Raw genomic sequence first — 71,813 nt, 5'->3', positions numbered from 1 at the left:
AGATAGCAATTCCATGTTCCAAGGTTAACGACCTACAAGCATGCAAACAAGTGTGTCAGACTACGCTGGTGAGTTCAAGGTTTTGTTAACGTGTTGAGTTACCAGATGTATGTTAGTGCGATACAATGTTGCGTTACGATGTTGCTCATGTTAGATACCCTAGGGAGTGTGCCCATGTGTATCCGGGGAGTGGGTACCCCTTAACGACCGATTGCTATGTTGCCTTCGTTAGATACCCTAGGGAGTGTGCCCATATGTATCCGAGGAGTGTGCCTCTAACAACCATAGCCAAACCCAGATAATTAGTTCACGCCCGTCCTTACGGCCCGGTGTGAGGTTTCCCACCTAATAGCGCTATCAACTAATTACCCCCATTGCCCTCCAGGCAATCCGATGATAGATTCCATGTTCAATACCCAAAACCGATTAAGTTGTTTACCCAAAGTTTCCCTTCCAAATGTTTACCAGTTGTCCCAAACCACCGGGACGCATGCTTGAGAAAATGCAATGAACTCACCTTGGTTTGCTCGGCAGATTATACCAAAGTTACTTGAATTAAAAGTGGTCAATCACGTCCTAACAGGATTACCATATAAGTTAGGTTTGGTTCAGGTAAAGCACATAGGTTTCACACGAGTAAACACGTTACGAGCACGTATAGATCATGGCAACACATAATTCATGTTATCACATTGATAGTAGCATTCAAGTACCCATCACGTCTAATTTGTATAGTCCAAGGATAAAGCCCAACCAATAGCGGCCCAACCTATTGTGCGATCCGCACGACTTGTGCGATCCACAATGGGTTGTGCGATCGGCCTTGCATCCGGCCCAATAACAAAACAGTCCAATAGCCTGTTCGGCCCAACAAGAAACATTTAAGTGACATTGTGCGATCCAAGTAGACTTGTGCGATCTGCTTGGGTTGTGCGACTGGATTTGGACTTGTGCGGTTTAATTTGGGCTGAGCGGCCCAACTACTTAACAACAACCGATGCGGTCCAGTAACCTTGTGCGAGTGAACAGTTCTTGTGCGATCCGGGCACCTTGTGCGATACGAAGCCTTGTGCGAGTGGCCTCTTGTGCGCTCGGATCAGATTTGTGTGATTGTTTTAATTACCAAATATTATGCAAGTCGGTTACAAGTTTCCTTCATTCACGAAATTAGTTACATTGTTTCCAAGTTTACCAAACTAATTAACAAATCAATCAACACCATTCTAACAAATCTGATAACACCAAAACCGATCAAACATGCATAATTCAAATGCTTTCTCAAGAACCCTAACCGAACCATACATGAACATCACTTATAAACATAACGATTTACATGAACATGTGCCATACATTCAATCCGAAATATAAGATTTGTGCACTTTCAAACATCAAAATTAATCCATCGATCAAAACCCTAGCAGCCGACTAACATTCAACAGTTTCTATTTCATCATGTAAGCAATTCGTGAACAAGCTAAGCTAGCCGATTATGAACACTATCTTTCAATCTATATGTGAGCCGATTAACAAGAACATCACATACGGTTCCTTATCAAAATCACGTCTACAATTCTAACCATAATATCAAAACACGAATCATAACACCTTGTAACAAAACATAATTCACTAACCGATTGAGAGGGAACGAAATCAAAGAGAGCTTCGAGGGATGGGGAGGGTCGCCGACTTCTAGAGAGAAGTGTTAGGGTTTGTGTGTGTTGTGCTTTGGTAACAAATGTGAGGTGGTTACAATAACCTAATGTTAATCAAACAACATGATGGGCCGAACCCAACATGGCTGCCCATTCGGTTCATGTGGAGTCCATAAGGACTTGTGCGACCGGCCCACATGGACTTGTGCAATCGGGTAAGACTTGTGCAATTGATTCAATTAATCTACATACCATATAACAAAATCATGCATTCATTCAATCAGAATAATTCACTTAAACACGTAACGTTACACAAAAGTAGGTTCGAATTACGAGTTGTCACATATGGAGGTAAGGAAGGAGGTTCCTTTGTGTTGAAGATGATAAGGTTCTTATACTCCTTATTTCCTATTATCCATTGTATATGGTGTCCCCTTTAGTACAAGCATGTCCAATCCAAGATCTTGTGAGTTCCAAGAAAGGATCTATATGGATATTAGAAGATTTGAAATCTTTGGTGAGAGAGGGGGGTCCCATGGGGACGGTTACCACATAGGGGGGGATTAAATGAAAAGTTTTGATGGTAAGGGTAATTAGTGGAAGGTTAAAGTGTAACAATCTAGTGTTTAAGTGTTTCATGTATTATGTAGGGTGTTATAGTGCTCGGGGACCATAACTAGCTCAGAAAAATAAAAACAATGCTTCTTACAATATTTTGGTGTTCCGGGTAATGTCCGGTTGTTCGGTTGGATACCGCTCCGTTAAATGAAAAGTTTTGATGGTAAGGGTAATTAGTGGATGGTTAAAGTGTAACAATCTAGTGTTTAAGTGTTTCATGTATTATGTAGGGTGTTATAGTGCTCGGGGACCATAACTAGCTCAGAAAAATAAAAACAATGCTTCTTACAATATTTTGGTGTTTCGGGTAATGTCCGGTTGTTCGGTTGGATACCGCTCCGTTAAAGTGCTAAGTTATTCCATATAGTGTCCTATATATATCTTTTTGTAACACTTTTAATTCCCAACACTCAGGAAAGCATACAGGACTATTTAGTGACTTTTCTGCACGAGACTAGTATGTTAACAAACACATGTAAGTATGACACAGTAACCAGAAAGCAGTTAAGTAATTCAGCACAGTCATCAAGCATTTTAATTAACATAAATAAATCGTACGGATACATGAAATTTTGAGGGTTGTCACAGGAATAACGTTTTCTATTCTAATTTCTAGGACAATAATATAAAATTTGAAGTAAAATAAATAAAAGTAAAAAAAAATCATGAACAACATAAACAAACGAACACGAACGAAAGTTCACGAACATGTTACTGAACATTCATCAACACAACTAAACGAACGAGGCCTTTGTTCATGTTCGTTCAATCATTAAACGAGCGAATGTAAATGAACTTCCTGTTAAACGATTCACGAACTGTTTACTGAGCGTTCGATTGTTTCGAGGGGATAGACTTTGCTTAGTTGCTCTGTTTTTGATTTGTTTGTATGTGTCTGTCCTATTTCGTAATGGGGTCTATATGCTCCTTTTAGCTTCTGGCTAAGAGAGCCTTAGTTTTTGATTGAATAAAGATGGTGGCCAAAAAAATAATAATAACAATAATATGGTCCATATCTTTGTGTAAAAATCTCTCGTATTGGTGGACCCCTTACTAAAATACAACTAAAGTAATATAAAATTATGCAACTTTATTATAGTCTGATGATGATGATGATATATATATTTACTAACTAGGTTATAACCCGTGTATTACACGGGACTGAATAAATGAATTTTATATACTAAATAATAAAATAATATATCTTTAAAAATCTCATTTATTGTACGGGTTGAATAAATATATTTTTATCTATTAAATAATAAAAAGTTATATCTATAAAAACCATATTGTACGGGTTGAATAAATGTAATTTTATATACCAAATAAAAAAGTTATATCTTTAAAACCTTTATTTCACGAGTTGAATAAATGTAATATTGTTTATCAAATAATAAAATAATACATCTTTAAAAAACCTCATTTATTACATGAGTTGAATAAATATAATTTTATATACCAAATAATAAAAAAAATACATCATTAAAAACATGCGCATTACATCGTTTGAATAAATGTAATTTTCTGTACTAAATAACAAAAAATATATATCCTTAAAAAACCCCGTGTATTGTACGAATTGAATAAATCTAATTTTATATATCAAATAATAAAAAGTTATATTTTAAAAAACCTCATGTATTACATGGGTCGAGTAAATATAATTTTGTATAGTAAAAATAAAAATATTTAATATATTAATACAAAGTTTGGTTTTCGTGATAAAAATAGATTATTTTGTTGTTGCAAAATTTGTTAACGAAATCTCAATAAATTTAACCCTTTATTTAACATCTTGTTTTATTTTGCCATTTTGTTATAGGAAACGTAGATTACTTGTATGAGATATAAATGATAAAGATGATATAATAAGAAGCATAAATAAAAACTTTAGTATATCTTTGTTTTATATTCATGTCATTTCTAAATAAAAAATATATTTTGTAGGAGGGTTATCTATAATATAAGATATTAAATTAAATAATATTTAGTAAAAGGATTATCTATAACTAATTAGAAAAGATTAAATTAAAATAATAATTATCTATAAGAGATGGCTTAATATGATGACAAGTGTCTCTAAAGTGGTTTCTTTTATTATATAGTATAGAGTATAGATATAGATATAGATTTATTTATATTAAAAACAATTATACTCAACCATATTTATATACATTATATTATATTTTATATTTAAAAATATATAAACTATTTAAATAAAAAATAAATTGTATAATATTATTATAACTGATAAAATCAACAAAAAGATAATAATCACAAGATATTGTTAAGGTTTGTTTTTAAAAAATAAAAACCTTAAATTATATACATTATATTATATTTTAGATTTAAAAATATATAAACTATTTAAATAAAAAATAAATTATATAATATTATTATAACTGATAAAATCAACAAAAAGATAATAATCACAAGATATTGTTAAGTTTTGTTTTTTTTTTTAAAAAAAAAAAAAACCTTCGAAAACATAGACCCGACATAAATTTCTTAACAAACAAATACAATCTATACATATCAATAACACCATATCAAGATCAAGATACACCCCATAACGCCAATTAATTATCATCTCTATCTCAAATTTATTATTTATCATTTATCATTTATCATTTATCTACCCGTTAAACATGGACAAACTTCAATTATTTATACCCCTCGTGTTTCAAGGGGTCCATGCACAATATCTTCTTCGTCTTCCTCATACTTTTCTTCACTAAACCATAAGCTAATTTCCTCAACAATGGCGGATTTTCGAGTGTTAGTAATGTTAATACTAAGTGTTGTTTCTGTGTGTGTGGAGTCAAAGTACATGGTGTATGAGACTGCACGAGGAGTTGTGAAAGATAAGGTTAATGTTCATCTTGTAGCACATACACATGATGATGTCGGTTGGTTGAAAACCGTTGATCAGTACTATGTTGGGTCCAATAACTCCATTCAGGTATGTCTTTCTCTTCTTTTATATTTTTTTGGCAAATTGAATTTTACTGATCCGAACTGGCTGCTGATAATAATCACAACTCAGTTAAAACAACATAACGGAGTTAAGTTTTTTTTTTTTTTTCCAAATTACAAACTGACGTTTTTGGGCTTTTGATCAGAACGAGGATACGAGTTGATTGATGTAAAACTTACCTCGAAACAGTGTCCTAAACGACTTGATTTTTGTTAATTAGAAGTTCAAACATCCGAATTGAAGCACCGTTGTTTTTGTCGTTTAGAGCATTGTTTCGATGTAAGCTTTACATCAATAGACTCGTATCCTCTGTTCAGAAGCCGGAAAACATCAGTTTGTAATTTGGAAAAAAAGTTGACTCCGTTATGGTTTTTTACGGCGGACTGTTTTACAAACAAAATAGAAGAGTTCGGATTATTGTGGGTAATTAACTGAGTTGGGAATATTATCGGCCAAAAAGAGCCGGTCCATTGTTTGATATCTAAGTGTGTTGATTGTTGTGTAGGGAGCCTGTGTTCGAAACGTGCTTGATTCGGTGGTTCAAGCGCTGTTGGCGGATAAGAATCGGAAGTTTATTTATGTTGAACAGGTTAGAAATCTTGAATGCTTTGTTTTGACTATTGGGTTTGACCCGAAATTGGTTGTTGACTCTTGTCTGCTGCTAGTTTATATTAGATTGATATCTAAGATGTTATGAATGTTGCAGGCGTTTTTCCAACGATGGTGGAATGATCAGAGTGAGAAAACCCAAGCTATAGTCAAGCGGCTTGTTAGCTCGGGTCAACTTGAGATGATGTAAGCATAGGGTTGCTAAACGGGTCGTGTTCGAGGGTTGATGGGTTGAACCCCTGCACGAGAATTTCACATGAAACACGAATACAACACGTGTGTGTATTCATGGGCTAACACGAACTGTTTAACACAAAAAAAAAAAAAAAAAAAAAAATTATTTAACAATTCTTTGCATATTATTATATTATTAATTTAATGTTCTAGATTTACATAGGCTTCCACTATTTTCACACTCCTAAAATCTTATTTTCACACCCCTACATGTATATGGTACGTATAGAGTTATACGGGTTGTATAACTAATTGTTGCACAAAAGAAAATGTCAAATGTTTTTCTGTCTCCATGTATACAGGCTGTATAACATTATACGACCCGTATAGAATGTTATACGGCCCATATAATGTTATACGACCCAAACCTCATTATACGGCCCAATATTTGTCTTGTTAGAGTGTGAAATTGAGATTTCGGGGTGTGTCTTTATTAGGACCCCTTTAAAAATATATAAAAAAAGGTAAACAAATGGATTAAACGGGTCAACCCATGAACCCGGCCGGGTTGTATAACTTATTGTTGCACTATCTCCATGTATACGGGCTGTATAACATTATACGACCCGTATAGAATGTTATACGGCCCATATAATGTTATACAACCCAAACCTCATTATACGGCCCAATATTTGTCGTGTTAGAGTGTGAAATTGAGATTTCGGGGTGTGTCTTTATTAGGACCCCTTTAAAAATATATAAAAAAAAGGTAAACAAATGGATTAAACAGGTCAACCAATGAACCCGGCCCATTTAGCTAAGCGTGTTCATTGGTTTCACTTGAAACTGACCCGAACCCGTTTAGACTAAGCCCAGACTCACGAATTTCATGTTACGGCGTGCGAGTATAACTAGGTTATAAATAACTTGTTTTTGTTGGGCAGAAATGGAGGGTGGTGCATGCATGATGAAGCAGCACCACATTATATTGATATGATTGATCAAACAACATATGGGCATAAGTTTATAAAGGAACAGTTTAACGTAACACCGAGAATCGGTTGGCAAATAGACCCGTTCGGTCATTCAGCCGTGCAGGCTTATCTGTTAGGGGCAGAGGTTGGATTTGATTCTCTTTTTTTCGGCCGGATTGATTACCAAGATAGAGCTAAGCGAAAAGCGGATAAACATCTTGAAGTCATCTGGCGGGCCTCCAAGACGCTCGGTTCATCTTCGCAGGTGTGTAGCGCGGTTCAATATTATCATCATTAGTATCGAAAACCGACAAAAGTGTAACTTCACTATCTAACAATTTTTGCGTCGTTTTTTACAGATTTTTGCAGGTGCTTTCCCGGAGAATGTTTATGAACCTCCAACTAGTGAATTCTACTTTGAAGTCAACGCTGATTCCCCGATCGTGCAGGTAAATTCCAAAACAAGATTTAAGGTTTACGTCTTTACGAATGTTTGTTTAGACATGTGACGTAATTGCATCGCTTATACTGAAGGATAACGTCAACTTGTTTGACTACAACGTCGAAGAACGAGTCAATGCTTTCGTGGCTGCAGCATTGTCACAGGCGAACTTTACTCGCACAAATCATGTTATGTGGACGATGGGGACGGATTTCAAATACCAGTATGCGGAGTCGTGGTTTCGGAATATGGACAAGTTTATTCATTATGTCAATAAAGTTAGTTACTCTTATCAATCTTAAAAATAACAGTTTCGACCCGTTACGTTTTTTTGTTTTTGAGTTTTGACTACATATGCATACAGGATGGTCGGGTCAACGCTCTCTATTCAACACCGTCTATATACACCGATGCTAAATATGCTGAGACGAACACATGGCCTTTAAAAGAAGACGACTATTTTCCGTAAGTATAATTTGTAAACCGTAAATTATATATTATATGACTGGCAATTGGGTACCTGTTAAGACACGACTAGACCTGTTTGACTGAAAAATACACCCTTTGACTTTTTTAATTTTTAAAATAATTAAAATTGCAATGTTAGGATCTATCATTTATTCATCTTTGTACATAAAACTGTTTTTATAAACATGAGGTAGAAAGTAGTTAAACGAGTCGTAATCATGTTTGAAACTTATGTTGTGCGCGCCGTCAGAAACCTGTTAAACCTGTTAAGACACGATTTGCCAGCATGACATATCCAGTCTCCATTTTTCTAACTGTTTAACCACTATATTTGTTTTTTTAGATATGCAAGCGACATAAACGCCTACTGGACAGGATACTTCACTAGTAGACCGGCTCTCAAGGGATACGTCAGAATGTTGAGCGGCTATTATCTGGTCGGTAACACAAGTTTTAAGTTATATTACATCACCGGTTTTTTAATTTTTAATTTTTTTTTTTTTTTTTGATTTAAAATTATTTTCAGGCTGCAAGACAATTGGAAGCAATGAAGGGAAGGAATAAAAGCGGGCCCACTACAGACTATTTGGCTGATGCTTTAGGGACTGCTCAGCATCATGACGCCGTTAGTGGTACATCTCAACAACATGTGGCTAATGATTATGCAAAACGGCTCGCGATAGGTCACAAGGAGGCTGAAAAGGTGGTTGCCGAATCGATAGCTTGCATGCTATCACCGAAACCTGGATGCGCAAGTTTAGCAACCAATATTCAACAGGTACATATGCAACACATATAACTTATAACTATGCATATGTATACATTATACACAGGGGCGATGCTTTGAAGGGGCCGGGAGGGGCGCCCGACCCCCCGAACTTTTCGGCCAGTAGTGTTATATATGTAGTTTTCCTATATGAATTTTTGGGTATATATGTTTTCGACCCCCCTGGTTCTATAGAAATTTTTGGTTATATACGTTTTCGACCCCCCCCCCCCCCCCCCCGTAAAAAATTTCAAGCTTCGCCACTGATTATACATATACATAATAAAAATATATCTATCTGTATCTAATAATTTTTCTTGTCGTTTCTTCGTTAATTTCTAGTGTCCGCTTCTGAACATAACCAATTGTCCTCCAACCGAAGCTGATCTATCATCTGGCAAGAAGTTGGTAAGTGAGATTCTTAAAAGTTAAAACTATATATTATATTATGCATACGCGCGCCAAAAATATAATGCGCTATTGTCGCTTTTGACTGTAGGTTGTTGTCGTCTATAATTCACTGGGGTGGAAGAGATCGGATGTTATAAGACTTCCGGTAAGTATTACATTAGTTTTCACGCGATATATATTCCTTTCTTTTATATTTTACGTCAAGGGCGTAGCTTAAGAGGGGCAGGGAGGGGCGCCCGACCCCCCGAACTTTTCGCTCAGTAGTGTTATATATGTAGTTTTCGTATAGAAATGTTTGGGTACATACGTTTTCGACCCCCCCCCCCCCCCCCCCGGTTTTCATGGTCAAGCTTCGCCACTGTTTTACGTATTTGCTCATTTGGTTTTGTATACATTTTAAATCATGCATTTTTTATAATTAATAGGTTGCGAGTGAGAATCTTGCGGTCTATGACTCCAATGAGAAAGAAATCGAATCTCAAATTTTCCCTATAATAAACGAATCTATATCCATAAGAAACTACTACACCGCTGCATATACGGGTAAACCACCAACTTCTACACCCAAATATTGGCTTGCGTTTACAGCGTCTGTTCCGCCTTTGGGTTTTAGCACATACACCATTTCGAGTACCAAAAAACCAGGTATAATGTCTATTTTTTGTTTAAAATAAATTGATTTGAACGTTGAACAACGTTTATCGATAAAAAAATAACTATGCGCAGCTTCAACTCCTGTTAAAGAAGAGTTCTACACGCATACGGGAGCGCAAAAAGATGATATAGAAATAGGAACAGGAAACTTGAAGTTAATATATTCCGGAAGTGACGGAAAGCTTTCTCATTATGTTAATAGTCGAAGCGCAGTAAGTACATTTTCATTTTTTTTCGTTCGATATTTTTCATTTTCTTGTCACTAATAACATGGTGTAGTCACAAAGTTTCATGTAATCGTCTCTGTTTTTATAATAGTAATTTTTCGAATTTTGCAAAAAAAAAAAAAAAAAAAATTGTTTGCTGTGCTTCGTGTTTGAAATAGTCGATTAAGAAACATATTATTATCGTTTAAATTGCTAACGTGTATCTAACCTGTCTGATGTTGTGTCATGAAAGATTGATGCCTCTTTGAAGCAATCGTATAGCTTTTATGCTGGATTTGATGGAACGACGGGGCTACAGGTAACTTTATTATAACTATTATTTTTGTAAAAAATGTGCTCCCTAATAAGGGTTTATTTTATTTTGTTTTAGGCATCTGGAGCATATATTTTCCGTCCAAATGGTACATATCCTATCGGCTCACAGAAGCAGGTATAAAATTTCTTCGAATGAACGTGTTGTATGATATGTATGTAACCAGTGCCGGATTAATAATGTTCAATGATATTACAGAATGTAACAGTTTTGAGGGGGCCAATCTATGATGAAGTACACCAGAAAATAAAAAGCTGGATTTACCAGGTATTAAATGATTTGATTAACATCCTTTTTTATTATTATTTTTTTTTAAATCCATCAAATATAAATTTATTTTTTAATATTGAGGTTTTCTTTTCATGCTTGGGTAGATCACTAGAGTGTACAAAAATAAGGAACATGCTGAAGTCGAATTCACTGTAAGATCAACATTCTTTGTTATTATTATTATTATTATTATTATTATTATTATTATTATTATTATTATTATTATTATTTTTGTGAACATGTTTATCGGCATATCGCTAATAATATTAATTTCAGGTGGGTCCCATACCTATTGGTGATGGAGTTGGGAAAGAGATTGCGACCAAGATCTCAACCACCATAAAGAGTAACGAAACATTTTACACTGATTCTAACGGTCGAGATTTCATTGAACGGGTATGCTGCAGTACTCCTATTTGATCAAATATTTAATATATAATTTATGCATTTTTGTATCATATTATTGAATATCATTAAACATATGAATTTGAAGAAACATTTTTTCGTCATAAATCATAATTTAAGTTAATTTTCTATGGCAGATTCGAGACTATAGAGCAGACTGGGATCTTGAAGTGAATCAACCTATTGCAGGAAACTATTATCCCGTACGTTCTTTTAACTTTTTTTTTTTTTTAATTTTCATACATTACTCAAGCTGGATTACACATGTTCAACATAAGTTAAATTATTTTCCAGATCAATCTTGGAATTTACCTAAAAGATGAAAAAAGTGAGCTCTCGGTTTTGGTAGATAGATCCGTAGGTGGATCAAGCATTGTTGACGGTGAATTGGAGTTGATGCTTCATAGGTACATCTTTCCTCGATAATGTCATTACCACTCACAGTTAACAACTACATATATATATATATATATATATATATATATGTATGTATGTATGTATGTATGTATGCATATATAAAAAAAATGAATAACCTGTTTTGCAGGAGATTGCTCTACGATGATGGAAAAGGTGTCGCGGAAGCTATAAACGAAACAGTTTGTGTCGGTAACGACTGTCGAGGATTAGCGGTAAGCATTTCTTCTTATTATTAATGCCAATAAATGTCGACGTATTGATGGGTCAAGTTTGGTATTAGCATTACTAGCTTCTTATGTTAGGGAACTTGTGTGTACAGGTTCAAGGGAAATACTATCTTAGAATGGACCCACTTGGAGAGGGCGCCAAGTGGCGACGATCATACGGTCAGGAGATCTATTCACCACTTCTTTTGGCGTTCACGGAACAGGTTAAACTTTAAAGAAAGAAAAGTGCAATTTTAGTGTTTTTTTAGAATTTGTAGATTGTTATTGTATATTAATCGGATCGCGTTTTACAGGATGAAAATAAACGGACAAACTTCCAAGTGTCGAAATTTTCAGGAATGGATTCCACGTATAGTCTTCCGGATAATGTAGCATTGTTAACGCTTCAAGAGCTAGAAGACGGAAAAGTTCTTCTCCGTTTGGCACACTTATACGAGGTTCTTTATTTTTTTTCTTCACGTAAATTCACTTAATTGTACCAAATTGTAAGTAGAGGTGACAAAATGGGCGGTCAAACTGTTTTGGTAACCGGTCAAAACGGGACATTTACAATACGGGTTGGGTCGACCTGAAACACTCTTGTAAGATATCTTAGTTTTTAGTATGCAACTAGTGTGATAAGTATGATTACAAAAACCATATAATTAGTATTATAATAATAATAATAATAATTTAACTTTTTGAATAAAAAGATTTAGAAGTTTTTTTAACACTAAAAAACACACTTAGACACCCCCCCCCCCCCTCCACTGTTTATCCTCTTTGACAAATTTGACCCGTTTTCTTTTTAGCTATAATTTTTTTTATTTGACCCGTTAAAGAATAATACAATGAAACTAAACTAGTATATGTTCTTTCTGGTTCTAGAGCGGCGAGGATAAGGATCTTTCAGTTATGACAAGCGTCGAGTTAAAAAAACTATTTGCTAAACGGAAGGTAAGATCCAAAATGCAGCTCATTTTAATATTTTCATTTTTTTGTTATTGACTTGTTTTTTATTTATTTGTATTTTGTAAATGATTTAAGATAACCAACGTGTCGGAAATGAGTTTATCGGCTAATCAAGGAAGAGCGGAAATGGAAAAGAAAAGGCTAGTGTGGAAAGTAGAAGGGTCCAAAAATGATGATGAACCTGCAGGCCAGAGGGGTGGACCTGTTGACCCTCAAAAGCTTGTTGTTGAACTGGCCCCTATGGAAATACGAACCTTCATCGTGACGGTTGGCAAGACGCTTTCTCGAAGATTAGTCAGCTCTGATCTTTCCAGATAGGCTGCAATGTGCATCTACTGTTGATCTAGTTAAATGCAACCATCTATTAGAGATTTTAGTTTTTTTTTTTTTTTTTTTTTTTTTTTTTTTTTTTTTTTTTGTGTGTGTGTGTTCCTTGATTAGTTATCCTTTGATATTGTTTTGCACTCTTAAAAGTATTGGTTTTTTCTCATTACTTTTTTTTTAAAATCATTCAAGTTGTATGGTCTTATGATTTTTATCTATTTATTTGTGGAAGTTAAATTTATAAAAAAAAAAAATTAGAAAGAAAAGGGTTGATCGAAAGGTGTATGAGAGCATGGTATAGAGCCATGGACGACCAAATCGAAGTGTAAAAAATGGGAACTGGAGACCAACCCTAGTGTAACGTCTGGTTACAAGAAAAGAATGAACCATTCAATAAGAAATCTCAACATTTCTTTCAAGCTCACATTTTAATTCCTTCCTTACATAGCATATCGGCCCGGTTTCAGTTATTTTTCGGTTTGGGTTTCGGGTAAACCCGAGATTTGATCAGCCCTATTCTCAATTGTTTGAGAGGTTTTTTTTTTTAAAGATATGACTTCTATTAAAGATGGAAACAAACTATATAAATTAGACTTGTAAAAAGGATTTTTTTTTAAGTGGGACCCAATAAAAAAGGTAAGGATAAAATAATACAAACTTTCTTTTTACACATGATGTACTATTTTTTAATTCGAAATATTTGGTCCTCGTTTTTATTCATAAAACATTTTTGACAGAAAATAAACTTAAAATAATTAGAATTTGTCTTCGATTTGATGACACATGCACACACAATGATATGCATTGCTTTAGGTTTGTTTATGAAAAAAAAAAGAAATAAATAAAAAGATAGGCTTCCATCTTTAGTAACCAAGGACGTTAAACTTACAACTATATAAAAATGATTCATATAATTATATAGTGTGTTAAAAAATTACTATTTGTAACAGACCACTATTTAATAATGATTCATATATAACTATATAGTGTATTAAAAATTACGATTTATAGAGTGATGTTATACTATGCGTGAAAATGAGTCAAACTACTCGTGAGCTACTCAAGCTCGGCTTGAAAAAAAGCTCGAAACGAGCTCGAGCCTAAAAACAAGCTCGTTTAGTAAACGAGCTCGAGCCGACTCATGAGCCTAAATGAGTCCACTGTTTATATAATTATTACTTAATATATTATATATATTTAACTAATAGTAGTTACTATTTATAATATTACGAGAAAATAATAAATTATGTATAAAAATAATATTTATAATTAATAAATAAATAATAAACGAGTCATGCGTTGCACCCTTGTGTTATACATAACCATCGTCACATATAATTTGTTAATTGTGTCATGTTACATATGTCAACAATAGTAAAGTTATTTGGGTCAATATAAGATCATACAATCAGTAAATTTATATTAGGCCCAACGATTTTACCCGTACCTAACCCGACTTCATTCGTGCTCGATTAACCCCTCCCAAACCAACCCGTTACCCGAAAACCAACTAAACCGAATGTTATTAGGGTCGGGTATCAGTTAGACGTTTAAGCATAAAAAAAAACCTTGAATAACCCGAAACCCATATAACCCAATTAAAACTTGATGTCGATAAATTCGCGAGTTTAGAAATTCATTTCGGACAATTGAACTTTCTCGAACTGTTTCTTTTTAAGAACCAAAAATATTTGTGCCACATAACAGCTGCGAAGAAGAACAAAAGGCCTTGTACATGTAATGGATCTTGAAGTACTATTTCTGCATCTCCCTGACCAAATCCGCCTACATTAGGATTACTTGTCAACGGTTGATCCAATTTGATAGATTCGCCTTCTGAAACAAGAAGTTCTGGCCCCGGAGGGATAATATCAACCACTTGACGTCCATCCGACGCATCCGCTATGGTTATTTCGTATCCCCCCTTTTCTTTTCGTAGGATTTTGCTTACTATACCTGATGCTGTAGCATTATAAACTGTATTGTTACTTTTGCTCCCGTAAGCAAAAAACTTGGGATCCCAGTTGGATCGGGGTCTACATTTCGGGTCTGGTCGACTGTGGTAACGGGTTGGCAGACCTAGTCAGGGTCAAGTCATGCCTGTGGTAAGGGTTGGGTAAGGGCGACAATCGGGTAGATGGTTGAGTCCGATCGGGGGTCCCGGTCAAGGTCAAGGTCAGACAAATCGGGTGTGGTAGTTGGACCATCGATTTGGGGCAGAGTGAGTGGCGATTCGGGGTGACAGGTCGGGTGAGGGCAGGACAACGGTCAGGCCAAAAGTGTAGTATGTAAACAAAAATTTTAGAAATCAACAAATACGTCCAAACCCGAACTACCCGAATAACCAGACCCGACAAACCCGATAACCGAACACCCCGAACCCGATTGTGATACAAATCGGTTATCAAGTACAATATCATACACAACAAAAACCCGACCCGAACAACCCGAAACCCAAATAATAAACCCAGCTTTATGACAATTCCTAAGTGGATAGTGACATAGTGTGATTAAGATATGCCATTTATTGATGCTATACAAATATTCAATGAAAACGACATCTTGTTTATCACATTTACCTACAGATGTTTCTATATTTTATTAAGGAGTAAAATGCACAGATAGTCCCTGTGGTTTGGTGAAATTTCACCTTTAGTCCCCAACTTTTTTAAAATTACACTCTTAGTCCCTGTGGTTTGACAAGTTGTTACTCGGAGAGTTCCCAAAGCAGATGGGGTTAGTTTTTTTGGTTAAGTGGGTGTGAAATGACAAGGACTATCCGAGTAACAACTTGTCAAACCACAGGGACTATCCGAGTAACAACTTGTCAAACCACAGGGACTACGAGTGTAATTCTGAAAAGTTGAGGACTAAAGGTGAAATTTCACCAAACCACATGGACTATCCGTGCATTTTACTCTTTCATTAAGTATAAACTTAATCAGATTAAAGGGACTTTCATTTAAGTTTGTTCAAAACATTGTTGTTGTTGTTGTCGTTGTCGTTGTTGTCGTTGTCGTTGTTGTTGTTGTGTTTTGATTGAATATTTAGAGTCGTCGGCGTTGAGCAACGACAACTTAATGGCGGATTTTCGAGTGTTAGTAATGTTGGTATTAAGTGTTGTTTCTGTGTGTGTGGAGTCAAAGTACATGGTTTATGACACTGCACAAGGAGTTGTGAAAGATAAGGTTAATGTTCATCTTGTAGCACATACACATGATGATGTCGGTTGGTTGAAAACGGTTGATCAGTACTATGTTGGGTCCAATAACTCCATTCAGGTATGTCTTTCTGTTCCTTTATCTCTTTGTTAATCCAATAACTTCATTGTTTGATCTTTTAAGTTAGAGTAAATTACAAAAAACGTCCTTTATGTATGTCAATTATTGCAAACTGTGTCCTTTGTCTTCAATAATTACAGAAAACGTACTCGATGTTTGCAAACCATTGCAAGTTATGTCCTTTATCCCTAACTCAGTTAATTTTTGTGGTTAAATCTAGGGCTGTAAACGAGCCGAGCTCGACCCAGCTCGAGATCGGCTCGAACTGAATTCGAGCTGGCTCGGCTCGAGCTCGAATTTCAAATCGAGCTGAGATTTGTGGCTCGAGCTCGACTCGGTTAAAATTCGAGCTAGCTCGGCTCGGCTCGGCTCGATCTAGCTCGAACTAACAAAAAAAACGCAAAATCTACTAACTAAAAAGCTCTAAAAATGTATCTTTTCATAGACTAAGGGCCATAATTGCAATTTAATTTAACTTAAATCTGACCAAATGGACCCCACATGAGGGTATTTTGGTCATTTTACTCTCATGTGAGGTCCATTTGTTCAGATTTAACCACAAAAATACCCTCATGTGAGGTCCATTTAGTCAGATTTAACTAAAAAAATTAACTGAGTTAGGGCTAAAGGACATAACTTGCAATGGTTTGCAAACATCGAGTACGTTTTCTGTAATTATTGAAGACAAAGGATACAGTTTGCAATAAGTGGCATACATAAAGGACGATTTTTGTAATTTACTCTTTAAGTTATTGTACAGGGAGCCTGCGTTCGAAACGTGCTTGATTCAGTGGTTCAAGCGCTACTGGCGGATAAGAATCGGAAGTTTATTTATGTTGAACAGGTTAGAAATCTTGAATGCTTTGGTTTGACTATGCAGTTTGACCCGAAAGACTTCTAAGATGTTATGAATGTTGCAGGCGTTTTTCCAACGTTGGTGGAGGGATCAGAGTGAGGCGACCCAAGCTATAGTCAAGCGCCTTGTTAGCTCCGGTCAACTTGAGATGATGTAAGCAAATTAAGTTGACTTTTTTCATTAATGGTTCTGTATTAAGTTGACTTTATGTTGGGCAGAAATGGCGGTTGGTGCATGCATGACGAGGCAGCACCGCATTATATCGATATGATTGATCAAACAACGTATGGGCATAAGTTTATCAAGGAACAGTTTAACGTAACACCGAGAATCGGTTGGCAAATAGACCCTTTCGGTCATTCAGCCGTGCAGGCTTATCTGTTAGGGGGCAGAGGTGTATATTCTGTTCTATCGACGCTTATAAAAAACTGTTAATATCACTTTGTTACGTGTTTTAAAGTTTTAAACTTTAGTCGTTATGATCATTTAGGTTGGATTTGATTCTCTTTTCTTCGGCCGGATTGATTACCAAGATAAAGCTAAGCGAAAAGAGGATAAACGTCTCGAAGTTATCTGGCGGGCCTCCAAGAGTCTTGGTTCATCTTCACAGGTGCGTTTTATTGTTTTAACTTCCGATATTATTATCATTAAAATAAAAGAATTACTATCTAACGGTTTCATAAACCGTTACAGATTTTTGCATGCGCTTTTCCACAAGAATATGCACCTCCACCTGGCGGTTTCAACTTTGAAGTCAACGATGATTCCCCAATCGTCCAGGTTAGGGGTGCTAAACGGGTCGTGTTTGCGGGTTGACGGGTTCAACCCGACCTGAACCCGAAAATTTTAGATGAACCCGAACCCGACACGAACCCGAAAATTATGTCATACATATGAACCCGAACCCGACCCGAATATTCTCAGGCTGACCCGAACCCGACCCATTCAACCCGAAATTTTTTATTTTTTAAAATTTTTCAGCAAATTAATATATTAAAATTAACATCTACTAAAAAAAAACCAAATTTATATAATAAAATTACATTACAATCATAAAATATTATGTCAATTTCCCTTTTTAAGTTATACTTATGACATAAAATTACACACCTAATCAAATTATGACATCAAACATATTGTAATAATATAATTTTAATATAAATGGGTTAAACGGGTCAACCCGCCAACCCTACCGGGTTGACCCGAACCTGGCCCGTTTAGACTAAACCCAAACCCGCGAATTTCGTGTTAGGTTCGTGTCGTGTTTTCGGGTCGTGTCAGAAATTCACACCCCTAGTCCAGGTAGATTTCAAAACAAGATTTAAGGTTTACGAATGTTTGTTTAGACGTGTGACATAATCGCATGTTTTATACTGTAGGATGACATCACCTTGTTCGACTACAACGTCGAAGAACGAGTTAATGATTTCGTGGCCGCAGCATTGTCGCAGGCGAACGTTACTCGCACAAATCATGTAATGTGGACAATGGGGGAAGACTTCAAATATCAGTATGCAGAGTCATGGTTTCGGAATATGGACAAGTTTATACATTATGTCAATAAAGTTAGTTACTTTTATCAATCTTAAAAAACAACAGTTTCGACCCGTTACTTTTTTGGTATTTGAGTTTTGACTACATATGCATACAGGATGGTCGGGTCAATGCTCTCTATTCAACACCGTCTATATACACCGACGCTAAATATGCCGAGACTGACACCTGGCCTCTAAAAGAAGACGACTATTTTCCGTAAGTATAATTTGTAAATCGTAAATTATATATTATGACATATCCAGTCTCCATTTTTCTAACTGTTTAACCACTATATTTGTTTGAGTTAATTACTGTTTTCGTCCCTGTGGTTTGTCAAAAATCACTATTTCAGTCCATTAGTTTAAAAATTGCGATTTCAGTCCCTGTGGTTTCACTTCCGTAACCATTTCAGTCCACCTCGTAACCATTTCAGTCCCTGTACTAACAGAATAAATGGATTGAAATGGTTACGAAAGTGAAACCACATGGACTGGAATAGTTACCAAAGTGAAACCACAGGGACTAAAATCGCAATTTTTAAACTAACGGACTAAAATAGTGATTTTTGACAAACCACAAGGACGAAAACAGTAATTAACTCTATTTGTTTTTTTAGATATGCAAGCGACATAAACGCCTACTGGACAGGATACTTTACTAGTAGACCGGCTCTCAAGGGATACGTCAGAATGTTGAGCGGCTATTATCTCGTGAGTGACACGAGTTTTTTTATTATTTTACGTCTTGGTTTTTTAATCAACTTATTATTTTTAATTCTTATTTGACTAAAATTGTGTTTTATCAGGCTGCAAGGCAATTGGAAGTAATGAAGGGAAGGAATAAAACGGGGCCCACGACAGACCATTTAGGTGACGCTTTAGCGATTGCTCAGCATCATGATGCTGTTAGCGGTACATCTCAACAACATGTGGCTGATGATTATGCAAAACGGCTCGCGATAGGTCACAAGGAGGTGTAAATTAATTATATTTTGTTGAGTAAACTGTCATTTTGGTCCCTGAGGTTTGGTCACTTTTGCCACTTTAGTCCAAAACTCAAACCTTTTGCATCTGGGTCCCTGTGGTTTCAGTTTTATTGCCATTTTGGCCCAAAAGTGAAATCAAGCCATATTTGTCTTATAAAGTCTTATAAAATCCTGCTATTTTGTCCTTTTTCAATGGTCATTTTAAATAAAATTTGATCTTTGACTTATATAAAACCAAATCAACAGTCACATTTTATTTAAAATGACCATTTTGCCCATGAGGAAAAGGACAAAATAACAAGATTTTATTAGACAAATATTATCTGATTTCACTTTGGACCAAAATGGCAATAAAACTGAAACCACAGGGACCTAGTTGCAAAAGGTTTGAGTTTTGAACTAAAGTGGCAAAACTGACCAAACCTCAGGGACCAAAATCGCAGTTTACTCTATTTTGTTGTTTTATTTCACATTTAATTCTATTTGCTGCATGTAAATTGATCAGGAATCTATCGCAGGCTGAAAAGGTAGTCGCGGAATCAATAGCTTGTTTGGTATCGCCAAAACCTGAATGCGCAAGTTTAGCAACCAATATTCAACAGGTACATATGCAACACATACAAACTGTTAAATATATATATATATACACATATATATTAAGAATATGTATATTTTTGTATTTAATGATTTTTTTTCTCGGTTTCTTTATTAATTTCTAGTGTCCACTTTTGAACATAAGCAACTGCCCTCCCACTGAAGCTGATCTGTCATCTGGAAAGAAGTTGGTAAATGAGATGCTTAATATCATATATATATATATTATAGTCCAATACACAAGAAAATGAGATACAACTTTATGTTATATTCTGTATACGCGCGTCAATATTAAATGTGCTATCGTCGCTTTTTATTGTAGATCGTTGTTGTTTATAATTCACTGGGGTGGAAGAGATCTGACGTTATAAGACTTCCAGTAAGTATTACGCTAGGTTTCATGAAAAATTCATTTCTTCTATACTTTATGAAAAATTCAGTCGGTTTTTTATACGTTTTAATATTTTATAGCGTAAAACGCCATTTTCGTCCTTGAGGTTTGGCCAGTTTTGCGACTTTCGTCCAAAGGTTTGTTTTTCCGCATTTGGATCCAAAAGGTTTGAAATCTTGCCATTTTCATCCGGCTTGTTAACCCCATCCATTTCTCTCCGTTAAGTCAGGGGTATTTCCGTCTTTTTTGTTAACTTAAAGGGCAGTTCGATCTTTTTCACTTTATGTTTTTCACTTTATGTACAAGCATTTAAAATACCCCTGACCGAATCCGTTAGACCAGATTGCCCTTTCGGTTAACAAAAAAGACGGAAATACCCCTGACTTAACCGAGAATAATGGATGGAGTTAACGAGCCAGATGAAAATGGCAAGATTTCAAACCTTTTGAATCCAGATGCGGAAAAACAAACCTTCGGACAAAAGTCGCAAAACTGGCCAAACATCAGGGACAAAATCGGCATTTTACTCTATTTTATATCATGCAACTTTTATGTTAACAGGTTGAGAGTGAGAATCTTGCGGTCTATGACTCTAGTGAGAAAGAAACTGAATCTCAAATTCTCCCTATAATAAACGAATCTATATCCATACGAGACCACTACACCGCTGCATATACGGGCAAACCACCAAGTTCTACGCCCAAATATTGGCTTGCGTTTACAGCATCCGTTCCACCTTTGGGTTTTAGCACATACACCATTTCGAGCACAAAAAAGACAGGTAAAACGTCTACATAATACATTCCCGTTAAAATAAACTGATTTGAACGTTGAACGACGTTTATTGATAAAAAGCACTATGCAGCTTCTGTAAAAGAAGAGTTCTACACACATACTGGAAAAGGTGATATAGAAATAGGAACCGGAAATTTGAAGTTAGTATATTCTGGAAGTGAAGGAAAGCTTTCCCGTTATGTTAATAGCCGAAGCTCTGTAAGTACGTTATCGTTTTACGTATTACTATCGTTTAAATTGATAATGTGTACATAATGTGTCTCATGTTGAGTTATGAAAGATTAAAGCCTCTTTAAAGCAATCGTATAGCTTTTATGCTGGATTTGATGGCACTATGGGGCTGCAGGTAACTCTTTTTTTTTTTTTTTTTTTTTTTTACCTTTGTTGTTAATGACCCCCCTTATAAGGGATTATTTTTCTTGTTTTAGGCATCTGGAGCGTATATTTTCCGTCCAAACGGTACATATCCTATTGGCTCTCAAAAGCAGGTATAACATTTCTTCTGACGCACAGGGGCGCAGCTTAAGAGGGGCCGGGGGGAGCCCGACCCCCCGAACTTTTCACTCAGTAGTGTTACATATGTAGTTTTCGTATAGAAATTTTTGGGTATATACGTTTTCGACCCCCCCCCCCCCGGGCGGTCTTCATTGTCAAGCTTCGCCACTGCTAATGCATGTCTTATGATTTGTAGCTTAAATCCAAATTAATTATGTTCAATAATATTTTACAGAATATAACAGTTTTAAGGGGGCCAATATATGAAGAAATACATCAGAAAATAAACACCTGGATTTATCAGGTAATAATTTTTTTTTTTTTAAATTCAAAGCCCTCTGTTGATTAAGTTTTAATAACTATTGAGTTTTTCTTTTTCATGTTTGGGTAGATCACTAGAGTGTACAAAAATAAGGAACACGTTGAAGTCGAATTCACTGTAAGTTCAACATTTTTCGTTTTTTTTTTTTTTTTTTTTTTGTATTGTGAACATGTTTATCGCTAATACTATGAATTTCAGGTGGGTCCGATACCTATCGATGATGGAGTTGGGAAAGAGATTGCAACTAAGATCACAACCACCATTAAGAGCAATAAAACATTTTACACCGACTCTAACGGTCGAGATTTCATTGAACGGGTATGCTGCAAGGCTCCCATTTAATAAAAAATTATATATATATATATGATTTGTTCATTTCTGAAAAGAATTTGTTAAGTTGTTATCATATTATTGAATACCATTAAACATATGATTCTTGAAGAAACACGCGGATCATAATTTAAGTTAATTATATATGGCAGATTCGAGACTATAGAGCTGACTGGGATCTTGAAGTGAATCAACCGATTGCAGGAAACTATTATCCTGTATTTTTTATTTTTATTTTATTATTATTATTATTTAGAGTTAATTACTGTTTTCGTCCCTGTGGTTTGTCAAAAATCACTATTTCAGTCCATTATTTTAAAAATTGCGATTTCAGTCCCTGTGGTTTCACTTTCGTAACCATTTCAGTCCCTGTGGTTTAACTTTCGTAACCATTTCAGTCCCTGTGGTTTCACTTTCGTAACCATTTATTCTATTAGTACAGAGACTGAAATGGTTACGAGGTGGACTGAAATGGTTATGAAAGTGAAACCACGGGGACTGAAATCGCAATTTTTAAACTAATGGACTGACATAGTGATTTTTGACAAACCACAGGGACGAAAACAGTAATTAACTCTATTGTTTATTATTATTATTATTATTATTATTATTATTTTTTTTTATTTTTTTTTTTTTTGAACTTTTCATTGATTTTTTTACATTACTCAAGCTGGATCACACATGTTCCAGATTAATCTTGGAATTTACCTAAAAGATGAAAAAAATGAGCTCTCGGTTTTGGTAGATAGATCCGTCGGTGGATCAAGCATTGTTGACGGTGAATTGGAGTTGATGCTCCATAGGTACGTCTTTCCTTGACGACGTCGTTAGTTCTCACATTTAACAATTACAAACTTTGAATATGCCACAAACTATATATATATATATATATATATATGTGTGTGTGTGTGTGTGTGTGTGTTTGTGTGTGTATAATAGGAATGATTTGTTTTTGCAGGAGATTGCTCTACGATGACGGAAAAGGCGTTGCAGAAGCTCTAAACGAAACAGTTTGTGTTGTTAACGACTGCAGAGGATTAGCCGTAAGCGTTCTTTATAAGTTCATTGATTTATTATTCATTTCTTATATTATGATTATTAATAAGAAATCATATATTTAATAATATGAATATAGGTTCAAGGGAAATACTATCTTAGAATGGACCCAGTTGGTGAGGGCGCCAAGTGGCGCCGATCGTATGGTCAGGAGATCTATTCTCCACTTCTTTTGTCATTCACTGAGCAGGTTAAAGAAAAATGCAACTTAGTGTTTTTTTTTTAATTTATAAAGCATAGATAGTTGTCGTAGATTAATTAGATCGCGTTTTACAGGATGGAAATAAAGGGACAAACTTCCAAGTGTCGAAATTTTCGGGAATGGATTCTACTTATAGTCTCCCTGATAATGTAGCATTGTTAACGCTTCAGGAGCTAGAAGACGGAAACGTTCTTCTTCGTTTGGCTCACTTATATGAGGTCTTTGTTTTTTCCTATAGATTCACTTAATTGTAGTAAACTGTAACTCTGCAAGCAGAGGTGAGTTTTCTTTCTTTTTTTTTTTTTTTTTTTTTTTTTTTGAGTTAATTACTGTTTTCGTTCCTGTGGTTTGTCAAAAATCACTATTTCAGTCCATTAGTTTAAAAATTGCGATTTCAGTCCCTGTGGTTTCACTTTCGTAACCATTTCAGTCCACCTTGTAACCATTTCAGTCCCTGTACTTAACAGAATAATGGATTGAAATGGTTACGAAAGTGAAACCATAGGTACTGAAATGGTTACGAAAGTGAAACCACAAGGACTGAAATCGCAAATTTTAAACTAATGGACTGAAATAGTGATTTTTAACAAACCACAAGGATGAAAACAGTAATTAACTCTTTTTTTTTGTGTGGGGTGGGGGGGGGGGTTGGGTTACAGAAAATCTTAATATCTAAGAAGTGGTGTGATAAATATGGTTACGGAAACCATATTATTGCAACGATAATATAACTTTTTGAAAAAGATGATTTATAAGGTTGTCAGCGGTATTTGTTCTTTCTGGTTTTAGATTCGAGAGGATAAGGATCTCTCGGTTATGACAAATGTCGAGTTGAAGAAACTATTCGCTAAAAGGAAGGTAAAATCCAAAATGCAGTTCATCTTAAGTTCTTAACACACTATAATTTATTCAATTTCGACTCGTTTCTCACTTATTTTTATTTTGTAAATTATTTAAGATAACCAACGTGTCGGAAATGAGTTTATCGGCTAATCAAGGAAGAGCGGAAATGGAAAAGAAAAGGTTAGTGTGGAAAGTAGAAGGGTCCAAAAATGATGATGAACCTGCAGGCCAGAGGGGTGGACCTGTTGACCCTCAAAAGCTTGTTGTTGAACTGGCCCCTATGGAAATACGAACCTTCATCGTAACGGTTGGCAAGACGCTTTCTCGAAGATTAGTCAGCTCCGATATTTCGCTACAATAATCTGATGTCCAGGCACCTTCTTGCTGCTTGTAATCTGCCATACAGTTTACGGTTGTTCCTTTTCATCGCGATCACCAAATCCGCTTCTTTTTCTTTAAGATTTTCAAACATGAACCGAAGAATATAAATATCTGAAAAAGCAGTGTTTCATTATATCATGAATGAAATGGTCTGAACCTTACATACGTTCTCAAAACAATGATAAAGATTATAAGTCATGGTCATGATAAATAAAACTAGTCTTGTTCATATATTTTTGCAGGCGCTTTTTCGCTTTTTCTTTGTTTTCTGTTGCTCATTCTCTAGCTGCAAATGCCCTAAAGAAGCTTGTGCGTATGGCTAACAGCGATCAGGCGTTTATTCTGTAACAATTGCAGATCCAATAGTCGTATTGAACATGCAATGCGATTACAGAAAAAAATGAGAAGGCTCCCGAGGATCTTTCAAAAAAATTTCCAATGTATCGATATCTGGAAGCGATAAAAAGGTAAAAATAAAATAAATAAATAAATATAATCTACCGCAAACACAACTACTTAATATAGTCGAATATTACCTTTTGGCTACTTGAGTTTGTTACAAAATTTGATTAACGTCAAAGGCAAAGTCAAAGCACTTCACTAAACCATCACACCTTCTTCCTTCATTTCATCAAACAACTCTCTTGCTCTTTTAACATCACCCGTCTTGCGTAGTCCGTTAATCAGACTATTGTAAGTGACGATATTCGGACGAATGTTTCTCAGTTGCATTTCATCGAAAAACTGGGATGCGGACTGTAGATCACCTTGCTTGATGAAACCCATAATTAGTGAACTGTAAGCGAAAACGTCGAGATTTAAACCCTTTTCCCGAACCTCGGAGACAACTTCCATCGCTAATTCCATCATTTGATTCTTCGAGAAACCATGTACAAACGCATTGTAGATTTGTACATCGGGAATAATACCTTTTCCCAACATATATTTTAACATCGCAACGGCTTCTTTAGAGTTTCCTTCTTTACAATGACCGTCGATAACAGACGTCAAAATCGCTTGATCGGGAACGATTCCAAGACCGATCATTTCACTGAAATACACGTTTGCAAGCTTAACTTCTGCTATATTGTTATAAGCGGAAATAAACGCCCCGTAAGTGAAAGTGTTCGGCTTTACTCCGTTTTCCGTCATTTCGGCCAAAAACACACGCGCTTCCTCCATTCTGTTTGCCTTGCAAAGACCAATAATCAACGAATTGTAGCAAAAAACGTCCGGTAAAACACGCGCTTCCTTCATGTTTTCGAGAATCTCTATCGCCTTATCACACTGACCGAGCTTACATAATCCATCAATTATGCAATTAAATGTCACAAGACTAACTTCGATCCCTTTAGCGACCATTTCGTCTTTCATCTTGAACGCCTCGTCTACTTCGCCTTGTTTCAAGAACCCGTCGATCAACGCGGTATATGTAAAACTATCCGGATACAAACCCGCATGTAACATGTCTTCTAAAAGCAGTTTTGCATCTTGAGATCTCTTCAATTTGCATAACCCGTCTATAAGATTCGTGTACGTATAAATATCAGGCGTTAAACCCTTCGTTGCCATTGATCTTTTTAACTCAAAAGCTTCATCGATAAGGCCCACTTTACACAACCCGCTAATAAACACATTGTACGTTACTAAATTCGGGTTATAACCCTTGTTACTCATTTCCGAAAACAACTTTTTCGCTTCATCGAATTTCCCTACACTCGCGTAACCACCGATCAAATTCGTATACGTAAAACTATTGGGATTTAACTTCTTAGCCAACATTTTCTCATACTCGTTCCAAAACGACTTCATTTTATCTAGTCGCAACAAATCTCTCATTAGAACGTTGACGCACCACAAAGCGGACCGCGGTTCGTAACTCTTAGCTACCATCTCGTCTTTGAACCATAAAGCTTCCTCTATCTTACCTTCTCTCCTGAACCCTTCAATCAACGAACTGTACGTAGCCGGTTTAGGAACCAAACCAGCTTTTTTCATATCGTCTAAAACGAGTTTCGCATCACTTGATCTCTTCGCTTTGCATAACCCATCTATGACTATCGCATACGTATACTCATCGGGAACCAAACCTTTTACAGTCATTGATTTCTTATACTTAAGAGCTTCATCGACAAGCCCGTGTCTACATAACCCTCCAATTAAAAGGTTGTACGTTACCAAATTCGGGCTGCAATTGTTCTCCTCCATTTCCAAAAACACCCTTTTCGCCTCGTCCATTTTCCCACTTTTACAATACGCCGTAATCACATGACTATACATATAAACATCACGGGTCACCTTACCCTCAACTAACCTCTCATTCACCTTCCAAAACAAATCCATCTTATTATTCCTCAACAAATCCCTCATCAACGAGTTCAAACACACCGAATTCGGAAACACATCGTCACTTTTCAAACTCAACAACAAACAAACCGCTTCATCAAACATACCCTTATTCTTATAAGCATAAATCAACTGCGAAAACCCTACAGAACTTAACCCAACACCTGCAACCGCATCTACAACATCCGAAAGTAAAAACGGCTTATGGGTATCTATCATTTGGTCAAGAACATCACTAGCTTTTCTTAACTGATTACCGTTACAATAACACATAGCAAGAATCAAAAAAGACTTCAAATTTTGAAACTTTTGAGAATTTTGAGAAATACCCATTTGAGTAGAGGCCCAGTCGAAGAAAAGGTGGAGTCGTTTTGGATCACATGATTGATTTTGACGAAGTATTGATTCGATTACATCTGGGTTTAGGGTTTTGTTGAGGTTTTGTAATGATTTGATGGGTGAAAGCCAGTCATCTTCTTGAAGGTGGAGAGAGAGTGAGATTTGTTTAATGGTTTCTTGATCTTCTTGTTTGGAGATGTTGGAGCAAAACCCTAATCTTGATTTTGCGAAAGGTTGGGTTTTTCGGATGAGCTTTGATGCGCCTCGCATCGTACGGTGTTTGATGAAAATCGTAAGGGGAATGAGACGGAGAAGAAAGACTCCCGAATTTGTAAGGGGCAACCCGTTTTAGGATGGGTCGGGTCGGGTCCGTGCTTTTGATTCTACGAACAAGATTCGTTACCTTTATTTATTTTTTGTCTATTATAATTTTCGATATTTATATCAATTTTTTTTTATTGTTAAGGATTGTATACTTTTATATACTTTTCAATATTTATAAATTTTAATTCGTTTGGTTACATATTTAAAACTTTTTATGGAAATTATGGGATCACAGCTAGTGGGTTATACCTGCACTCCATGTCGGGGGCATGCCGATTTTTAACAAAAAAAATAATGAAAAACGTAGACGTCAGAGTACCTGAAACTAAGATATAACTAAGATATTAAAACATGAAAGAATGAAAAAAAAATTAAAGATATATATATGAAATTAAGGATATCACATTGGTACGGTACCGACACTCGGTATAGTAATTATAAGAGGAAAAAAAATAAAGTCATGATATGCTAAAGGTATCTAATTGTATTTTATATCAATTAAAAACTATAAAAACAAATGTCAATAATGATTCTGATAACCACCGCCACCATCACTGGCCACTGGTACCGACCATCGTCACCACCAATCGTTAGAGGTGTACATATCGGTTCTTTTCAAAAAATCGGTCCATTTTTTAACCGCACCGGTTATTTTCCAAAGGGGGCAAAACTCGTTTTTTTATAACCAGTCCTAGTTTGTAATCAGTTTTTTATATTAAAACGTACAAGCGGTCATAACCAAATGTAACCGATTTGTAAGCGGTTAAAAAACGGCTTTTTTTAACTGGTTAAAAATCCGCTCAAATAACCGGTTAAAAAACGGTCAAAAAAACCGATACTGCAGAATGCAGTTTTTTTTTGTTTTGTTGTTTTGCAGAATGCTGTTTTGCTGTATTTCTTATACAGAATGCACTTTTTCAAGTTTTTTGTTGAAAATAACAAATTTTTTTCCAACATAATTTAAAATACAATCGCATTAAAGTTAAACATAACAAAGGAAATACTTAAACTTAAACTATTAATCCACAAGCACGCCCACTAATATATAATTTTTTAGTAGAGCTAAAATATTAATATATCTTGATAAGTGTTGTTTAATCTTCATCGCCGTCCAAACCGGATATATTGCGAAGGTATTGATCGTATGCGGCTTCTTCGTCGGTCATTAGGTTCGTCAATTCGGCTTCGATCTCGTCCTCGTACACTTTGCCTTCGTAATCCAGTTCTCCCTCGAGCGAGCGTATGTGTTGACATCTCTCCGCCGCATCCAAGTAATCTTTCAAGCAAATTGACATCTCAACCACCTTTGGTGTTAGTCGAGTTCTCCTTATTGATATCACCCTATCACTACCGAAGCTACCATGAAAGCTTGGACCGTTAGTAAATTTCGAGCCATTGTAGCTAAGATCGGAAATTGATCTTCCTAACTTTTCCACCAAGCCAACAAATCAAAATTTTTAAATTCTTGTGAAGTCATCGTTTGTAGATAGTTCGACCCACCATACATCCCGATTTCGCTACTACTAGTGTTACCACATTGCATTTGACTCGACTCATCATAGACAACATGTTATAAAATGCTATTAAACTTTCTTTTTGCAAAATAGCCTTTTCAAACATGGTGCAAGTCGAGTTCCATCTTGCAGCAACATCCCAATTGGGTCCTAAATATTCGACCTGTTTCCTTACAAGTTTTAATATATTTTGAATGTCTTTGCGTGTTACTATATATATCACGTAACCTTTTTTTGAAAGCATCTTCTTGTGCTTCAATAACCTTTAGACCGTCTAGAACGGCCAAATTTATGATGTGTGCAACACATAAGTATGGAAAAAATACCCTCACAAATCGGTTTGTATTTTAATTTTAAATGCATTACCGAAACCGTGTTGTTTGAAGTGTTATCAAAAGATATTAAAAAAAAACATTTTGTTACAATTTGTATATTCTAATACATTTGTCAATTACGTTAAATATATTTTCACCGGTGTGAGGGTAATCAAATAATTTAAACAAAAGGTGCCTTTCATCATTTGCCACGTCGCCGGTTCATTCCAATGGGCGGTGACACAAATATACCAGTCGGGTGAACCGTGCGGTGTGGACCAAATGTCGCTAGTTAAGTTAACACCGGTTTCTAATGTTTCAAAATAAGAAATTAATTATTGTTTAGCGTTTTTCCACCATCTTAAACAATTTATCCTAAGAGTAGCACGACTTACATAGGTGTATCGTGGTTGGAGAGTTCATAGAACCATATTTGTATAGCGGTGGTTTTTGAAATTGTTGAACGACAAGCTTTCTTGGATTACAAATTTCGTCATTTCCTCCCTAACCATATCCAAACTGTAGGCGAACAAAGTAGGGCTTTCACTTGCCATCGAAGCTTGACCGCTAGCGGGTTGTTTCAACCCCTTGCAAAAGTTTCGTCGATGTGTTGTTTCAAGGTGGAGTTTGCACTTTCGGCATAAAAGTTTTGACAATAATGACAACGTGCTCTTTTTTTACCGTCCGTCATCTCGCACAAATCGAAATGTGACCAAACTTCAGGGTTTTGCTTTGTTGGAATAACACGAACCACCGCGTCGATTGAAGACTTGCCAACATTTACCAATCATGAGCACTAGAGGTTACCATAGTACGCGTTTTTTTGGGAACTATGGAACAAGAAAATGAGCATTTTTTAGAGTTTTTGGAGATTAGAGAGCAGTGTGATTGAAGCTAAACACCTGTTACCTTTTTGTACTAGTTGGAGATGGATTTAGGGCCAAAAAACACAAAAAAAAAAAAAAGAAAAGTTTTCCAGTCCAATGGTAATATTACCGTTTTCTGCACGTTCAACGATATCTTTTTTTTCGGTTAAAAAAACCGGCTTTTAATTGCACGTTATCGATTAACTCTTTTTTTTTCAAAAATCGGTTATACTAGCCAAAACGTCTAACTAGTGGATGATTTTCGAATACGAATATAAACGAGTCCGGTTTAAAAAAAAACACCACCACCCATCACTACCTGATTTTTTTACAGGTTTCGGTTGTAAAATCGGTTTTCCTTTACATCTCTACCAACCGTCCGTCGCTGGCCCCAACCACCACCACCACCCATCACTAATTTTATTCCTTCGCCTTTTTCTTACCATCCAAACAACAAAAGGTAATGATTCATTCCCTTTTCACATGATAACCAAACATGACCATAGAATGGTAATGGTCCATTTCATTCATTTGTCCATTCCATTCCCTCGTACCAAACTAACCCTTAGGTAGTGTTTGGTATGCAGGAGTGAGAGGTGGAATGGAATGAATGATTACGAGGGAATGAAGAAAATGGTGTTTGGTTGGTCAATGAAATTGAATCACCAATTCCAAAAGGCATTTCATTCCCTCAAAATCATTCCTTCCACCCTCCATGTTTTTTTTCCATTCCATCCCCTCTTGCACCATTCATCAACACCACAACCCACCACCTTCGCCACAACCCACCACCACCACCCCCCCATCGACGCCATCACCGCCACCCGCCACCACCTCACCCCGACAGCCACCGTTGTCGCCGCCACCCACTCACCACCGTTATCACCCATAGCCGCGACCAACCGCCAACGCCACTCGCCGCCGCCCCCCACCTCCATCGTCGACGCCATCACCACCGCCACCACCAACCGCCACCGCCACCCCCACCTCTGCTGCCACCCACCACCAAAGGCCACATTGCCGCCACCACCACTCGTCGTCACCACCGCACCGCCACTCGCCGCCGCCACCACCACCTATCGCCGCCGCCGACACCCACCACCGCCACCTATAACCACCCACAATCACTACCGCCGCACCGCCACTCGCCGGCGCCACCGCCACCTATAACCACCCCCAATCACTACCGCCGACCACCACCACCACCACTCACTGCTGATTTTATTACTCTGTTTTTCTTGCCTACCGAACAATACCCAACAATAATTCATTCCATTCACACATGGTAAACAAACAACACATGGAATGGTAATGATCCATTGCATTCCCTCATTCATTCCATTAGCGTTTGGTTTGAAGGAATAGAAGGTGGAATGGAATGGATCATTCTGATGTAATGAAAATAAACATGTTTGGTTATCATTTGGTAATGGAATGAAGCATTCAAAAGGACTATAAGGGTCTGTTTGGTATGGCGTAATGGCATAGACGGGTGAATGGAATGTACAAGGTAATGGAATGGACGATGTAATGGAATGGATCATTACCATTCTATGTCTTGTTTGGTTACCATGTGAGAATGAAATGAATCATTACTTTGTGTTGTTTGATAGGAAAGAATAGACGAAGTAATAAAATCGGTGATGAGTGACGGTAGTCGGTGGTGATGGGTGGTGATAGGTGGCAATGGTAGCGATGGTCGGAGGTGGTGGCAGTGGGTGGCGGCGGTGGGTGGTGGCGAGTGACGGCGGGGGGGGGGGGGTGTGGATGGTGGGTGACGGTAGCGGCGGAGGTGGGTGACGACTGGGGTTGAGGTGGGTGGTGGCGGTAAACAGCTGGGGTGGAGGTGGGTGGTGGTGGCGGCGGCGGAAGTGGGTGACGGCGGCGACGGTAGTCACGGCGGCAGCTATGGCAGTAGTGGTGTCGCCCGTGAGTGAGTTATTAAAACCAATAAGAATAATAATAATAATAATAGTAAAAAAAAATAATAATAATAATAATAATAATAATAATAATAATAATAATAATAATAATAATATAGCTTTCCATTCCTTGAAGGAATGAAAAAAAAACACCACCTTACCAAGGAATGAAAATTATTATATTTGGAAAGTTTACATTCCTTGTGGAATGCTCCATTCCATTACCACTTGACAACCAAACATGTATCTCTCCATTCCAATAGAATGATCCATTCCATTCCGCCTTCTATTCCTTCGTACCAAACGCTACCTAACTCCTTCAAATACAACAATTTTCATTCCATGATAAGGAAGTGTTTTTTTATTCCTTCAAAGAATGAAAAGAAGTATATTATTATTATTATTATTTATATTAATATTATTAATAATATTAATATCAATACTTTTATTATTATTTTATACCATATTATTATTATTATTGAGGCAATTATATTCTATATAATTGTGTTTCGTTATTTCATCTTTTTTTGTTTATCAAATTGTGCAAAGTAGTGATTCATTCATTTCACATATGAGTAACCAAACATAACAATGGAATAGAATAATCAATTTTATTCCGTTTTCCATTCCATTTGCTCATTCACTCCATTATCTCATACCAAACAGATTAACGTTAAACTTCTGACTCAATTCAAATCCAACATTGAATTGGAAATAACTATCAACTCATCAATAAAGACAATAAGATAAATAATAATTATAAAAACTTATATTTTAAAAATAAGCCAAAAAAACGTGGAGATTACAAAGTTAGGGTTTAGCAAACAAAAATATATAAAAAAAAATAAAAACTCACCAACCAAACGAGAGTCAAATCGGCCGGTGCAACTTTCTTTCTGTACACGAAGGTGCACCTTATCATCCCATAGACTGGCGGCTACATCATCTTCTTCATAAAACCCCTTCAAAACCCTAAACAAACTTCACTCATATCCACCTCTAATCCTCCGGTAAACTATTCACCACTTCATTGTTCTCTTCAATATCTTTTATCTGATTCGAAATGAAGTTGTTTGACCTAATTCTCATTTGCTACATATTTACATATGCATTTGTGTAGTTACGGTTTCATTGTGACGTATGCTGTATCGTTTCTTTTTGTTCGTTGAAAAAGTTATAGCTTTTCTTGATTTCTTGTAGAAAAAGAAAGTTTTTTTTTTTTTTTTTTTTATTAATTGTTTGTTTATTGTTTATGTGATGGTTTAATGGAAGTAGGGGTGCAAACGAGCCGAGCGGCTCGCGAGCTACTCGAGATCGGCTCGAGAAAAAGCTCGAAACGAGTCGAGCCTTATCAAGCCCGAGCCGAGCTTGAGCCTAAAAACAAAGCTCGTTTGCTTAACGAGCCCGAGCTCGAGCCTCGCATGTGAAGCTCGTTAGGCTCGTCGAGCTTTATTGAGCCTTAGTGTAAACGAGCCGAGTCGAGCCGAGCTTATGTAAACTTGTTTACAAGCTGACATCGAACCTAAAAATAAGCTTATTTAGTAAACGAGCCCGAGCCCGAGCTTCACTTATCGAGCTTGCAAGCTTAAAATGTCTATTATTTATATTATTTTTATTTAATATACTAATTAATAGAAAATAAACGAGCCGAGCCCGAGCCGAGCTCGAGCTTGAGAAAATACAAACGAGCCGAGCTCGAGCTTTGAAAACAAAGCTCGAATCAAGCCGAGCTCGAGCCCGAGCTCTCATAAGTTAATCGAGCTCGAGCTCGAGCCTGGTCGAGCTCGGGCTCGGCTCGGCTCGTTTGCACCCCTAAATGGAAGTAATTTGGAGCATCTTTATGTAGTGATTAGCTGTTGTTTTAGTTATATGGTGAGCTTGTAAGTTGTGATTGACTTCCTGTTTGACTTTACAGTATAATCTTTTCGCCATTACCGTCTTTACGGATCAACTTTTCGAAAGAAAGTATTGTGTTTCTGAGCATTTTTTAGAAAATGTGTAGCAAGTGATTTGAATCTAGGTTTTAAAAAGGTGCAGCTTGAGGCAAGGGTCCATGCTTGTTGCTACATAAGGCGCAGCTGAATGTTGTATATGTAGGTTTTTAGACCATCCGTAGTGGGGCGAGATTCAGGCGTTTTTTTGCCTAATCCACGCCCACATATGCCCCCCCCCCCGGGCGTTTTTTTGACAAAAAATGGTTTTGCCGTTTTATTTTCAACGCGTTGGTTCATTACTTTTGGCGTTTTATTTTCAACGCGTTGGTTCATTACTTTTGGCCAATCACCCTTGATCTTCTTTTTCTTTGTCCAATAAGATTTTTGATGGTTTTTTTTATTTAATTTTATGACACCTCTTTTAACATAATGCCCCACATCTCCACTACACTCATTTTAGAAAACGCCCCATAATGCCCCATTGCTGACTGGGCTGCCACATGGCGCAAAACGCCCAAGGGTGGGGGCATTACCACTACACATGATCTTAGGTTGTACGCTTAGGGAATTTATATGTCATATCACATACATAGCTTGTTTATAGGTAATTTATGGGTTGGTTGGAGATGCTAAAAATCTATGCAGTTAATATCGGTGAGATATCAGTGATATATCGGTTATATCGGTCCCTTAGTAAAATATCGGTGTCAAATATCGGTCAAAATATCGGTACCGATATTATCGGCGATATTGACCGATATTTGACCGATATAACCGATATATCACTGATATATAACTGAATTATCGGTGTTAAGTTGCTATATATATAAATTATGCATTATATTAAAATTACCGATATCCCACCGATATCTCACCGAGATAACCTATATTTCAAATATCGGTCCTTTACCGATATCTGATATTTTACCGCATTAACTGCATAGCTAAAAATATGTATAAAGTATAAACGCCTTGCGCCTCGCCTGTGAAAAGCGGTGTGTTAATTCTCGCTTTGTAAAAGCAAGTTATGAATTGACTGGTTCAAGAAAGACATTTAAGTTCCATGTAAAGAACTTTAGCTGGTAATAAAAACACAAACAAATACGTTGTTTCTCGTGATTCTTTTTTTGGCTCGGTTATCTTCTTCTTTACTTATTTACAAGCTTACTATAGTTCTGTATATGTGAAATAGAGGTGGATCTTTTGCAGCTTTATGTACCCGACATGTAAAGATCATGAAGTTTATAGAAATACATATGATTCGCATGCTTGTTCGTGGTCTTTTAAACTTTTTACGCAAGGTACCTTGTGAAACTGTATGACTAATCATTTATCTTGGTTGCAGCCATGGCTGGGTCGTTAATTCACGCTGCTTGTTTTCCTTCGGTTGACCATGAACGAAAGCTTCATAGAAACGGAACCGGGAAGGCTAAAAGAATGGTGAAAATGATGTCATGCTCATACGCACCTCCCATGAGAATGCGAACCTTTTCAGGGTTGCGTGGGTCCAACGCTTTAGACAACATTATGAACAAAACGGGCCAAGATTTCCACTCTAAGGTTTCTTTGGCAACGTCTTTTCGATCAAAACGGGCCACCCGTATTGTTCCAAAAGCTATGTTCGAGCGGTTTACAGAAAAGGCTATAAAAGTAATTATGCTTGCACAAGAGGAAGCACGTCGTTTGGGTCACAATTTTGTTGGCACCGAGCAAATATTACTCGGGCTTATTGGTGAGGGAACTGGTATTGCTGCTAAGGTTTTGAAATCTTTGGGGATTAATTTAAAAGATGCGCGTGTAGAAGTTGAGAAAATTATTGGTAGGGGTAGCGGGTTTGTTGCTGTTGAGATCCCGTTTACTCCTCGAGCGAAACGCGTTTTAGAGCTCTCTTTAGAGGAAGCCCGCCAACTTGGTATTATTATTATTATTATTATTATTATTATTATTATTATTATTATTATTATTATTATTAGAGTTAATTACTGTTTTCGTCCCTGTGGTTTGTCAAAAATCACTATTTCAGTCCATTAGTTTAAAAGTTGCGATTTCAGTCCCTGTGGTTTCACTTTCGTAACCATTTCAGCCCCTGTGGTTTCACTTTCGTAACCATTTCAATCCATTTATTCTGTTAGTACAGAGACTGAAATGGTTACGAGGTGGACTGAAATGGTTACGAAAGTGAAACCACAGGGACTGAAATCGCAAATTTTAAACTAATGGACTGAAATAGTGATTTTTGACAAACCACAGGGACGAAAACAGTAATTAACTCTTATTATTATTTTTTAAATTTCTCTTCAATAGCACCTATTTAATCTTGTTATGTAAATATTTTAGGTCACAACTATATTGGATCGGAGCATCTGCTACTCGGTTTGCTTCGAGAAGGTGACGGTGTTGCGGCTCGTGTTCTGGAGAATTTAGGAGCTGATCCTAGTAACATTCGCACTCAGGCAAGCCTAAATTCTTTTTTCAAAGTCTTACTCCTTTTTTTATATTTTTTTTTAATTTTTTTAATCTAATAATTTCTTTTTCAAATTCATGAATAGGTGATTCGAATGGTTGGTGAGAGTGCCGAAGCTGTCGGTGCAGGTGTCGGAGGTGGTACCTCCGGAAGCAAGATGCCAACACTCGAGGAATACGGAACGAACTTAACGAAGCTAGCCGAGGAGGTAGGTTTCCGAATGGTTTATTTCGGTGAATTTTCTTTTTATTTTCATTAAAGTCTTCGTTTTTTTTTCTTCTTTTTAGGGTAAGTTGGATCCGGTGGTTGGAAGGCAGCCGCAAATCGAACGGGTCACTCAGATTTTGGGACGCCGAACAAAGAATAATCCGTGCCTGATTGGGGAGCCCGGTGTCGGGAAGACAGCCATTGCAGAAGGTCTTGCGCAAAGGATTGCGAACGGTGATGTCCCCGAAACCATCGAGGGGAAGAAGGTGAGTCCATAGTTATTAAAGGCGCTAGGCGCACCCAAGGCGCAAATATTGGGAATATCTAAGAAAGACGTATGATATAACTAAGAAGAAAGATATAGGGAATATCGGTGATATATTGTAGGGGTGTTCATCGAATCGAATATCGAATTTTCGAATTATTCGAATCGAATTGTTCGAATAATTTTTATTTTTACTTGAATTCGTATTCGATTCGAATTCGATTAAAACCTACCGAATTCTATTCGAATTCGTATTCGAATAAAAAAACCCAATTCGTATTCGATTCGTATTCGATTAAAAATTCGAATTCGAATATATTCGATTTAATTCAGATTCTTTAAAACATGTAAAAAACTTTCAAAATGAAACATAAATTTTAAAGCAGCCATAAAACACGATATCACATTAAAAAGTTCCAAATGAAGTACCACAAGTCTAAAATTCAAAACGAGAAGTCGGGAATAACCACTCCACATTACAAGTTAATATTTTTACACTTAGATATCTATTGATAGATTTGTTACTTAGATTTTAGTTATGGGCCATGTAGTGGATTTGGTAATTGGTAATTTTAATACTTGGAAAAAAAATTTGAAAATAATTTATAGTGTAGCCTAATAAAAGTTATATATGTATTATATATAAAAATAATAAATAAAAATGTGATTTTTATTCGAATTTCGAATCGAATCAAATTTGAAATTATAAATTCGTATTCGATTCGTATTCGATTTACTTATGTCGAATTGAATCGAATTCGAATTCTTATAATCGAAACGAATTCTTGATAATCGAATCGAATTTAAACGAATTTCGAATTTTTCGAATTCGAAACGAATTCTGCACACCCTATTATATTGGTCAAATATCGGAAATATTGGTCAAATATCGGTCAATATCACCGATAATATCGTTACCTATCATGACTTATATTCATGTAGTTGGTTATAAGGGGTTGTGTGTTTGTTATTGAAAACATTTAAATTGTTTTTTTTTTTTTGTTTTTTTAATATATACAGGTGATAACTCTAGATATGGGTCTTCTTGTTGCCGGCACAAAATATCGAGGGGAGTTTGAAGAACGACTAAAAAAGCTAATGGAAGAAATAAAACAAAGTGACGATATAATTCTTTTTATCGATGAAGTTCACACTCTTATTGGAGCCGGAGCAGCAGAAGGAGCTATTGACGCTGCAAATATATTAAAACCCGCTCTTGCTAGAGGTGAATTACAGGTAACCGATAATACTATTATTATTATTCCCGTAATTAATAACCTGTCATATGTTTGTTTTATTTTAAAAAGAGTTAAATGCCATTTTAGTCCCTGTGGTTTGGGCCATTTTGCCAGTTTAGTCCAAAGGTTTCATTTTTAACCTGTGGGTCTAAAAAGGTTTCACAGTTGCCATTTTAGTCCACTGGGTTAACTTCATCCGTTTTTTCTGTTAACGAGAAGGCCAATTTGGTCATTTTGTATGTAATTCTGTTAACTAAAAGGGCAATTCAGCCATATAAAATGACCGAATTGGCCTTCTCGTTAACAGAAAAAACGGATGAAGCTAACCCAGTGGACTAAAATGGCAACTGTGAAACCTTTTTGGACCCACAGGTTAAAAATGAAACCTTTGGACTAAACTGGCAAAATGGCCCAAACCACAGGGACTAAAATGGCATTTAACTCTTTTTAAAAAGTTATTTAATTGGTGTGTGTTTTGTGACAGTGCATTGGGGCTACAACACTTGATGAATACCGAAAGCATATTGAAAAAGATCCGGCATTAGAGAGACGGTTTCAACCCGTCAAAGTGCCCGAGCCTTCTGTTGAAGAAGCAATACAAATCTTAAGAGGGCTTAGAGAAAGATACGAAATTCATCATAAGCTTCGTTACACTGATGATGCGGTAGTTGCTGCTGCTGAGTTGTCACATCAATATATAAGTGATCGTTTTCTTCCTGATAAAGCGATCGATTTGATTGATGAAGCTGGATCTCGTGTTAGACTTCGTCATGCACAGGTTTGTTTATTTGTTATTTTTTTGTCTATTGTTTCTTGTTTGAAGTTAAACGAAATTGCCGCCTTTGTAATTGATTTTTCATTGGCTAACTGAGTGTTTCTAGTAGGGGTGTGCACGGTTTGGTTCGGTTTTTGGGTAAAACCGAAACCGTAACCGAAAGTCGGGTTGTCAGTTTCTGAAAACCGCCCGGTTTCGGTTTTAGCAACGGTTCGGTTCATTTTTTTCGGTTTTTGGAACAAATTACATAAGATTCAAAAATATAAATTATAATCCAAATTTCAAAAATCTTTCTTAGATGTTTACATTTAATTAATATATTTAATCTTTTTAATTAGTATTGTTCTAATAAACCTAACCTTCTATTCTATTGTAATGTTTCTTTAAAATTTTATAAAGACGTTTTCTTTTATAGTACTTTGAAAGTCATTTAATTTTTAGAGTAAATTACTTTTTGAGTCCCTGTGTTCTAGTGGTTTTAACCACTTGAGTCCAAAATCAAAAAGTTTAACGCCCTGAGTCTCTAACTACTCATTTTAAAACGTTTCGAGTCCAATCTATTATCTATAACACTTGTACTTTTTATTTTGGACTCAAGTGGTTAAAAGCACTCAAACACAGGGACTCAAAACGTTATAAAATGAGTGGTTAGGGACTCAGGGCGTTAAACTTTTTGATTTTGAACTCAACTGGTCAAAACGACTAAAACACAAGGACTCAAAAGGTAATTTACTCTAATTTTTATGTTAAATTTTGTTGTTTTTTGTAGGCAATAGATAAAGTGTTTCAATGATAAATAAACATATTAATGTTCTCATTATAAATACTTAACTTTTAAGAATAAAAATTAGAATTTTCCTTAATCAATAATCAATATATTAAAAAATTTAAAAATGATTTTTAGGTTATTTGGTTCGGTTTTTTTCGGTTTTATAAAAGGCAAAACCGTAACTGAACCTTCTGTTTTTTGGGTTCATTTATTTTCGGTTTTTTTTTTCGGTTAAATTGGTTTTTTCGGTTCGGTTAAATTGGTTTTTTTCGGTTTTCTGCTCACCCCTAGTTTCTGGTGTCTGAAATAGTTACCTGAGGAAGCTAAAGAGCTAGAGAAAGAGCTTAGACAGATTACGAAAGAGAAAAACGAAGCTGTTCGTGGTCAAGACTTTGAAAAGGTAATTTCTCCGTTCATTAACTCAATGTTATGGAACGTTTCGTTACAGGTTTGACTTCATTGACTTTGACTTTGACTTTGGAACAGGCAGGTGAGCTTAGAGATAAAGAGATGGATCTCAAGCTTCAAATATCGACTCTAATCGATAAAAACAAGGAGATGAGTAAAGCCGAGAGTGAAGCGGGTGATGAGGGTCCCACAGTGACAGAAGCCGACATTCAACATATCGTCTCCACATGGACCGGAATACCCGTCGAAAAAGTCAACAGCGATGAGTCAGACCGTCTTCTCAAAATGGAAGACACCCTTCACACGCGAATCATCGGTCAAGATGAAGCGGTCAAAGCCATTAGCCGAGCCATCCGCCGAGCCCGTGTCGGTCTCAAGAACCCTAACCGTCCCATAGCCAGTTTCATATTCTCCGGACCCACGGGTGTCGGGAAATCCGAACTCGCAAAATCACTAGCCACGTACTATTTTGGGTCTGAAGAAGCCATGATTCGACTCGACATGAGTGAGTTCATGGAACGACACACCGTCTCGAAACTCATCGGTTCACCACCCGGTTACGTAGGTTACACCGAAGGTGGTCAGTTAACCGAGGCGGTCCGTCGCCGCCCGTACACTCTCGTCCTATTCGACGAAATCGAAAAGGCTCACCCCGATGTGTTCAACATGATGCTTCAGATTCTCGAAGATGGACGGTTGACCGATAGCAAAGGTCGAACCGTTGACTTTAAGAACACACTTTTGATCATGACATCAAACGTCGGAAGTAGCGTGATCGAAAAAGGTGGAAGGAGAATCGGATTCGACCTCGATTACGACGAGAAAGATAGCAGTTACAACCGAATTAAAAGCTTAGTTACGGAAGAACTTAAACAGTATTTCCGCCCGGAGTTTTTAAACCGATTGGATGATATGATAGTGTTTAGACAGTTGACTAAACTGGAAGTCAAAGAAATAGCCGATATAATGTTGAAGGAAGTATTCGAACGGTTAAAGGGTAAAGAAATCGAACTTCAGGTGACGGAGAGATTTAGGGATAGAGTGGTTGAAGAAGGGTATAACCCTAGTTATGGTGCGAGGCCGTTAAGGAGAGCGATAATGCGGCTTTTGGAGGATAGTATGGCGGAAAAGATGCTTGCACGCGAGATAAAGGAGGGCGATTCGGTAATTGTGGATGTTGATTCTGACGGTAACGTGACGGTTTTGAATGCTAGCGGTGGAGCCCCGCCAGAGTTGTTACCGGAACCGATTGTAGTGTAACCATCATCAATCTTTGTTTTTGCATTGTGGGCATCATCAATCTTTGTATTCAGATTATAAAATCATTTACTGTGTTTGTTTGTTTACTTTGATTAGTGAATCACTTATATGATTGTTTGATGTTTGGTTTGGGTCATTTTGCCAGTTTAGTTTAAAGGTTTTATTTTTCGCATGTGGGTGAAAAAGGTTTCACTGTTACCATTTTAGTCCACTGGGTTAAGTTTATCCATTTTTTCTGTTAACGAGAAGGGCAATTCGGTATTTTTTTTATGTAATTCTGTTAACTAGAAGGCAATTCGGCCAAATTAAATGAACGAATTGCCCTTCTCGTTAACAAAAAAAAAATGGATGAAGTTAACCTAGTGGACTAAAATGACAACAATGAAACCTTTTTGGATCCACAAGCGAAAAATGAAACATTGGAACTAAACTGGCAATAGACTAAAATGACATTTAACTCTTTTTTAAAAGTATGAACCACCAAGTCATTAAGGAAGTCTATTGACCAAATGACTAAATTACCTTAGGGGCTGTTTGGTAGCCTCTGAATGGTCATTAAGAGACTACCTCTTAATGAAACCATTAAGAATTTTACCAATGAGAATGTAGAAGAATGTGACATGTGATGATTTACCATTCAGAGGTTACCTCTTAACCATTCAGACTTGAGGTTACCTCTTATTCATTCAGAGGTTTTAAACCATTAAGAGATAGCATCTGAATGGTCATTAAGAGGCTACCAAATTAGTTTCTTACTACAATATTTTTTTTTATAGAGATTCTTGTTTGAGCAAACTGTTTATAAAAATACAAACTTCTCCTATATATGTAAATTAGTTTGTCCTTTATATATAAAATTTAATTACTTCGAACATGTGATTTGTTATTAAGTAATCCTAACAAAGTCTAACCTTGTGAAATGAAAATTCCATTCATTATTGTTTCACTAAAAAGGTAAAAAACTACTATTCAGGTTGTCACTTTACTATTACATAGTTAGGAGTAGTTTCACCAGTTGCATTGCCCCACACTCGTGACTCGTCCCACCCACCCACGTTGTTACTTAGTTAGGAGTAGTTTCACCAGCCACATTGCCCCACACTCGTGACTCATCCCACCCACCCGCGTTGTTTCACGCCCTTTTGGGCTTATGTGGCGGTGGGCGTGAAAGCATTACAGATAGTCTAACAGCGTACATTATATTTTATAATTTGTTGTGATCAAAATATCCATTGTAATAGCTGATTTAAACCCTAGACCCTACACTAATAACCATAAACTATCATGCAAACAAAAAGCAAATAGCATGCAAAGTATTTTAATGCAGTTTTTGCCTATAAAAATTTATAGATACAATAATATTGCAGTTTACAACATTATTCTGATTACTAAATACATGGGTTTTACCAATGTTCTAAAAACCAGTTCAAACCGGCCGGTTGTACCGGTAGAACCGGTTAAACCGCCCAGTACACCCGGTTAAACCATTTCTGAACCAAATCCGGTATGATATAAGAACCGGATTTTAAAACATTGGTTTATACAACATTCCATTTATACATTATCATCAATCAATCACTGGAATGAGATTGTCTGTGTGTAATATTGAGTGCCTCTAAAACCTTTTGTATCTCCATAGTCATGGCACTGTCTACACTTCCCGACGACATTTTCTTATGCGCTTTTTGTAAGTGAAGCTGCAGTGAGCTGCTACTTAAGCCCGCATTCTTCCCACATATCGGGCACACCTTAATCGCGGGCTTTTTCTGTTGCCAGTCCATCGAAACCTTACCATGCAACTTTTTGTCTAATTCCAAAAGCGCCCTTGCAAATCCATCGTTTGGTTGTGCTCGCCTGTGTACTCTTCTTAGGGTATTCCATGCTTTTAGTAATGTGTACTTCCTTCACAAACCACCACAAGCATAAATATTAACAATTAATAGGGGTGCAAACGAGCCGAGTGGCTCGCGAGCTACTCGAGATCGGCTCGAGAAAAAGCTCGAAACGAGCCGAGCTTGAGCCTCAAAACAAAGCTCGTTTGTTTATCGAGCCTGAGCTCGAGCCTCACATGTGAAGCTCGTTAGGCTCGTCGAGCCTTATCGAGCCTTAGTGTAAACGAGCCGAGTCGAGCCGAGCTTATTTAAACTTGTTTACAAGCCGACCTTGAACCTAAAAATAAGCTTATTTAGTAAACGAGTCCGAGCCCGAGCTTTACTTATCGAGCTCGCAAGCCTAAAAAGTCTATTATTTATATTCTTTTTATTTAATATACTAATTAATAGATAATAAACGAGCCGAGCCCGAGCCGAGCTCGAGCTTGATAAAATACAAACGAGCCGAGCTCGAGCCCGAGCTCTCATAAGTTAATCGAGCTCGAGCCTGGCCGAGCTCGGGCTCGGCTCATTTGCACCCCTTAATAATAACAAATTATAATGGGAAAATTGGACTTAAATAATCTTAACTATTACCTATTGGCTACAGTCCCAACTAAAGAAATGTTTTGTGACAGTCCCAACTTTTAACTTATTTTCTCCCAACAAGCTTTTTCTAACCTAGTTAGTTTTTTTGATGGCGTGGACCGCCTCATAAGCAGTCCACATCATCAAAACTTTTTCAAATACGTAGTTCACGGCACACCATTAAAATTTTGCCACATAAGCAGTCCACGTCATCAAAAGTTTTGACTTTTTGCCACATAGGCAGTCCACATCATCAAAACTTTTGACTTTTTTGCCACATAAGCCGTCCACGCCAGCAAAAAAACTAACGGGGTTAGACTCCAGTTAGAAAAAAACTCGTTAAGAGAAAATAGATTAAAAGTTGGGACTTTCACAAAACATTTCGTTAGTTGGGACTGTTACCGGCTAATAGGGGGATTATTTAAATCCAATTTTCCTTCTATAAAATCTAGATAATAACACGAAGTGACTATATGATATTGAATGAGTAAAATGCACGGATACTCCCTGTGGTTTGATGCAATTTCACCTTTAGTCCCCAACTTTTCAGACTTACACTCTTAGTCCCTGTGGTTTGACAAGTTGTTACTCGGATAGTCCCTAAAGCGGATGAAGGTTACTCGGATAGTCCCTGTGGTTTGACAAGTTGTTACTCGGATAGTCCTTGTCATTTCACACCCACTTAACCAGAAAACTAACCTCCATCCGCTTTGGGGACTATCCGAGTAACAACTTGTCAAACCACAGGGACTAAGAGTGTAATTTTGAAAAGTTGGGGACTAAAGGTGAAATTTCACCAAACCACAGTGACTATGCGTGCATTAATAGAATTATAAAACGGGTTGCAGAAACTATTGTTTTAGTGTGCTCTTGTTATATAAAGTTGTAATAATAAAATATTTGTCCATTTGACAAATTCTGATTATTCAAGAATTAATTGTTTAAATTAATCAAAAAGGACATTTTATGAGAAAATTATTATTGAATTGTGAAATGAAATGTCTCACAAATTAGGTTCAATAAGTAGTTTTACTTCATAGCTGATTATCCAAAACTGTTACTGTGATTCAATCAAACATAACTTACTTCCTCATCATTAAGTAAGAAAGAACAACCGTTGCACTCCGGCTTCTTCCTTCAAAGCAATGAACCAAAACCTTACCACCTTTTTGTTCAACGGCATCAATAAATTGATGCGCTTCTTCGAAAATCTCACTGATGTTCGAATCTTCTTCATCACCAATCTGTTAATCATAGCAAATTATAAGTAAATCTTAATGTGACGATTAAGGATATATGTTCGATCTTTAACGGGTCAAACCGGTAAAACAAAAAATAAGTTTAATAACTTACAGAGAAGTTTCGATACTCAAATAAGTCAGTCCGTTGAGATTCAGACTGCCCGATTTCATTAGAACACAAACACAATATATGTCTAATCCCTATATGTTGCAATGTGTAAACAGATCTTGCAGCTAATGCCCCACCAATGAATAGGCTACTCGTAACTAATGACGGTTTTTCCGTATTTCCAGCGTCGGATATTAACGATATCCTCTCGAGGATATGTTCAAGCCTAAGCTGTAAATGGAACAAACAAACAAACATAAGCAAATAGACTGGAAATATGTTATTAAGAAGATAATGTTTTTATAGTTCGGAAATATTACCTTTAATTCATAAGCATCAACAACAGAATTACTCTCGTTGCCCTCGAAAAACCCTGAATTGAAATTATTCTCTTGACATAGCTTTACGGCTTCGTTTTTTAGCAATTCGTTCCATTGCTCTAGTTCTTTGTTTAGTTCAGCATCTTCCTAAGAAATATCAACAAATAAATAAGATAATCTGTATCAAAGATGATTATGTATACAATGAGCGACTTTTGAACCTTTTTCCGTATAAGCTATTTTATAATTTTAACAAGGAGTGGCAATTCCTGACCGCACACAAAAGCACGAAAAAGGTTAGGGTTGGGGCTTAACAGGTTCGGGTCATAAACAGGTCAGGTTCAGGTTGACATGACCAACCCATTTTCGTCCCTGAGGTTTGGCCAGTTTTGCGACTTTCGTCCAACGATTTGTTTTTCCGCATCTGGATCCAAAAGGTTTTGAAATCTTGCCATTTTCATCCGGCTTGTTAACTCCATCCATTGTTCTCCGTTAAGTCACGGAAATACCCCCTGACTTAACGGAGAAAAATGGATGGAGTTAATGAGCCGGATGAAAATGGCAAGATTTCAAACCTTTTGGATCCAGATGCAGAAAAACAAACCTTTCGACGAAAGTCTCAAAACTGGCCAAACCACAGGGACGAAAATGGCATTTTACTCTTATAGTTAAAAAAAGAAAAAAAAAATTAGACCCAGCAACCCATTTACAGTCAGTTGCCTAACCAGCATGTTTACAAGCAATATAACTCGTCAATGTGTGTGACCGGATTAGATAACCAGGTTACACGGGTTACATATGTCTGAGCTAGGGACGAACTTTTCGACGTGATTAAGTAATTGGGTCGAGTTCGTGTTGGGCTATAAGAACCTGTCAACCTGAACCTGACATGCATTGCCACCCCTAATTTTACCTTTTAGACCCATTAGAAACGAAACATGACCCGATAACAAACATGGATTCTTAACTCATCAATGAAAAAGTAAAAACCTTAGCATATTTGTGGAAATCACGCAGCTTTGAGGTGATGCGCATGGTACGCAATGGTTCTGCATACGCTTTATTAGACTTTCCATGTGAAGAAGAAGAAGAATCACGCGATATTGGAGAAATCGAGTCTAAATTTTCTTTGCATCCTGAAGATGATGATGCTTTTTGAGCTGTTTTCTGCAAATCGGTATCACTCGAATCTATTTGGCTACCCTTACTTTGTGGAGAAACACAAGGTGCAGAATGTGACTGTGAATGTGACTCAAATATCATCAAATCTTCTTTATAAAAATCACCACTCAATGTTTTATCTATAATACTCATAAATCTCCTCAACAAACTATCCAGTTTTTGGTGAAGTGTGAGTAAAAATATACGAAAACCCTGTAAGTCCATCAGAGCCGCACGAAATCCGGTTCTGAATTCATGAATGACGGAGATCATATCTTTAATAAACGGTGAATTATTGCCGGAAGTTTCAGAAGAAGCTTCTGTAGGAAATCCTAATTTCCCGATAGTCATTTCGTGTAACAGATGTGACGCATATTCAGGACTGTTGATCAGGAGTTCAACAAGCTTCGGATAGTTTTCTTGATCGTGTGAACGTTTGCCAGCTGGCGGTCGGCGAGGGACACCAGAGTCAATAGCCACAACATCGAAATCGGTGATTATCGGATCAATTGTAACTTGTCTTTTTAATGGTTTTTCATTAGGTATAGGACATAATGTATTGTCGGAACGATGAAAGCTTTTCGACGATAAATTTGAATCATCGGCACTCATTCGGCAATCGACAGAAGTTGATCTTCGTTCCTTCTGGAGAGCGCGAATTACCCTCGGTCTATATCGATCAATAGCGGAATCGAAAGCTTCTTCTAATGCATCTCGATTTGCAGTCGCCATTTTGTCTGCTAATAATAGATTTGCGGGATTACCTCGCCACCTCAGATAACGACATGGGAGCCGATCTTCGTTTCTGATTATGAGATCCAACATCAAGATTCTTCCGAGGGCAGCCGCCGTCTTTTCTGCAGCTTCTTGTGTTTGAAATGCACTTGAGTTTTCCAAAAGGGGAGATCCATGCACATAACTGCATTGTTTCTCTTTATATTAATCAGTTTGATACAAATGATTACATCCAATCAAGATATGCCACGTGTCCGTTATTGATTTCCTTCTATCAAAAGATTTTGTAACGGTCTAATTAATATATTCCGAAAATTTGTCAATGAAATATAGTTAAAATGGCTATTCACATAACTTTACCTAAGTTTAATATAGAGTAAAATGCCATTTTCGTCCCGAAGGTTTGTTTTTCCGCGTCTGGATCCAAAAGGTTTGAAATCTTGCAATTTTCATCCGGCTCGTTAACTCCATCCATTTTTCTCCGTTAAATCGGGGGTATTTCTATCTCTTTTGTTAACTTAAAGGGCAATTATGTCTTTTTCAGGGATATTCGGTCTTTTTACATAAAGTGAAAAAGACCGAATTGCACTTTAAGTCAACAAAAAAAAAAGACGGAGATACCCCTGACTTAACGGAGAAAAATGGATGGAGTTAATGAGCCGGATGAAAATGGCAATATTTCAAACCTTTTGGATCCATATGCGGAAAAACAAACCTTTAAACCAAAGTCGCAAAATTGGCCAAACCTCAGGGATGAAAATGGCATTTTACTTATTAATTTATTACCACATCAGACTAGATATAGTAAGAAAAAAAAGGGCTATCACATTAAAACCCTACATGCTTTCACCGAAATATGCGGTTAAGTCCCTAAAATATTTCCAAGGTTGATTCGGTCCTCAAAAATTTTCGTCTCACTCAAGACAAATTCTTCGGGGACAGAATCAACCACATAAATACTTTTAACGGACTTAACCGCATATCTGGTAAAACGATGAAGGATGTTTCACGATAACCTATAATGTACAGGACTAGCTAAGTAATGACTAAAACGTACTTCATCAAGTAAAGGCATCGGCTGAGCTCGAGGGCTTCTAGAAGTTCTGAGCACGTCACTTCACCGACTTCATCTCCATCGGAAACCGCAGCCTCTCTTGCTTTTTCCGCAGCTTCCTTAATTTGTAACCACTCAGGACTACAATTATGAATCACTCTAGCCTGTACAAGTTGCATTGCATTAAGAATTTTTAACACGTTAACCGATGGTAAATCTGGTAAAAGGAAAGTAAAGAAGTTATAATAACTTGTGGAGTTCTGACACCAAGCCATTTTGCGAATTCGTAGCCGAGTCGTTCTGATTGTGTCGCCATTCTAGAAGATGCGATTTTGATAACAGCTGCTGATTCTTTGGGAACGAACTCGCCACTCTCGTTATGGTTAAATAGTGCGAAGTATACAACTCCACCTGAATTGACTGTTACCTGTACTTGACAAACACACAAAGAGTAAATTTAAAGATCCGATTTACGATCACAAGTGAAAGAACACATACCTCTAATGCTTTATTCATATCATCCTCAGATTGTTCAGTGCTGCTGCTATGTTCAGTGTGGTGAAGTGAAGAAAGCATATTCCAAGAGAACGAGCTTGACTCGATGTCCAACATCGCAGCCTTACCGAGCCTTTCCCACAAACTAACATCTGTAACTTGCTCAAAAGACGGAAGCTTTTTTAAATCCAAGCTTAAATCCCCTGCACTGAATAGCAATGATCACAATCAAGATTCCTATCATACGACACAAGTTAACTTGTGATTCCAAAAAGTCAATTCCTAACAATTAATCAAACACAACATTAATGAAGGAAAATGAAAAAATGACCTTAAGAGCATGCCATCAAGCCTCTGAGGGCGGCGAGGGAATCCAGACGACTTATATCTACCACTGCGTTTCCTAACTAATTCCAACCATTGAGTAAACCGAAAAGCAGGACCTGCTGCAATATCACCTAACATGTACAATACCTACATTAACAAATAAACCAAAGGATCATTTAACCAATTAAGTCTAAGTCAGTGCATCATTGATAGACATTCGTTTCAGAATCATCATAACGTTGAGAATTGCAAGAACCACATAACACACTTGTACCTTCTGCTTTAAATGTGATACAGAAGGCAGTTACATAACCGCCTACCCAATCATCTCATTAAATCATTCACGCACTACATACAAACGTTTATCACTTTTATGCAGTTTCTCGCAATTCTCAACATAATATTGTTACTGAAACGCATAACACTTCCACCATTTGACACAATTTCCGACAATTAACAATAAACATCACTAATTTGCAGCCCTTAAGCCACAGATCCATGCCTACTTTTCAAAAAATAAACTCAAAAACTAAAAAGAAAAGTTGAAAAACAATTTAAGCCGTTCATTTTAGAACTAAGGAGATGTTGAGAACTACGAGAACCACATAACTGCCTACCCGACCATCTCACTAAATCATTAACACACTACACACATCTATTTCACGCGATTCTCGCAGTTCTCAACATAAAACTAGTTCCGAAAAGAACGTGTCCAGTACATCATACACACAAACACATAATACTCCCTCCATTTGATATAATTTCGGACGATCAATGATCAACGATAAACACTACTAATTTGCAGCATTTAGGGCACAGATTCATAACTATTTTTCAATAAATAACAACAAAAGTTCAAAAAAAAGTTGAAGAACAAACACGAGAGGCAACAGTAAGCGGCAGAGGAGCATCAGCATCATCAAATCCGAAATCAAACTCCTTAAACTTATCATCTTCATCCTTCTGCATATTCAGACACACACATTACACATACATACGTAAATTAAACGAATAATTAGGGCACCGTGCAATGTAGAACCCTAGATCTATCGCAATCGTGCGTTTTTTAATTGAAAATGAGATTTGAATGATGAAAACATATTGAAATGGTGAGAAAAATGCCTGAAGAGAGAGAGCGTATAGGTCATCTTTGGTCTCACTGGCCGCCATCGTTGATTTGAATTTGAAAACCGTTTTTTCGGTTAATCGGAAAGGGTTACAGAAGGTTGATGTCGGTTGATCACCGGTTTATTTACGACGGTCCGGGGTGGTGGTGGTATTTGAGTTTTTTAGGGCTTGATGGCAGAAACTACCCTGGTGTTTCGTAAGTTGGCTTAAAAGCCCCCTAAATGTTGATTTGTAGCATATTAGACTACGGGGTGTGGAGCGTGGGTTGGGACGGCAGAATGCATTTAACGCTGGCTAGACCACACCCGGCTAGCGTTGGCCATGGCGTTGCCCCGCTGGCGTGGGGCGAAGGGTTTGGGTGACATGTTTGACTTTGATTGACTAGTATTTGATGACCGTTGGGCTAGCAAAATTCTTTTAATTATTTTCTATATAAACAAACATTTATTACTCATTTTTACCATCCAAAAATTTAAAAACTACTATCAAACTCCAAAAAAAAATATCATTTATAGATTATAGAGTAAAATGCTAAAATGGTCCCTGAGTTTAGTCTACTTTTGCCACTTTAGTTCAAAGATAAAACTTTTTTTGTATCTGGGTCCACGAGGAGGATTCATTTTTGTTGTCGTTTTCATCCAATTGGCAAACTGAGTTAGAATTTTCTGTTAATAGAAAATTCTAATCTAGTTTGCCAATTGGATGAAAATGACAACAAAAATGAAACCTCAGGGACCCAAATACAAAAGGTTTCATTTTTTGGACTGAAGTGGCAAAAGTGACCTAACTTAGGGACCATTTTGGCATTTTACTCTAGATTATATCTAGGGCTGCAAACGATTCGAACGTTCAACAAGCAGTTCGTGAACCGATTGACAAAAAGTTCGTTTATGTTTGTTCTTTTCGTTTAATAAATGGACAAACATGACAAATATACCTTAGAACAAGGGGTAGCCCCTGCTACCCCTTAAAGCTCTGGCGGTAGTGTAATTTTTTTTTGAAAATTTGACGTTTTTTGATTTTGCTGCCCCTGTAGAGTTTATTTTTGAAACGTTGCCCCTATAACTATTTTCTAAATCTGCCACTTAGGACAAACACGAACATCAAGTTCGTTCATTTATCCGCGTTCAGTATACAAATCCGTATGCGGCGTACCCTTAACGGGAATAACAAATAATATTAGTCGGTATTAGAGACCGGATATTATATAGCTCAAGTATTTTTTTTCGATTATTTTTCCAAACCTAAGGTTATGACAAAGATGCTTGTGATTTTATTCACCCCTAATCTATAATTCATGCAAATCTTTCAAACTTAGCAACTTCAGGGTTACAAATGGAATACAAAACTACTTTAGGGTAGTAAAGTGTAAAACATATTTTATTTAAAAATCGGTTATCGCGGCCCATAACGTTGCTTGTACGCCATACCCTTTCTTTAACATTGAAACCGATCTACTTTCTCTCTCTTCACATTCGTTTACTCTCTCTCTAAAATATATCATCCCCTCCTTAACACAACCACCACCACCACCGTTGTCAGGTGGCCACCACCTCGAACCGCCACTCAATGTTTTAAATACCGGTTCGTACCGGCCGGTAATACCAGTTGAACCGTCTACCGTTTATTGTTCTAGTACGGTTGAGCCCGGTAAAAATATGGTTCTGATAGTCTTCAAACTGCCAGTATATCTGATAATAACTGTCCGTGCCGGGCTACCGGTTTAATCCAATGGCAAAATTTTGAGTTGATAATAAGACTCACATAGTTTTTGTCAGTGTTGTAAAAGTTGCTAAGCGGTCTCTAGTCGGCCGACTGGAGAGTTGGAAGTAATCGGAGTACTCGGGGAGTACGCGGACATGGTAACTATAAAGAAAATTAATTGTTATATATTATACATATGTTAAAATAAGCATAATTCATATCAACTGAGTATAATTTAAAATGAAACATGTTTAAAGTTCAAATATTCTGAATACAAGTCCGAGTAGTCCAGGTACAAGGCCGAGTAGACAGATTTTGACTAATTAAAAGTCAACAAACCATGTTGACCGCCTAGACCGACTAGGCCGACTCTTTCCGACTAGGCGCCGAGTTTGACCGAGGCCGACTAATTGAGTCCGCCTAGGAGGAAGTCGCCTCAGAGGGTTCCGAGAACCGAGTACTCGCCGAGTACTCAGTCTTGGAATCCGACTTTTACAACACTGGTTGGTTCCGAGAACCGAGTACTCGCCGAGTACTCAGTCTTGGAATCCAACTTTTACAACACTGGTTTTTGTTCGATCGGAAACCTGATGCATTCAACATTCCAATGTCATAAATCTCTTGTAGACTTTTATATAACAAGACTCAGATAAATAAATGATTTTTATTTATGGAATCACGTAGTTTGGATTATTTTTTGAGTTAGAATTGTATTTTTATGGAGTTATAAGATTAACTAGTCAACCTGTTGAACCGTCTGGATAGTCTGATACAACCGGTTGAACCGTTTCTAAGGTCAACCGGTACGATTAAAAACCGGTTTTTAATACACGATCCACCGCCCACCGCCATTTAACACGCGGTCTATACCGCCATTTTGACGTTAAAATTAACAAAAAAGATTTAATCTACAGTCTACACAACCAAAACATGGTAACATTCAAGCAATCTTGCAAATGTTATTTCAATTTCCACAACATTTCCAAGTCAAAAAAATAATAAAAAGAAAAAAAAAAAAAAGAGGTTAACTCACTTACAGATTACCATTATCATGACAAAATTTACTTACAATGCCAAATCAAGATTATAACTTTATTCATATTATCCACTGTCAAAACGTTTCGGGTAGCGGATTTCCCTTTAGAAACGACCGAAACAACACCAACGATCTCTGTGGTTGCGAGAATGGCGCTTCATGCGACGCACCTCGTACCGTTGCAAACGAGAATATGTTCCCATACACTTGAGTCCACCCTCCAACCTGATAGATATATTACCATATATTCATCCGTTGTTCAATACAAATGTATATTCTTTGTTCATGTTAATCGCATACGGTTTATATACGCGCTATGAAAACCATCTGTTTCTTACCTGTTGCCCCTCGAACCACGCGCGGTATGGTACCGTTGTTTTGAGTCCTAGTTCGGTTGCAAGTTGATTGACTAAAGCTCGGCTTCCCATTAACGGGATTACTGAATCCTGATCGCCACTAGATTAAATCAAGAAAACAAATTTCAGACAAATAATCAATGAGGCCAGTTAACGTACAAGACCACCTTATCATGCGAACAGTGGCGGAGCTTGACCAAAAGTTTCGAGGGGGCGTAAAGTAATGGGACCCAAAAAACTTTTTTCCTATCGTTATGTTTCGGTTCTGGTTGGGTTGGCTATTCGATTCAAATCGGGTCAAATAATAATAGTTCCAAATAAAACAAAGTGTATATTTATCAAACTACCCATCATTTATGTACAAAGTTTATAAATATTTAGAATATACAACTTAAGAAAAATAATCTAGGGGGCGATCCTATATAATTTTAAAATTTTCGGACGAAAAATCGGAACTTGTACACTTCTAACCGAAATATTGGGGTGGGCGGGTGCACCCCCGAGCACCCACTATCCTCCGCCTCTGCATGCGAAGCGTACGCGAGCATCTCACCCGTACATCTGACCTACCCTAGGCCTTCAATTGAACGCGGTGGCACAATAATAATTAACTTGACATAATTACGAACGTTATTGTATCATAACGCATGGGTTGGGTTAAACCCTATTTATGCACGTTATTTGCATAACTACGCACATTATAATGCATAATTACGCGTGTTATACAAAATTCAAAACCCGCATGCCACCAAACATGAAAATTACACATGTTAAACTCAAAATTACGCATGGGTTGTTTCAACCCTAATTACGCATGTTATATGCATAATTACGCACGTTATCGGGTGGTCGCGTACGTTAAGAGACTTTTGTATTTTAAACTTTCTCAAATATCAATAAATAATAATGCATACTCGGATCATAAAAATTTTAACAAATCAAGAACATGCATGTTTACCTATAAACCAAAACGCGAATCCCTTCTTTGATAAGTGATCCCACAATGTTGATTGTAGGTATCTCGATGTTGAGCAGTTCATAGTCTAGGATGCTGTTTACGGGTCAAAAAGTTTAATAATAGGTATAGAATGAGATATCTATAAGTGAAACGGGTCTGCAAAGTGATATACGGAAACTTACTTGCTACAAACATCCCATTTCCGTACTCCAACCAAACGCGCATGCAGCGCTCTACGGACATCGCGTCGGTTAAGGTAGTTAACGGTTTCATCTTCCACACAAACATCGACCCTCTCGGTTACTTGCTGCAAACACAACATAACATCAAGACTTTTATAATGCTCTATATGGAAAAAAAAGTTTTTTTATGAAAAAAAAAAAGTTTTTTATGAAAAAAAAGAAGTTTTTTTTTATAAAAAGAAGTCTTTTTATGAAAAAAAAAAGTCTTTTTATGAAAAAAAAAAGTCTTTATGAAAAAAAAAAGTCTTTATGAAAAAAAAAAGTTTTTTTATGAAAAAAAAAAGTTTTTTTATGAAAAAAAAGAAGTTTTTTAATTGTGTTAATGATATACAATGTGTTGGTAAAAACAATATCTACCTGAGGAACAATGATCTTGGACTGTGAGAGTACCGACGGAATACAAACATCAAGAGTGACATCGTATTTATCCACGAATCTACTGGTTTCGCGGCTTACTTCACTATAAACTTTCGCGCATATTGGAGAGACCGAATCTCTATAATATTCACTCACATAGCGCGAATAATTACACGCAGAAGTGAACAATTTGTATGTCGAATCCGATATAAGACCATGAGACCAAAAAAACTCGGCCCGCGAGTTTAAATCAGTTGCATACTCCAAAACTGGATTTCCTAACTGCATTTTGACATCAAGACAGAAAAATAAAACATGCATTAGAATGAGTTGACTTTGTAAAGTCAACCTCAGTACTTAGTGGTTGTATAATTAACATGAGTATCCTGATCATACTCCAAAACTGGATTTCTTAGCTGCATTTTGACATTAACACAGAAAAATAAAGTCAATTTGACTTTATAAAGTCAAATATTTTGTTACAAAATTTAATTTGGCTGATTAATTCTGTAAAGTTTGAAGTACAAATTGAGCAATATTTATAAATTAAAAAAGGCAAACCTTTCATTTTAATGGAATAAAGAAAATTATGTCCTTTTTGTTCTTTCTGTTCTACAGAATTGTCTGATTTGGAAAAAAAATAATAAAATAATAATAAAAAAATACAAGAATTATTAGAATTCATTTTGAAACACACTTACAGCAATTCCTTTTAAATTGAAGATCTTCTGCTTTTTGTTGAATTTAACCATAAGTTCTGCTAGTTGTGGTATATAATGGCCTGGCATTAAATAAGAAAAAAATTAAAAAAAAATAAAAAACTGAATTTTCCAATGAAAAATTCAAGAAATTAATTAATATATATTTTTGTGTTAAAAATACTTAAAATCATGTAATGATTACCTGCATAACTTTCTCCTGTAATGAACAGATCCCTCTGCTGATATTGAGGAAACTTCAAGAACCATTTATGCAAGAACACAAGATTGTCCCTAGCTTTAAATTTCAAAAAAAAAAAAAAAAAAAAATTACAAAAAGCAAAAAGAATAAAAAGAAGAAGAAGAATAAGAACCCTTTTTTTCTGCATATCTATAGATAGCAAGAAAATGAAGAGAACAACTTTTTAATGTTCTTTTGAAGGTATAAACATTAAAAAGATCACCTTTTTATGGTCCTAAAAAAGGGCTACTTCTTTTCATCAAAAACCTTTTTAAGGCATAAAGATTAAAGAACATAACTAAACTAATACTTCTATAGAAAGTAGAAGAAGCAACTGAAATACCTGTTATTGCATCAGTTACAACCTCATAAGCAGATGAGTTTGATGCATCATAAGAGAACCCTACTCCTACTGGTGTCTCTAAATACAACATATTTGCCTCTGAAATTTTCCAAAAAAAAAAAAAAAAAAAAAAAAAAAAAAGACATGTAAGTAATTCTATCAAATTCATTAATAATAATCTTGAAAAGGGTATCATGAATTTCATAAATATAACTGCTTTACCTGTATTCCAGCTATACTCATTTCTTATCAACCCCTGACCATTTGGTCTAAAAGGCCCATTTTCAGAAAATGCTCCTACACCAAGTGATGAACATCCAGGGCCTACAATATAATTGAGAACTAATTTGCTTAAAAATGTAAACTTTATAAAAAAGTAAACATTTTTTTCATAAAAATCAAAGCTTTTTTCATCATTCTTGAACAGGGTCTCATTTCTTTTTCTTATTTTCTTGTTTTCTTACCTCCATTCAACCAAAGAACCTTGCATAAAAATGTAAACTTTATAAAAAGTAAACATATTTTTCATAAAAATCTAAGCTTTTTTCATCATTCTTGAACAGGGTTTCATTTCTTTTTCTTGCATAAAAATGTAATCTTTATAAAAAGTAAACATATTTTTCATAAAAATCTAAGCTTTTTTCATCATTCTTGAACAGGGTTTCATTTCTTTTTCTTTTTTTTTTTTTTAGTTTTCTTGTTTTCTTACCTCCATTTAACCAAAGAACCAATGGCTTTGAAACTGGATCAACTTCAGCTTCCACAAAATAGTAGAAAAGTGCTCTGTTTTTCTTTGCATCTACAGTCACATAACCAGAAAATTGTTGAAATTCAACAGTTGGTTGTCCAGGTAACTTCAAAATCTTGTCAGATTCAGCCAATGAAGCTTCATTTACCACCATGAAAGCACACAGTACAACCAGCAGAAGCATTACAGCAGCCATTGTGATTTAGTGAGATGAAAAACTAGAAGCAATAAATTTAGTGGAGGGGGGGGGGGGGGTGAACTGAAGGGTATGAATGAAAATGTTAAAAAAAATATTCAGTGGGGAATTTAAACAAACAAATGGTGTGCATGCTTTGTTTTTTATAATGATTATAAGGTGCAAGCTTTATTGGTCATTTTGCAGGCCTGAAAATGGTGAGAGTGTGTGTGTGTGTGAATTGAGATGAATGAAATTTTTTCTGTACATTTGGTCTCAGAATTTTTATGAAAAGTTGCTTTTGGTCCCTCTTTTGTTGGTTTGTAAAAAATACATATAGATAGATAGATAGATTATTAAGCAGTTTTTTTTTTTTTTTTTTTTTTTTCGGAAGGTGACTTTCTATATACTGACCACAGGTCACCGAGAGCTTATCAAAGACAATCTCCCGTTAGCCCCGCTCTTGAGGACAGGGGCGGATCTACCATTGATCAAGGGGGAGCCTCCGCTACCGCTCGGTCGGAAAATTTTTTACGTTTTTAGTGTAAATTTTGGAAAAATTTGACGTTTTTTCGATTTCGTTACCGCCTATTTATAAAACGTTCCCGCTTGATCGGAATCCTAGATCCGCCACTGCTTGAGGACGCGATGTTTGATCGGGCCCCGGCCCCCGCGCAAACTGATCTCCGCCTAGAAATCATACTGTCCTCACACAAGAGACTCGCTGGGGTAACAGCTGGATAAAACCGGGTTGCCTTCCGGCCCGAACCAAAAATGAAAAAGACAATATATACTAAGCAGTTGAAAGAAAGAAATGAAAAAGACAATATATACTATTTAATTTGTTTTTATGTTATACTATTTAGAACAAACAAGGGTACGTTCCACACCAAAAGTGGCTTTACAGGCTTATTCCTATTCCCAACAGGTTAAAAAAAACAGAGATAATGATGGTGATTTCTGAGTTCTGACCCTGCCTGCCTCCCTCCATAAGTAAAAAAAAAAAATATAATTTTTATAAATTTTAACCATGTAAACAACATAAATTTACAAGCTTTTTTCAGTCTTGCATCTTCAACAAGTTTCTTGACATGAAATAAATCAATAAACTAATAAACACATGGGTGTCCACTGTCCTCCCTAATATATTTTATAAATTTTAGCCATATAAATATGTTTTTTCTAGCAAATATGTTTTAGCTTCACAAGTCTCAAGTTCGAATCTGATCCTAACCAGGTATTCGGGTGACGGGTTTTCTCCAAACTAAAGATTGTAAGCTTGGGCTACCCAACACTGTCTGTGATTACGGACGTATGGGGTCGTCTTTTGTCCTTAGGTTACCCTAGGTCGCTGGGCTTTTATTCCTTGAGCGTTAAAAAAAAAAGACAAAAAGAGAAAAAAAATAACTTTTCAATCTTTCACTAATAAACAAACACAAGGGTATCCTCCATAGGTACAAAAAAAAATATTATTTTTTTTATAAATTCTAACCATATAAATAACATCAAGTTACAACTTTTTTCCAATCTTTCATCTCCAACAAGATTCTTGACATGAAATAAACTAATAAACACAGGGGTATCTCTATAACTAAAAAAATTATATTATATATTTTTTCACAAACTTTTAACCATATAAATAACATCAAGTTTCAACCTTTTTCCAATCTTTCATCTCCAACAAAGATTCTTGACATAAAATAAACCAATAAATTAATAAACACAGGGAAACCAACAGTAATCTTGAACAAGATTTGGTTTTGTTCTTTTTCTTGATTAGTGTTGAATGACAAGACTTTACCTAAGTACCCACCCACATGGACAAGAGAAATGAGGTGGGTAAATGCCACAAACTGCAGATTGTGCCAGACCTAGATTCATATTCCTTAGGTTCAGATTAGGGATTTGAGTTTGACTTAAAACTGATTGAGGGGTTGGGTTATTCTCTGTTGCCTCTCTGTAAAAGAAGTGTTACTTTTGGCCCAAACTGCTTTTCTAGTCCTCTATCTTTATTTAATGTCAATTATGACCTTTTTAGCTACATGATTCTTTGTCCAAGATACATACATATTCTCCATGGAATTTGTTTGTATACTTTTGAAGTTAACTTTTTTTTTTGAAAGGAAAACTTCATTAGAACAACACCCCAAGCCCGAAAACCGAGCGGGGACCCAAACAAAGGCTTACAACAAAGAAAAATTACACCACTCCAACCATGAGATATGATTGTTTTTCGACCTATGCCTATACCATAAAAAAACCCAACGATTTGACTTCGCTAAACACCTTTTCCACTACGGCTTCAACATCCGAGAAGACGACTTTATTTCTGGCTTGCCATAAACACCAACACGAGACGATGATAATTCCCTGAATAACCGACCTCTTAGCAGCATCGACATGATCCGCTTTATGGATCTCGAGCAAATCTCTGAAAGAAAAGGCAAAAATCGGAGGAATCCGGCACCACTGACTAATCTTCTGCCACAAAACCACAGAAAATAAGCAAGAGGTGAAAAGGTGCTCCACCGATTCAGCCACGTCCTTGCACAAAGGGCATAAACCATCCCCTACGGGAACCCCCCTTCTAGCTAAATTATCCGCTGAAGGGATCCTATCCATTTCGGCTCTCCAAACGAACAGATTACACTTCCCTGGAACCCATTTGCACCAGTCCAGCACAAAAAGATTATCGGCCACATAAGAACCCGACAAGGCCTTCTTGACCGCCCCGACTGAAAAAAGACCCGAGCGATTCCCCATCCACTTCCAGCAATCTGCTGAGCCATTCAACGAGACAGAAGACAGAGCCGAAAGGAGGGAATTAAGCTCCGTCAACTCGACTCCCGGCTCCGGATCATGCTTCCAAAGCCAAACCCCATTAACCCTATCCTTCACCTTACAGTCTTTCACAACCTCAAGCGAAAACAGATTCGGATAAATGATACAAAGAGGAACTTCGGACAACCAAGGGTCGTGCCAGAAGAGAATGCGATCTCCACTTCCCACCACCCCCCGAAAGAAACTGGATAGGCACCGGTTGCCCGGAATAACCTTGCTGAACGTTGTTGCAATACTATGCCAAACTCCCGTGAACGCCTTTTTAACCGGAAGAAAAGACCAGTTCGTACCACTAGAATGAATAGCATCCACCGTCTTTACCCACAAACTCATATTTTCATTCTTGTACCTCCATCCCCATTTACTTAACAACGAAACGTTAATTAGAGACAATTTACAAATGCCCAATCCTCCTACTTTTTTCGGGGTCGCCACCCGATCCCATGCTACCCAGTGAATTTTATTTGCCTCGCCCGACCCACCCCAAAGAAATTTCTTGATAATCTTTTCCAGATCCGATAATACCTTAACCGGGGCCTTATAAAGAGAGAAGTAATAAGACGGGAGGCTCTCGAGCACCGATCGGATAAGCGTAACTCTCCCACCAAAAGACAACAAAGCGGATTTCCAAAGAGCGAGCCTAGCCTCGAAAATGTCATAAACCGGCCTCCAATTGACGATACGGTTCATATTCGCCCCCACTTTAAGCCCGAGATACTTAAAAGGGAGAGAATCCGAGGAGCAACACACCACATCCGCCAAAGCCTTCAACTCCGCATCGCACACCCCGATCCCCACTAGATTGGATTTACCCAAATTAATTCTCAACCCCGAGCAAGCATAGAAACATCTCAATATCCTAATAATGTTGAACGCGTTCTCTTGCGACCATTCACCGATAATAAGAGCATCATCCGCAAAAAACAAATGAGAGAGACACGGACCATCGAAAGGGAGCTTAATCCCAGAAAACAATCCGACCTCAACGGCTTTACGAATCATACCCGATAAAGCCTCCATGACAATGACGAACAGAAACGGAGAAATGGGGTCCCCTTGCCTCATACCCTTGGAACATTTGAATTCGAAAGTAGGGGCACCGTTGACGAGAACCGACGCACGAGCCGACGATAATACTCCCATAATCCAGTTGCACCACTTCGACCCAAACCCCATCTGACGAAGCACATCCACAACGAAACTCCAATGGATGTTGTCGTATGCTTTCTCGAAATCTATTTTGAAAAGGAGCGCCTTTTTCTTACACTTCTTCAACCAAGAACACACCTCATTAATGATTAAAGCCCCGTCAAGAATATTTCTACCTCTCAGAAAAGCCGACTGGGAATCAGAGATTACCGATCCCAACACCTTCTTTAGCCTGTTAGCGAGAACTTTGGAGACAACTTTATTCACCACCCCAACCAAGCTAATGGGCCGATAGTCACAAAGCCCCACCGGATCCCTTTTTTTAGGAATAAGGGCGATAAAGGAAGAGCCACACCCCTCATTTATCTTCCCCGTATCCCAAAAAAATGACATCAGTCTCCCGAAGTCTTCCTTGAAAATCTCCCAAAAAAATTTGAAAAACCTGAAATTGAAACCGTCAGGACCAGGAGCACGATCGTTCCCGCATTCAAAAACTGCTGACTTGATTTCCTCCATGGAAAAGCGGGCCTCTAACCAACTAACATCGTCATCCGAGATCCTCTTTAAGTTAGGACAAACAAGACCCGGCCTATCCTCAAATTCCTCCGTTAATTTAGCTTTAAAGAAGTTGAACACCTCCTTCTTGACTAATGACGGTTTGGACACCCACGACCCTCCAATATAAAGCCCATGAATAACGTTGCTAGCTTTCCTTGAATTAATTTGAGAGTGGAAGAATTTAGAGTTCTCGTCCCCATCTTTTGCCCACCTAACCCGAGATCGTTGTTTGAGATCCATACTTTTGGCTAGTTCAGCCTCATCTAAAATTCTTCTATTTTCAGCTAAAATCCACTCCTCCTCCTCCGATAAGCCCCTAGTCTCCAAAGCTACTTCAAGCTCTTCAATTTCCTCAACGGCGGAACCAACTCTATCCCCTTCTTTTTTTAACATAAGATCTCTCCAGACTCTAATTTTCCCGCGAATGAAACTGAGCTTCTTAACCAAAAACACGTCCGGAGACCAACCTAAATCAACAAACTCAGAACAAGCATTCTCTACAACTTCCTTGAAACCTTCTTTATGCAACCACGAATTAAATATCCGGAAAGGCCGAGCACCGAAATTAATCGGCTTCGTAGATAGAATTATGGGGCAATGGTCCGTCCACCTACAAGGAAGAGCCTTAAAACATGCTTCCGGCCAAGCATTGAAGAACTCCGAGTTCACTAGAAACCTGTCAATCTTGCTAGCTTTCCTCCCATTCTCTGAATGCCAAGTGAACGTCCTACCTTTCATGTTAAATTCCAACAAACCAGAATCGAAGATAAACGAATTAAAGTTACTGGCACACGTCGGCTTAAACGAGCAGTTTCTCCTTTCTTCCCTAAACCGCACAGCATTAAAGTCCCCCCCCCCCCACCACCCAATATCCATCGTGAGAAGAGATAATCTGGTGCAAAACCTCCCATAAATTCTTTTTATCCTGGGAACCTTGGGGGGCATAAACATTCAGAACATTCATCACCGAATTGCACCCACTAACACTACCCCTCAAGAAGATGAAATTTCTGTTTTTAGACACCTCCGAAACCTGGAACAGGCTGTCATCCCAGAGACATAACAAACCCCCAGAAAGACCAGAGGAATCCACCGCCTCCATCCCAAAGGACCCGTTACCCCAATATTTACTAGCCAAAGCACGAGAGGCATTTCCTTATTTGGATTCTTGAATAGCCAGAAAACTAATACCGTGATCTTTCCTTAACTTAGAAATCCATCTAGACTTGACGTCACCCCCCAGACCTCTAATGTTTACAGATAGAAAATTCATGCTTGAACGTCATTAATACCTGATTTAACGAAAGAATCCCTAACCAAGTTGGCGTAGTTCCTCAAATCCATGCCAAGTTTGCTACCGACCGACACCGTCTTCTCGACCTCCTCCTCTTGTTGCTGAGAACCTTGCACCGACTGACCCGGAGTCTGATTCGCAGGACCCATGGGGATCTCCTCTGCAGTCACAACCCCATTTACCCCTGAGAAGACATGCTCAACCCTTGGACTTAAGTTGGTGACTTCAACCTCGGGAGTAGAGGTGGAGTTCATTGCCGTCCCACCCAAATTGGAAGAGTCGGTAAAACCCACAAACCCAAATCCTGGGGCGGGTCCCTCTAGATCCCACCTGGATCTTTTCTTGGGTCTTGACTCAACCGGAGAAAAACCAGACACGGTATGGGCTTTAGACATCCTGGATTTGGGCTTTAACCCACCTTTCCTAAGGGCCCCCTTATCACCCTTCCCCATTAAGAAATTAAAATCTCCAAAAGTGGCTGGACCCATACCCTCCAAATGCTCCACGTTGGGACAGGCATTAACCGAAACTACCGGTGTCCCTTGAGAAAACCTAGGTTGACCTTCCTCATAATTACTATCATTATTGCAGCCGAGTTTTTCTCTCTCCTCCCGCATGCACGTATCCGTTGCATGGGGATCGACCTCACCGCCCACCGGCTCTTGGGCTACCCCCACCCCTTCATCTTCCTCCCTAGATTTTTCTGAACCACCGGCTCCGGACACCGGAGCAACCTCTTCCGGCTGGGCACTCGAAGAATGAGAATTCTCCGAGGATAGACTAAACGGAACACCAAGACAATCCGGGACCCAGTCGTCTAGTTCTTCCTCCACCCAGATTCTGAAGGATCTGTTCTTCCACTTCAACGAAACGTCTTCATTGATTCGATTAGCACCCCCTGAAAGCACTCCCACTCTGACAACAGCCAAGTTATGGTCTTCCTCCAAAAATTTCGGAACATGGAGGATTTTCCCAAACACCTCACCAATCATAACCAAAATCTCAGTTTCCATCAGATGGAGGGGTATACCCGTCAACTTGAGCCAGGCCACCCTTTCAAAGCTCAAAGTTTGGCCATTCCACACTTCCAACTTAGTAAACCAAGGACCCCAAACTGACTTCGAGTCAATAAACGCGAGAGCCTCCTCCTGACAAGAGAACGAAACCAAAATGGAAAGACCACCCAAATACTGGATCCTTGTGAAAGCAATTTTTGCAATCCTCATGAGTCTATCAAAATCGACTAGGGTTTCTAAGTCGACAGTTCTCCCTACCACCGCAAAACCAAACACATCCTTGAACGCCCCTGTAGAATCTGGAACAACAATAGACTTAACCAAGGTACTACTGCCCCCTTCATTAAGACCAGCTGCACCACCCCCAGCTTTGGACACCCCCACAACATCCCTATAGCTTCTGCAATCCCTCACGTTGAAATTCCGATTAACCAGCGGAGGACCAACAGAAATGGGAGCCTGCTGTGCTGGTTTGGGCTGGGAAGACAGCCCTTTATTTTCAACGGCAAATCTCGCCACATTTGCCTTCAGCTTGCAATCCCCCATCCTAATCCCCCTGATCTTTTTCACCATATCTAGCATGTCTGAAACGCCTCTGAAGCTGATAAACCCGAATCTGCTCCCCGATTTGTCTCTTTTCTTGGCCACGAATGTACCAGCAACGTTCCCTAATCCCTCCACGCTGCACCTTAATTCCCACGGAGTACATCCTTCCGGCAAGTTGGACACAAAGAACTTGGAAATATCACCTCTACCCGCCATGGGGACACACCCACCAAGATAAAAAAGACAAACACACCGCCGACCACCGAACCTCTCTGTCGGGACACAATCTTCAACAAAGTGTTAACGGGATTCGAATCAATCTAGCTGGACTATAAAGATAGCCGCGACCGATATCAGACCCGCTAAGCCAACGAGAAGAAAGACCGACAAGAGAGATTACCAAAAAAGGATCGGAATAGAAACGAAAGGCTCCGTCTCCCGGAAGCGAATGGAAGAAACAACCCGGAGGGATAGAATGAAAGGTCCAGCCGGAAAAGAAAGCGACCTCGCACGCTATACCTAAGAAATTGCCTTCGTCGAGCCGCCGGCGAGAGAGAGGGGTTTTGTAGTTTATTACTTCCTTGCTCTATTGCTCACTTTTGAAGTTAACTAGAAATGGGATTCAAGGGTTCTTGATTTTCATGATTTGAGTCATGCATATATAATTTATCTTCTAATAATATTAATCTACTATGATGTTTTAGAGATCTATGCATTGTGTTAATTGAACCAAAGTATATATAATATACGTTGTGTAACATAAGTGTTTTACGTGTCTCATTTAAATTTTACTTGTGTTATGAAATCTTTCCTAGTCATATTGACTCGATGAAAGATTTAAAAACTTTCCGATGATTTTTAAACTAGCGTCTTTCATAAATCTCTAAACTAAGTGATAAAACCAGAACATATTGGTCGACATTAGTATCAAGTTCTCCGCACTATAATTAGGACGTAAAACTCTTTTTTTCTCCGCACTATAATATAAAAAGAAAGACTAGTGAAATTCTAGCAAACCACCTTAACCCGCGAATAACTAAGGCTATGCGGTATATCTCAGAGAAGGGTGAGCGGGGAGGTGACTTTGAGGGAGCCAGAGGTAGGGAACACCGCGCTACCCCCTGGTCCCACGATGTTTAAGGGTGAGCAGCGTAGTATCCATTCCAGACTCACCAGTGACGAAGTTTGAGATTTCCAACCGGGGAGCGGAAGTCAACAGACCTAAAAATTTCTATAAAACTGGGGGTTGAAAACGTATATACCAAAAAATTTCTATACGAAAACTACATACTCTCCACTACTCAGCGAAAAGTTCGGGGGTTCGACCGCCCCCTCCCGCCCATTAAAAGCTTGCACATAAGACTCATTACAATCTCTTCCTCTCTTTTTCCCTCTTGTTTATCTATCTGTCCCCCTCTTTATTTAACTTTTTTTACTTTTTTTAAGTATAGAAAAAGAGGTGAGAATCAAGGATGAGTATAACATAGATTAAGTGATGAATGGAAGGAGATGGTGATGTAACGTTATGGTGATAGTTAAGAATCAGGGATGGGTATAAGACTGTCCGTAGTGGGGCGCCATCACAAGGCAAAATAGGGTATAACGCCCCCCAACACCACTATGACGGACACTATGGGGTAATTTCTTTCCCTCCCGCTATGCATATCACGGCGTGATCAGTCATTCCTCACTCACTCACACATATACATACATACATACATACATACATACATACATACATACATACATACATACATACATACATACATATAAAACCCATACATATATAACCCTACTATACACTCAAGTTATATAAAGTCCCTCTCTTACACGATCTACCACTTATCGTATAACGCCCCACAAGAGGCTTTATAACTACACATGTCCTAAAAGATAGCCCAAGTGTGTCATATTCAAAGACTAATCTTGCAAAACAATTCAAGTATGAGAATGTAAAGTCTTATTTTCCCATCTTTAAAGTGGATTGTTGGCAACTACAAACAATGGCTTTTTGAGTTTTTGTCAAAAAGATTTTGCCTTTCTAATAACCTCTAATTCAATAGCTTTTTTTTCAAAGAAAACAAATTAAATAGTTAAAAACTTTAAAATTATCCTATATTTTTTCAATAATAATGGTCTCTTGTCAAGTGCGTGGCCGAATCACGAGACTGAATTAGTGTATAAAATATAAAAAGGCTATAGATTTTAAATATTGGAATATAATTATGTTTTTGTAATGAGTGTAGAAGGTATGAAGCTATGGACTTTTAGGTGGGGAAACTAGGAACAATTATTGTCATGCTTCATCTTTTAAAATCATTGTAAACCAAAGCTTTTTTGACTTGTAAGCTTTGCCGTTAGAAGATAGTGGTGAGTTTGCCCTAAAACCAAAGATAATGGATTGTGGAGGAAGTTGGTTGTGTATATTGGCTTTTTTCTAGTGTCATCATCATGTGGGGTTGGTTTCTTGATTCTAAAAGCAAAAAACAAGATTGAGTTTCTTCTCAAACACAACTATTTGCCATTAGAAAGATTTAAAAACAAGTGATAAATCATGGGTTATTATCAAAATGTTTAGAAGAGTACTTGTGTTTTAATGGTTTTAAACATTTGAGTCCAAAATCAAAATGTTTAACGCCCTGAGTCCCTAGACACTTTTTTTATAACCATTTGAGTCATTTTAAGTCCAAATTTTAACAATTTGAATCCAATTTTTTTTTTTTTAAAAAATTGGACTTAAACCATTATAAAATGAACAAAATTGGACTCAAAACGTTATAAAATAAATGGCTAGTGACTCAGGGCGTTAAACTTTTTGATTTTAGACTCAAGTGGTTAAAACCACTAAAACACAGGGACTTAAAAAGTAATTTACTCAAATGTTTATGTTATAAAATGAAGACATGTGGGTTCTTGACATTGTAATTGTTTTTATCGGACCCCTTTTAATCAAACAATCGTTTATCGGGTTTGATCCTTTGTAATGTTTGTTGTGAATATGATTACCTGGCTCTTTAGAAAGATTTAAAGATAAATGATAAATCATGGTTCGTTGTCAAAATAAAGACACAAGTTCTTGATGTTTATGTTACGGTTTATAGTAATTGTTGTCATTAGACACGTTTTAAGTAAACAATCCTTTATTGGTTTTATTTTATTACGATGTTTGTTGTGAGTATGATTACTTGGTTCCATTTTATGATGAAAAACAAAGCTCTTTTTGGAATGTTACTTTGGTTTCTTTTTATCTAGAAAATATGTTGGATGAATGGATGATAATGATGATGTCAATGGTTCCCAATAAACATATTAGAAAAATCATAACTGTGGCTTGAGTTTGAAGGGAGTTATTTGCCACAATCATTTATGTTGTAGCCTTTTCCATGAGCAAGCTTGCATATAAAGCTCCTCAATTTTTTGATTATCCATAATTATAGTGCCATTAACTATCTTGAAAATTTTCCTGAATTTGAGAAGGTTTTCAAGATTTCAACCATGTGAAATGTTGACCCTATAATTGCTCTTTCCTTTGCATGAATCAAGCATGTGTATCCATCAATCTATTAAAGGAAGGGAGAAAATTTAGTACACATGTTTGCACATAAAAGGCCATACATCTTTAATATTGCATTGTTACATCTATTTTCAAATGGATTATATTTATACACATAAAACATCATATAAAAACCATAAAGATATTTAAAAACAGTGAGAAAATTCATTATCAACCAAAAATTCAATATTTTTATGTTATTCATCTTTACATAAAAAAACTATATGTAACTTGTGATATACATATACGTAGCTCAACAATGTATATATATTTATCTGATACGATATAATAATAATCTTTCAATTAAAAGAAATAAAAAAAGATTGATTAGTTGATAATAGTTTACTTGGTTTTCAAGTTTCTGTGGTTCTCTCTTTATATATATACATGTTTGTATTACTTCAAATAAATGATTTTAAAGAATGTCAAGTATCAACACCATATTATCCTTAAATAAAATGCATTTTAATCAAAAGTGTTTTTTATAATTTTTAAAATCAGGTTATAATATCATAGAATGAAAACATTGCGTACTTAAAAATCTTTACCTTAATATCTACCACTTACTTCAAATATAGTTTTAAGGGCTGTTTGGCAACCTCTACGGTAGTAAATACTAAGCCGCTAAGAGCTCTAAATGGGTAAAAGACTCTCAGCCAGTAATTGTTAAGTTATTAGTATTGTTTGGTTGGACCTCTATGCAAAATGACTATTTTACCTCTTTGAACTACAATCCACTAGATCAATAACAGATAGTAAAGAATAATCATCTTTAAAAATTACAACACGTTATGCAAGTTTGAAAAGTCTGGAAAAAATAATTTCAATCAACAAAATCATATCACTATTTTGAATCTGCAAATTATCACTTTTAAACCTTCTTAAAATCAATTGTCGGTGGCAAAATGTAAGCCAATTTCAACTTAAAATTATATCATAGCATTCAAGCTGCAATCATAGGTTCCATTGTTATAGAAAATGGCCAAACTGATGCATTTTAATATATTCAGAAGAAATGGTGACGAGGATAAGAAATTGGGATAAAAACTAAGCTAAAGAAAAACAAATATATGGTACATGTTGATGTGTAAGAATTTATACATTTTTTAACGTCAAATTTATCCTCATTAATGTGAAAACTCTTTGTATTTTCATTGATTTTGGTAATCATTCTAGTTGTTTGTGGAAATACAGGTCCGAGCTTTGGCCCAGTGATAAAACGAAGGCTTTTGGAGCAATATGAAACAAAAATGGACATTTCCAGCAAATTGCCAGATATGGCACAATCATGTCAACCCCATGAACAATCGTGCCCAGTCATCCGAGCACCAACACCATCATGCCAAACACCAACACCATCCAATTTGGATAAAGATCTTTGAGTGGCATGATCATACCAACTTCAGGCACGATCATGCCTGGACAAATCAGCCCAAGGACAACCAGATTTACGAGCATGCTATCGAAGATTCATGGTGAAATTAATCATGCACGGTCGTGCCAAAGCCTAGCACAATCGTGCTCGCCTCGCGAACTTTTGAGCGAGATTTTGCCAAAAATGGTAGCAAACAAAAACGACAGACGAAAAGCGAAAATGACACAGAATGAGTGTGTTGGCTCTTGAAGGTAAGCTTACTCTCATATTTATGCACTTGGAGAGCTTGAAGGAACCAATGAGGAGGACAACACTACTCAAGACTCCTTCATCCAACCTTTAACTTTTGCTTTTAAATGGTTAGCATTTTTAATCTATGTCAAACTTTGTAATCTTTACAAGACTTGTTCATGTTGTGATGAGCCCTAGAAGCTAAACATTTGGGTTGTCTAAACCATGTTGAAACTATTGCTAATGTGATGATTTGGAAGTAATTGTGATGACAAGTTTATGTTAATCTTCATGATAGTGTTCTAGTATTTTTCTTGGACTATGTATGCATGCTTAAGGTTGAATTTCATGAATTTTGCCCATCACATGTTGGAAAACCCATGTGTAGATGATAATTGTTGAATCTTGTTACTAGTTAGTATGATTCACGACATGAAACTAGGATTAGTAATTGTTAACATGAAATGAATGAAGATGAAACTAGGATTAGTAATTGTTAACATGAAATGAATGAAGATTTAAGCATGTGTATGTAATCTTGTACTTGGATTTGGAAATATATAAACCTGACTTGATTTGTACTTTTCTTTAAGAAAATCATGTATTTGTAGTATATACTTTAGAATAGATAATACATCGAAGGTTGTAAAGAAAGAAAAATAGAACCCCTATATAGATACAAATAAGGATTTTTAGACTAATTTGTTTGTATTTATATATGCTGAAGTTTCTTTTGGACTACCTGATTTGCCTTACACTACTGTTATAAGACCTTTGTTGCATTATATTTATAAAAGTTTTGAGACAATATAAATAATTACTTTTTTTAACAATAAATTTGGATTATTGACGAATTCATGCCATCAGCGGAACAACCCGATCATATCCATCAGCACTAAACAATAATCTTATACACCAATTCATAAGAAAACTCAATAAATATAAGAAAAATATAAGAAAAACCCCTTGTGGGAAGTAACGTTTTGTTGCATTATATTCTATAAAAAGTAGTTTTGTTAAATAACGTTGTTAATACTTGTTAGACCATCCGTAGTGCGGTTTTTTTTTTTTTTTTTGACGTTTTTCCCCAAAAAAAAGGCCCAACAACGCCGCCTGACCGCCCCCTGGGGCGTTTTTTTTTTTTTTTGAAAAAAAAGTGGAGCGTGCTTTTTTAAATGCCTTCTTCTTTTTGTTTGGCCGATAGCATTTTTTTAATGGTTTTTTTATTTAATTCTATTACACCCCTTTTAACATAATGCCCACAATACTCACATGCTGATTGAATCGCGACATGACGCAAAATACCCAAGAGTCTTTCCCCTCACAGTACACATGTTCTTATAGATAATTATAGAGCAATCTTGGTTTTTGTATAATGATGCAAGCAGGCTTGTTAGCTTGTCTTTTTCAAAATAAAAAGAAAACAAATCTTAGATGTTTATCCAGTAATGGTGTTTATTATTTATATTATA

At 36.9% G+C, this 71,813-nt stretch overlaps 5 protein-coding genes and 1 pseudogene across 7 annotated transcripts; 3 read left to right on the top strand and 3 right to left on the bottom strand.

Annotated features, from left to right (window-relative positions):
• Window positions 1-4,894: 4,894 nt before the first annotated feature.
• LOC110918649 (probable alpha-mannosidase At5g13980) lies at window positions 4,895-13,060 on the top strand. Its single transcript, XM_022162924.2, has 25 exons — window positions 4,895-5,232; window positions 5,753-5,836; window positions 5,954-6,042; window positions 6,975-7,269; window positions 7,364-7,453; window positions 7,539-7,724; window positions 7,811-7,911; window positions 8,258-8,351; window positions 8,441-8,692; window positions 9,023-9,088; window positions 9,180-9,236; window positions 9,517-9,736; window positions 9,818-9,957; window positions 10,205-10,270; window positions 10,343-10,402; window positions 10,484-10,552; window positions 10,660-10,707; window positions 10,832-10,951; window positions 11,098-11,163; window positions 11,255-11,367; window positions 11,505-11,589; window positions 11,697-11,807; window positions 11,898-12,041; window positions 12,472-12,540; window positions 12,631-13,060. Exons 1-25 carry the CDS (start codon window positions 5,032-5,034, stop codon window positions 12,871-12,873), a joined length of 3,069 nt encoding a protein of 1,022 aa, XP_022018616.1. The 5' UTR covers window positions 4,895-5,031; the 3' UTR covers window positions 12,874-13,060.
• A 2,845-nt stretch (window positions 13,061-15,905) lies between these two features.
• LOC110918651 lies at window positions 15,906-25,362 on the top strand (annotated as a pseudogene).
• On the bottom strand, window positions 25,055-27,953 carry LOC110918652 (pentatricopeptide repeat-containing protein At1g62670, mitochondrial). 2 transcript variants are annotated; one of them, XM_022162925.2, is made up of 2 exons: window positions 25,483-27,953; window positions 25,055-25,396 (listed from the first exon to the last, which is right to left on the bottom strand). In XM_022162925.2, exon 1 carries the CDS (start codon window positions 27,899-27,901, stop codon window positions 25,547-25,549), a length of 2,355 nt encoding a protein of 784 aa, XP_022018617.1. In that variant the 5' UTR covers window positions 27,902-27,953; the 3' UTR covers window positions 25,055-25,396; window positions 25,483-25,546. The 2 variants fall into 2 exon arrangements, with proteins under 2 accessions (XP_022018617.1, XP_022018618.1); XM_022162926.2 differs by having other exon boundaries at window positions 25,057-25,288.
• Window positions 27,954-33,372: 5,419 nt separating this feature from the next.
• On the top strand, window positions 33,373-42,020 carry LOC110915500 (ATP-dependent Clp protease ATP-binding subunit ClpA homolog CD4B, chloroplastic). Its single transcript, XM_022160214.2, has 9 exons — window positions 33,373-33,581; window positions 35,851-36,417; window positions 36,843-36,958; window positions 37,055-37,177; window positions 37,257-37,442; window positions 38,462-38,677; window positions 39,164-39,457; window positions 40,534-40,623; window positions 40,710-42,020. Exons 2-9 carry the CDS (start codon window positions 35,853-35,855, stop codon window positions 41,889-41,891), a joined length of 2,772 nt encoding a protein of 923 aa, XP_022015906.1. The 5' UTR covers window positions 33,373-33,581; window positions 35,851-35,852; the 3' UTR covers window positions 41,892-42,020.
• A 1,185-nt stretch (window positions 42,021-43,205) lies between these two features.
• Window positions 43,206-51,106, bottom strand: LOC110915948 (dual specificity protein phosphatase PHS1). 2 transcript variants are annotated; one of them, XM_022160698.2, is made up of 11 exons: window positions 50,915-51,106; window positions 50,672-50,755; window positions 49,797-49,939; window positions 49,469-49,673; window positions 49,221-49,397; window positions 48,974-49,134; window positions 47,011-48,100; window positions 46,021-46,167; window positions 45,704-45,931; window positions 45,437-45,594; window positions 43,206-43,793 (listed from the first exon to the last, which is right to left on the bottom strand). In XM_022160698.2, the coding sequence occupies exons 1-11, from the start codon at window positions 50,960-50,962 to the stop codon at window positions 43,463-43,465; spliced, it is 2,772 nt and encodes a 923-aa protein (XP_022016390.1). In that variant the 5' UTR covers window positions 50,963-51,106; the 3' UTR covers window positions 43,206-43,462. The 2 variants fall into 2 exon arrangements, with proteins under 2 accessions (XP_022016390.1, XP_022016392.1); XM_022160700.2 differs by lacking the exons at window positions 50,672-50,755; window positions 50,915-51,106 and having other exon boundaries at window positions 43,399-43,793; window positions 49,469-49,668; window positions 49,797-49,907.
• A 2,434-nt stretch (window positions 51,107-53,540) lies between these two features.
• On the bottom strand, window positions 53,541-58,052 carry LOC110915722 (serine carboxypeptidase-like 45). Its single transcript, XM_022160457.2, has 10 exons — window positions 57,565-58,052; window positions 57,078-57,179; window positions 56,856-56,954; window positions 56,477-56,569; window positions 56,275-56,354; window positions 55,574-55,855; window positions 55,157-55,281; window positions 54,975-55,067; window positions 53,999-54,116; window positions 53,541-53,885 (listed from the first exon to the last, which is right to left on the bottom strand). Exons 1-10 carry the CDS (start codon window positions 57,797-57,799, stop codon window positions 53,736-53,738), a joined length of 1,377 nt encoding a protein of 458 aa, XP_022016149.1. The 5' UTR covers window positions 57,800-58,052; the 3' UTR covers window positions 53,541-53,735.
• Window positions 58,053-71,813: the final 13,761 nt, after the last annotated feature.

Source organism: Helianthus annuus, chromosome 16 (genome assembly GCF_002127325.2).
Source record: "Helianthus annuus cultivar XRQ/B chromosome 16, HanXRQr2.0-SUNRISE, whole genome shotgun sequence".
Lineage (NCBI taxonomy): Eukaryota > Viridiplantae > Streptophyta > Magnoliopsida > Asterales > Asteraceae > Helianthus > Helianthus annuus.
Note: the sequence above shows the minus strand (reverse complement) of the source record. Positions and strands in the feature narration are given on the sequence as shown.

Coding starts and splice junctions, on each gene's coding strand:
- LOC110915948 (XM_022160698.2), bottom strand. CDS start 50,962: ATGGCGGCCAGTGAGACCAAAGATGACCTATACGCTCTCTCTCTTCAG. Junction 50,756..50,914: donor TATACGCTCTCTCTCTTCAG/GCATTTTTCTCA, acceptor CTGAATATGCAG/AAGGATGAAGATGATAAGTT. Junction 48,101..48,973: donor CGATGCCTTTACTTGATGAA/GTACGTTTTAGT, acceptor GAAACAATGCAG/TTATGTGCATGGATCTCCCC.
- LOC110915500 (XM_022160214.2), top strand. CDS start 35,853: ATGGCTGGGTCGTTAATTCACGCTGCTTGTTTTCCTTCGGTTGACCAT. Junction 37,178..37,256: donor TAACGAAGCTAGCCGAGGAG/GTAGGTTTCCGA, acceptor TCTTCTTTTTAG/GGTAAGTTGGATCCGGTGGT. Junction 37,443..38,461: donor AAACCATCGAGGGGAAGAAG/GTGAGTCCATAG, acceptor TAATATATACAG/GTGATAACTCTAGATATGGG.
- LOC110918649 (XM_022162924.2), top strand. CDS start 5,032: ATGGCGGATTTTCGAGTGTTAGTAATGTTAATACTAAGTGTTGTTTCT. Junction 9,089..9,179: donor TATCATCTGGCAAGAAGTTG/GTAAGTGAGATT, acceptor TTTTGACTGTAG/GTTGTTGTCGTCTATAATTC. Junction 10,403..10,483: donor CTATCGGCTCACAGAAGCAG/GTATAAAATTTC, acceptor ATGATATTACAG/AATGTAACAGTTTTGAGGGG.
- LOC110915722 (XM_022160457.2), bottom strand. CDS start 57,799: ATGGCTGCTGTAATGCTTCTGCTGGTTGTACTGTGTGCTTTCATGGTG. Junction 56,570..56,855: donor TGTAACTGATGCAATAACAG/GTATTTCAGTTG, acceptor TGAAATTTAAAG/CTAGGGACAATCTTGTGTTC. Junction 56,355..56,476: donor TACAGGAGAAAGTTATGCAG/GTAATCATTACA, acceptor ATTTAATGCCAG/GCCATTATATACCACAACTA.
- LOC110918652 (XM_022162925.2), bottom strand. CDS start 27,901: ATGCGAGGCGCATCAAAGCTCATCCGAAAAACCCAACCTTTCGCAAAA.